The 64,482-nt window shown below is 40.6% G+C and overlaps 3 protein-coding genes across 3 annotated transcripts; 2 read left to right on the plus strand and 1 right to left on the minus strand.

Moving 5' to 3' along the window:
- Positions 1-367: 367 nt before the first annotated feature.
- On the plus strand, positions 368-3,563 carry LOC128741564 (NAD-dependent protein deacetylase Sirt2-like). The gene is made up of 4 exons (XM_053837484.1): positions 368-962; positions 1,103-1,459; positions 1,517-1,896; positions 2,769-3,563. The coding sequence occupies exons 1-4, from the start codon at positions 479-481 to the stop codon at positions 3,039-3,041; spliced, it is 1,494 nt and encodes a 497-aa protein (XP_053693459.1). The 5' UTR covers positions 368-478; the 3' UTR covers positions 3,042-3,563.
- A 4-nt stretch (positions 3,564-3,567) lies between these two features.
- On the minus strand, positions 3,568-31,829 carry LOC128741559 (bifunctional glutamate/proline--tRNA ligase). The gene is made up of 7 exons (XM_053837472.1): positions 31,673-31,829; positions 30,221-31,618; positions 29,649-30,163; positions 29,110-29,331; positions 12,122-13,678; positions 11,949-12,066; positions 3,568-4,761 (listed from the first exon to the last, which is right to left on the minus strand). The coding sequence occupies exons 1-7, from the start codon at positions 31,713-31,715 to the stop codon at positions 3,788-3,790; spliced, it is 4,827 nt and encodes a 1,608-aa protein (XP_053693447.1). The 5' UTR covers positions 31,716-31,829; the 3' UTR covers positions 3,568-3,787.
- Positions 31,830-39,193: 7,364 nt separating this feature from the next.
- Positions 39,194-41,337, plus strand: LOC128745124 (UPF0547 protein C16orf87-like). The gene is made up of 3 exons (XM_053842117.1): positions 39,194-39,701; positions 40,145-40,296; positions 40,603-41,337. The coding sequence occupies exons 1-3, from the start codon at positions 39,387-39,389 to the stop codon at positions 40,688-40,690; spliced, it is 555 nt and encodes a 184-aa protein (XP_053698092.1). The 5' UTR covers positions 39,194-39,386; the 3' UTR covers positions 40,691-41,337.
- Positions 41,338-64,482: the final 23,145 nt, after the last annotated feature.

Here is a 64,482-nt window from a genome sequence, read left to right on the forward strand (position 1 = left end):
TCATTCTGTACCTTGGTGACAAAGGAAAGCATATCTTTTGTTTACTGTTGTTGTTTGCCTCATTTTTAAACACCAATACACACATAACTGGAAAGCTCTATGCTCTAGCAATGCTTGTTTTCTTTCTCTTTCCTGCATACGCGTTGGATTGGTCGTCTGCTCGATTGGAATGACACTGACAGATAATTATCATTCCAATTTTGACATTGTCGCCACTCTATATATAGTCACTCTAATCCCGCCATAACTTGCTTAGCTTTTACTCATTGCAGAATAAAAGTCAATTAACGTGTACATTATTTTTTATAGCCACAGTTTGACACTGCAGTGTTTTTCAACTTTTTCAAGCTGGTCCTGGTGTTTAACATCGACCGTTTTGAAAACAATCGATTTGCTGAACAGTCTGGAAATATTAATTTCAAAGTTGATTTTTGGAAAGCCTCTGCACCGTTTGTTGCTGAGGCATATATACAGAACAATGTCAGCCGATAATGTAATGTCGAGTTTGGTTACCGGTGAAAACTCTAAAACCGATAAGCATATAGCATCGGAAAAGGCATCGAATAATCATCCAGGTGATGAGAATGTTCCAGTAGAACTTCCAAGTAAGTTATCAAATCTTGATGTAACAGCGGAAAACAGTCGCGGATTGATTGTTGATTCAACCTCATCTTTGGCAAAACAAACGCCTGATTTTTCACAATTCGATGACAGTGAAGATGAAGAACATTATCATAGCGAAGGAGGGGGCGGATATGGTTCCGATACTGTTAGTATAGAACGAATCCGACAGTATTTGTCGGACAAATTGGGTTTCTACACTTCCGATAAGTATGACGATAAAGATAGTGCTCCGAGGCGTAAAGTGTTGGATTCTGTGAATATAGAAGGTGTCATTAAGCATTGGCGGAATGGCGGTTTTAAAAAAATTGTAACAATGGTTGGAGCAGGAATATCAACCTGTGAGTATTACTTAACAAGTTTTTTTACTTTTCGATCTCTTCTCCAATGTCAGACTTTCGTTTATAACATTGAAAGAAAAGTTAGACAACTATGGAACTCATTTGTGTTAAACCATTTAACAAAAAAAATTTTCTTGTAGCTGCAGGAATTCCAGATTTTCGATCGCCGGATACTGGGTTGTACAATAATCTTCTAAAATACAATCTGCCGTACCCACAGGCAATCTTTGAACTGGAATATTTTTACCAAAACCCAAAGCCATTTTTTCAATTAGCAAAAGAACTGTATCCTGGCACGTTTAAACCAACCCCATCGCATTATTTTGTGAAACTACTTGAAGAAAAGGGGCTTCTGATACGCCATTATACACAAAATATAGATACCCTAGAACGAATAGCTGGTATAAGCGCAGATAAGTTAGTTGAAGCACACGGAACTTTTTTCACAAATCATTGTCTACAGTGTAAAGCCGCATACACTTTGGAATTTGTAAAAGGTAAACGAACGATAGATTGATTTGGTTGGTTTATGAGAACGTACATTCATATTACAGATAAAATTTTTTCGGATGAAATACCAACATGCGCTTGCGGAGGTGTTATAAAACCGGATATAGTTTTCTTCGGGGAAGGACTACCAGAGCGTTTTCATGTACTACCGCATAAGGACTTCGCTGAATGCGATCTGCTGATTATTATGGGCACATCTCTAACTGTCCAACCCTTTGCCTCTCTGGTGGAATATGTAGGTGATGATTGTGTGCGGCTGTTGATCAACAGGGATAAGGTGGGTGGCGGGGGTTACGGCCTGTTTCGAGCAATGATGTTTGGCGAAGGATTGTGTTTTGATTTGCCGGGCAACCGGCGTGATGTTGCGTGGACCGGAGACTGCGACGATGGTTGCTTATTTCTGGCAGATAAACTAGGTCTAGGGGTGAGTACGGCTTTGCTCAGATCTAACTTACATTTTCGTAAACCGTAATAGAAATGTAGATATGAAATATCTGGTGACATGTCAGCCTTGTGAGGAACGTGTTGCATGAGTTACAAACATTAGAGGCACATAATGGGACAAACATTAAAACATTAGTCTTTTTTCGTATGTTCTTCGATACTACTCAAGTTTAACTAAAATTTTACGTATGTGTAGGATTTAATAGTACCTATCTATTGATATGCCTATAAATAGAACAATCAATACATATAGAATTCCAGTATCGTTGAAGTGCGCGTGGTAAACTTAGCGCATTTGCAGACGATCAATTTGCATGGTGCTCATTCTGCGAGGCGAGTGACGTGACATGGTAAGTTTTAATTTGCTGCAATTGGAATTTCGTTCGGTAGCAGTTGGGTCCTTTCGTGTTATGTGACTTAATTCACACGCAGTGAATGCGAATGGCAGCGCGGTTCTACCACGTCACTCGTTTCGCAAAATAGACCCCGTTACGTGCACATATGTGAGAGCTCAATTCGATTCGATTCGAAACAGGGACAACCGACTGTCAAACTATACAAAGCCCAACTCACAATTTATCAGTGATGTTCCCGTATCCAAGACACGAACTAGCATATTCCTTGGTACAAATATCTTTTACGAAACACTTATGACACTGGAATTCTATATACATATACATTTAAATAGCTTTTACGTGATGGATATGTTCCGCATAAATACCAAAAACCGCGTAAATTCCGAAGTTCGACTAAATTCGACTCAACTAAATATTATGACTAAATTAATAACATTGTGTACTAATATTATTCTCTCTTTTTCATTTACATAAATTGCTACCTGAATGTACCCAGGATGAACTGCGCCAAATGATTACAAGAGAGTATGCCAAGTTGGAAGTAGTCCGGAAAGAAACAATGCCGACTTTATCGTCTGAACATTCTACGGATGATAATAAGGCACACAAACTAAAAGATGACTCGGAGCATTGCATGGTTAACAAAGAAGTGGCGAATGAGGCAAAAATAAGTGCATGTGCGGAATCAAGAATGTATCCGCAACCCGAAGAAACCGATGAACGTGCGGATAAGAAGGCTGTGTCCGAGGGTATTGATAAATGTAAGTGAAGAAGTCAAACATATTCGATTGCCGGTCTGCAGACTAGAATTCAAATTTTTGTCAGATCTTGTGTATTTTGGGCTACAATTATTCATATTATTAACAGACTGGACTCAACATAGTAAACTTTTGAAAATTTATGGCATTATCCGCTCAATTCTTTAAAGTGATATACTGGATATTTGATCGCAATCGCTACTTAAATTCAATAAATGATTGCTTTGATCGGCAATGAAATCTTAAGAAGATTAATGTCACGTAATGCCTTGCATGTTGAGTCTCATTCAGTTTACTGTGAGGAATATGTTTTCGGCAAATCTAATGACTATAGGAGTGTAGATGACACTCCATGAAAAGTTTTAGTTATGAAAAATTATTTTAAAAAGTTCTAAAATCTATTGGACTGTGCACATTTAGGATTAAATGGAAATTGTGAATAAAAAAGTGTAACTCTAGAACTAGCAGATGTTAGTTGTGGATAAATAGAATTTAAGTAGGTAGTTTTGGGTTAAAAATATTCAATAAATATTTTATCATGCTTACTGATGTTTTCGATTAACACTTTATTTTCGACAAACTCTTACATCAAAGAAAAATTAATTTGTCCGTGTTTGGTGGTTTAAATCTTCCAATTGAAATTACACTCAAATTAGGATAAACAAAATCAACATGTTTGCATAAGTTACAAAAGTTTGTTAAAACAACTTCTAAGTTAAACTCTCCGTGTTTAAAAATCGCATTCATGTAGTTATTTTTAGTAACTTCTGCCGAAAAGACAATAAAATTTAGCGTTGCGTCCACAAGCTGGATGAATACATTTTTCGTCACTGACAATTTTAGCTGGTTGGTCAAATGGAATGCACAACGATTTTGCACCCATTGATGGAGCACCGGCTTCAGCTTCCGCATCGTCTCGTACGCTATCTGCCTTTATTTTATCTTCACAAGGAGTTTCACCACAGAATGGACTCATAATAATGTTTTTCGTCTCCAAAAATAGAAGGAATTCATCCCACACCTTAGTAACTTTCAAATGATCCTGTAGATCTTTCTCCGCTCGTTGATACATACTGGCATGAATTTTTTCCAAAAGTCCTTTCATATCATTAATTGCATTATTACGTAAGACGGTTATTTTTTCACCGGTGTCACGACGAACAGCTACAAATTGATTATTTTTTAAATCTTTGAATCCAAGTTCTACTCGAATTGGAACGCCTTTTAATTCCCAATGGTTGTATTTCCATCCTGGCGAGTAATTGTCTCGGTAATCACCTTCGCAACGAACTCCAGCATTTGCTAATGCTGACTCCAGCTTTTTGCAGCTTTCATAAAGAGCTTTTCTCTCATCATCTGTTGTACTTGCCGTAATACCGCATGGAACGATAATTATCTGAATGCAAGCTACACGAGGAGGCAGTACTAATCCTTGATTATCAGCATGTACCATTATCATTACGCCAATTGTACGCGTTGTTATACCCCATGAATTTTGATACACATACTCCTTTTCTTTTGTGTCCGGATGTTCGTAAACAATGTCGAACATTTTGGAAAAGTTTTGACCTAGACAGTGGCTAGTAGCTCCTTGAATTGCACGACCAGAAGCGGATATGTAGGCTTCCACTGTGGTCGTGTAGTCTCCGCCAGCAAATTTTTCTTTTTCTGTTTTGCGCCCTCTAACGACTGGTATAGCCAGCAAATCTGTATACACCTTTGCATAAAGCTCTGAAATAATACAAGTAGGATCATGCTGCGATTAAAAACAAATTAAAGTTTGCTGATTGGTTAACATATTTGTACTGCATTTTATGGCGTTATTATATAGGTATTTGAGGTATTATTTATGTAGCATCAAGAAATAGCTAAAATTGTTTAAATGTGCAACATAGACAAATGCGGTTGAATTTAAGTTAAACATACACTTGTTGCTACCTGAGAGTCGTTACTGATGATAACTTATCATTTAACAAAGCATCTTCAAGAATCTCACGTCTTGTAAACCAAGTTATTGAATTTTGTATGTTATGGGTGTTTCCAAAATGCCAGTTGATCGCAAAAAACCAAACCTCCATCCAAAAACCCCTCGTCAGTACCTTTGGAATATGGGATAAGGAACACTTTGAAACAAACTATTTTTCAGTTCAAATATACGCTTTGTTCTACACACACGCGTTTTATAATTCGATCCACTAAAACCTTTCCATGAACCACTTCTGAGCTATCGTAGAACATTGGTCCTAGTCGATCCGGATGTATTCCGTTAGTTATGGAACTGGTTTAATATGGAATACGAAGCGAAAAATGTGATATTTAACCGATTTTGCACCAGCTGCAAAAAGTTCGCCATCTTGGCAATAGTGTAAACCCGATGAATCGTGTCCGGCGCACGATCACTGCTGCAAAAATCCGCCATTTTGGCAATCGTGTATTGATTGACTTGATGAATCGTGCCCGGAGCACGATCACTCCGTAAAGAAAACAGTTCGAACAGTAAATAAAGTGAATTAGCGAAGAGAAAGATTCTCCTATGCGTAGTGACGAAGAAAAGGAAGAAACGCCGAAAGTGGCGCGTGACATTACCCCGAAAAATCTTTTGGACGCTTTGACCGGTGCGAATCCCAAAATCACACCTCAGAGCACGGTAGCACTTCAAAAAGCGGCGCAGACGCAGAAAGAGAACGAAAGGAAAATGGCGTTACGGCTGGAAAAGGCCATCGATCGTCGAGAATTAATCATCGAGAAGCTCTTCAGGATTCGAGAAGGGTTGAACAAAGAGAGTGTCAGCGTTCACTGGTTGAACCTTCAACTGGAAACAATACGTCGGTGCAGCGAAGATTCCGAGAAGATATTCATAGAAATTTGTGAAATTACCCCTCGTGAGCAACGAGACAAACATAAGGCAGAATATTTTCGTTGTGAAGAGTTGTTTAATGACCTGTACATCATCATCCAAAGTAAAATCGGTGAAACGAAAACCGCTGAGGCAACGCAGGCTTTGCTTAATGTGAACGCAGCTCCGTTTAACCCACAACAACCGATTGTAGTGAATTCGTCCGCCCCGCACTTGCAGGTGCCATTACCGACCTTTGATGGAAATCTCGAGAATTGGTATTCCTTCAAATGTATGTTTCAGACCATCATGAGCAGATATCCAAATGAATCGCCAGCAATCAAGCTTTACCATTTGAAAAACTCTCTCATCGGAAACGCCACCGGTAAAATCGATCAGGATGTAATAAACAACAATAATTACGATGCCGCGTGGAAAATGTTAGAGGATACGTACGAAGATGAGCGGTTAATAATTGATACTCACATCGATGCCCTGCTGAGTTTACCAAAGATGATAAGTGAGTCTGGCGAAGAACTACGGAAGTTAATTGATACTTGCACAAAGCACGTCGACGCACTCGATAACCGTGAGTTGCCTGTTGAAGGATTAGCTGAAATGGTCCTTGTGAACTTAGTCGCTAAACGCTTAGACAAAGACACGAGAAAATTATGGGAGTCACAATTGCCCAAGGAAGGATTGCCATCGTATTCGGAGATGATCGACTTTCTTCGTGAAAGAAGCCGCATACTGCAGAAAATGAAGGGCTATATTGAACAGCGCCCGGTCACTGGGGTGTCTAAGCATCGAATTAAAATTGAGCAGAAGAACACAGTAGCGAAGAATTTTGTTCAGTCTCAGTCGGTAAAGGAGTCGTGTTTCAGTTGCAATGGTGATCACTCTATATACAAATGCAATGTATTCAAAACCCTCGGATTAGCTGACCGTTACAACAAAGTGAAACAAGCCGGCCTCTGTTTTAATTGCTTACGCCGTGGTCATCGCACTATCGATTGCAGATCGGAGCAATCTTGTAAGTCTTGCGGACGAAAACACCACAGCCTTTTACACCAAGTGAAGACCGAATCATCCCAAAAACCGGAAGATTCAGCTACACAAAAGTCTACGCCGATACCGAAGGAGGTAGCGGAATGCTCTATTACACAAGATTCTGGGTCAGTGAACTGTGTGCGTGCAGGGTCTAAACGACAAGTACTTCTCTCAACAGCCGAAGTTATAGTAACCGGCAGCTGCAATACAAACTTCACATGCAGAGCGCTGCTGGATTCAGGATCCGATTCGCATGTTATAACTGAAGAATTCGCGAGGAAGCTGAATGTTCCCATGGAAAGAATCAACCTTCCGATCAGTGGATTAAATAACACAGGCAGTCTGGCTAGGTTTAAAATCCATACGAAAATCCGATCGCGCGTCAATTCTTTTGAAGCCGTTCTTGACTTTCTTGTGGTACCGCATATAACCAATTTACCTGTTGCCGAGGTAGACATCCAGACATGGGCAATCCCTGTTAACATTCATCTGGCGGATCCGTATTTCAACATACCGAACGAGATACAAATGATTCTTGGAGCCGAACTCTTCTACGACCTCATCAAAGAAGGTCGAGTGCGGCTCGGCAACGCAACTCCAACATTGATCGACACACAGCTCGGTTGGGTAGTCAGCGGAATGACAGATAGAAGAAACCAAAGGCAACCGCAGACGTGCCACTTGAATGTAAGTAACGAGGATCTCAATCACACGTTGACAAAGTTTTGGGAACTTGAAACGTGTCAGGAGGCATCCTGTCTGACAGCGGCAGAGCAAGCTGTAGAAGCACACTTCGCACGTACTTTCACTCGAGACGGTAACGGTCGATACATCGTTCGACTACCATTTAACGAACATAAGACGCATCTTGGAGATTCGCTGGTTACCGCTCAGCGCCGTTTCGAGAAACTATTACGAACGTTCGTCAGCGACGATAAGAGGATCCGATACACAACATTTATGAACGAGTACTTGGCTCTTGGCCATATGGTCGAAGTAAAGGACAATCCCAGTGATAGTTTCTTTCTTCCTCATCACGCAGTCTATAAAGAAAGCAGCAGCACTACTAAGATACGAGTAGTTTTCGACGCTTCAGCGAAATCAACAACAGGTTTTTCGTTGAACGATGCATTAGAAATAGGTCCTACGGTGCAAAGTGACCTAGTGTCCATTATCATTCGTTTCTGCAGTCATCAGGTTGTACTGACGGCAGACGTACCAAAGATGTACCGGCAGGTACAAATTCACGAAGACGATCGAAAGTATCAGCGCATCCTCTGGCTAAACACAGAAAACAAACCGGCTTTTTTCGAACTGACAACTGTGACATACGGTTGTTCCAGTGCGCCGTATCTGGCGACCCGTGTGCTAATTCAGTTAGCGACCGACGAGGCAACAGACTTTCCGCTTGCATCGAAAGTCATACAACAGGACAGCTACATTGATGATTTCCTCACGGGAGGAAAAAACTCCACCGACGTCATCGAGATATACGAGCAACTCTCTGAAATGCTACGCCGAGGTGGTTTCGGTGTACATAAATTCTGCTCCAACAGTGAAATTGTTCGTCGACACATTCCAATCGAGCTTCAGGAATCGCAGATGAATTTTGAAGATGCCGACATCAACAGTGCGATAAAAACACTTGGGTTAATCTGGAACCCAACGCAGGATTATTTCACGTTCCACGTCAACACGTTTGAATCGAAGAATGAAACAACACTCACGAAGCGAATTGTACTTTCTGACATTGGTCGTTTATTCGATCCACTGGGATTTTTGGGACCAATCATCACTTTGGCGAAAATGCACATGCAAGACCTTTGGCGGCTTGGACTAGAATGGGACGAACCTTTAACAACCGAACAATCTCATCACTGGACAACATTTCGACAGCAGTTATCCCTGGTGAACCTAATGAAAAAGAATAGATGTGTAATAGCAGATTGTGCACAGGTAATTGAACTTCACGGCTACTCCGATGCTTCTAAAAGAGCCTATGGCGCAGTGTTGTATACGAGATGTATCTCCTCCGACGGAACCGTTAGTGTCAATTTAATATGCAGCAAATCGCGTGTCGCACCATTGAAGCCAATAACTATTCCACGATTAGAATTGTGTGGGGCTTTGCTACTAGCCCGTTTAGTGAAGAAAACCGTAACTGCAATGCAAACCTCCTTTCAACGTGTGACACTTTGGTGTGATTCGCAAGTGGTGCTTGGCTGGTTGAAAAAGTCGCCGCTTGCTTTGAATCAATATGTTTCAAACCGTGTTGCAACTATAATCGAATTAACTTCCACTTATGAGTGGCGGTATGTGGCATCAGAAATGAATCCGGCTGATGTGCTATCACGAGGTTCAATGCCTGAAGATCTTCTGTACAACGACATGTGGTGGAGAGGTTCAGCAACGCTTTGGAGCACTACAATTGCAGATGGAAAAATCATCGAAATCGACGAAGCAGAGTTACCAGAATTAAAACCACCAATGGTGTTTACAGTTGTTTCACGTGAACCTGAAATAAACTTACAGCGACTTAGCAGTTTTCGACGCCTGCAGCGAGCATGGGCATATGTGCTCAGGTTTATCAAAAACGTACGTACAAAAACTCGAGATTCAACCCCGTTTAGTGCGCAGGAAATGACCGATGCTAAAATTACAATTATCAAGTTGGTTCAGCAGCAATCATTCGGCAACCTTGCCCGATTGCTCGCAAGTAATAGCAATAAACGACACAATTATACTAGTTTGGCTCCCTTTCTCGATGCCAATGGATTGATTAGAGTTGGAGGTCGCATCAAATACTCGTTAATACCATATGAAGGAAAACATCAACTCTTGTTACCGGAAAGGCATCACGTCACTCACATCCTTATTCGACAGTTACACGAAGATAATCTCCATGTCGGACAGCGAGGTTTGCTGTCAATTGTTCGAGAACGCTTTTGGCCTGTGAAGGTAAAACAGTTAATTAAAAATGTCATCCGGAAGTGCTACATTTGTTTTAGACAAAATCCACGACCGGTCAATCAGTACATGGGGAATCTTCCTGATCATCGTGTCACGCCATCACCCGTTTTCTCGAATACAGGCGTTGACTACGCAGGCCCTTTCTTGCTCAAAGAATTAGGTAGAAAAACAGTGGCTTATAAAGCTTACATATGTTTATTTGTTTGTATGGCAACCAAGGCCATACATATTGAATTGGTTTCAAACTTAACCACAATCAACTTTATAGCTGCTTTGCAACGGTTCATTAGTAGACGCGGTATGGTCAGTCACATTTATTCTGACAACGGAACAACATTTGTAGGAGCCAATCATGAGTTGGCTTCTCTAAGAAAATTGTTTGAGGAGCAGAGTCACCAATCTACGCTAAACGATTTTTGTATTGACAAAGGAATACAGTGGCACTTCATCCCTCCTCACAGCCCACACTTCGGTGGGATATGAGAGGCTGGGGTAAAATCGGCCAAACATCATATTAAACGTGTGGTGGGAGAATCTCAACTGACATACGAGGAAATGTCAACATTTTTGTCCCAAACCGAAGCAATTTTAAACAGTCGACCACTCATTCCTGTATCGGACGATCCAAATGACGTTGAGGTGTTGACACCGTTTCATTTTTTAACCGGCAAACCCCCTATCAGTATCCCCGAACCATCATACGAACATGTAAAAGTAGGCAGATTGAGTCGTTGGCAACACGTCCAATTAATGAGGGAACATTTCTGGAGGCGCTGGTCAGCCGAATATCTTCACCACCTACAATCCCGTCCGAAATGGCATGATGCAGTGACTAAGATCGACGTCGGAGCCCTTGTAGTACTGAAGGACGACAACGCCCCACCCCACAAGTGGCGTATAGGACGAATTATAGCTACACATCCAGGAAGTGACGGTATAGTGAGGGCTGTGACAGTCAAAACATCGTTTGGGGAGTATCGGCGAGCTGCTGCAAAGATTTGCTTACTTCCGTCGGTTGATCCGGTGGAATCAACGGGGGGAGAATGATCGCAAAAAACCAAACCTCCATCCAAAAACCCCTCGTCAGTACCTTTGGAATATGGGATAAGGAACACTTTGAAACAAACTATTTTTCAGTTCAAATATACGCTTTGTTCTACACACACGCGTTTTATAATTCGATCCACTAAAACCTTTCCATGAACCACTTCTGAGCTATCGTAGAACACCAGTTTTCATCAGAAACTCAAAATAACTAATATTAAACCACAGAACAGAAGTGGAAGTCCGAACGATTCGGCGATCAAAACTGGTAACAAAGTCTTTTTTGCTTTTATTTTTCTTTGGGAAGGTTCTCGCATAGAAGCGAATAACAGCAATATTAGCAGAACGCTCGCAGCCTATCGCATAGCAGCTTTCACATGCTTTCGTGTGCATTCGTAAGCGTTCGGGTCTTTTCGTGAAAAAAAGTGACTCGCCACCGCCAGGTTCGCTAGTATCTGTAGAAAGTAGCATGTACGTGTTTGGATTTTAACTTCCACTTCTGTTCTGTGATTAAACTCTTGTCCTGTATCTATTTATGAAAACGCTGGGTATGTCCATTTGCTGTTGTATATCCTACCAGCCAAGTTTTCTATGAATTTTTAGGATATCTCTGAGACAAATGCCATTTTTATTTCTGCGGCAGTGTGTAGTAGTTTCAGAATAAAAAGCAAAGTTTTGGGCATAACAACTGTCTTTTAACATTATCCTTCTTTAACGGACAAACTTTGCAGTCAGTTATTAGAGCATATAGGGACACTTACGGGGCTAGTGCAACGACCCTAAGTAGCACCGAGCAGCCGAAATTCGAACATACGACGACTGGTTTTGTTAGACCAGCATCGTACTTCGAAGCTAACGTCGGGCGGTCGATGAAGATGACGAGTTGCTATTGCTATGCGAAAAACTGTATATTACCAATTTCTTGATTTTTAGGAAGTGTGGCGTTATACCAGTATCGTAGGTGTGAAATTTGCGTATTAAACGTAAAACTACTGGGACCAATGTAATCACGACTTACCTAAGACCTGCAGAACCTCTTCGTCAGCTTCAGGTTTAGTTGCAAATGCCGTATGACCTTCCTGCCATAGAAATTCACGAGTACGCAAAAATGGTTGCGGGTGTTTGAATTCCCATCTCTGAAATAGCGCAAAGATTAAATTAATGTTTACATTAGTATACCATAGTACGTACCACTACGTTATTCCATTGATTCAAACGGATAGGCAAATCACGGTACGATTGTATCCATTTAGCATACGCCGGATACATAACCGTTTCCGAAGTTGGACGCACTGCGATTGGCTCAGCTAACTCAGAATCACCGCTCTTAGTTACCCAAGCGACCTCGGGAGCGAAATCGGCGATATGTGTTTTTTCTCGTTCCAACGCAGCACGAGAAACAAAAATTGGAAAATAGCATTCTTTAACACCCATTTTGGTGATTTCGGCATCGAACCAAGTTTTTATAGCTTTCCACACGGCGAATGACCAGTGTCGCAGAATGTAACAGCCAGATACGTCATAATACTCAATCATTTCGCCTTTGGTTATTACTTGCGAATACCAATCAGAAAGATTATCTTCCTTTGTAGCCTCCAAACCAAGACGTGTTTGTTTTTTCGGCCCGCATTCACCATCTTTTTGTTTTTGCGGCTCTGGCTTTGCTTTTACATCTTTTTGTGTATCTTTTTTTACCGTAGTGGTTTTGTTGCGCCCTGCGACAGGAAAATCTAATCCAGTAATTTTTTTGTACTCTGCTTTCAAGTCTAGCAGTTTCTTAACAGCACTGTCCACCTGGTCTTTAGGTGCCCCTGTTGATTTCAAATTTCTTACTTCTTCTCCTTGAACATTAACCTTGTTTACCAAAGCTTCTGTATCTGACGTTGTAGTCTCAATTTTTATTGGTGCCATATTTTCTTTGTCACTTTTAGCACTGGTAGTGGTGCTTGCAGGTTTCCAATCTTGTCCTGTGATTGCTTTGTAATTAGATTTCAACTGCAAGAGATGTTGCACTTCTACATCAATAGATGATTTGTCGGCTTTTTGTGCCTTTAATGCACGAATCTTATCTCCAACGATAGAAATTTCATTCAGTAGATCTGATTCGTTAAATTTAGTTGATGTTGGTTGTGGTATTGTTGACGCAACTTTAGTTTGTGTTCCGCTCGGTATCCAATCATGACCTGTGGCAACTTTAAAATCAGCTTTCAAATCAACCAAAATTTTTACATTTTTCTCAATTTCCAATTTTCCTGCCTTTTTAGCTTTCAAGTCTCGAACTAGATTTCCTTGTTGCACAATCGACTTATCTATTGTTGCAGCAGACTTGACAGTTTCCGCGTTGCTGTTGGGTGAAATATCCGGCTTCCAATCTTTACCGGCAGCAACCTTGTAAGTTGCTTTCAAATCTAGCAGAATTTTCACCGCATCATCTATAGTGGACTTGCTGGCTTTACCAGTTTTTAAATCACGAACAATGTTACCTTGCTGGGTAATTTTCGCAGCGATAGCATCAACTTCGTTTTTGTTGGTTGAAATAGGTTCAGACTTCCAGTCTTGGCCAGTTGCCTCCTTAAACTTGGCTTTGAGTTCCAGCAGTAGTTTAACTGCAGCTTCAATTTGTGGTTTGGGGACTTTATCCGCTTTCAATTTTCGCACATTCTCGCCTTGTAGCAAAATGCGGTTGTTGATGTCACTTGCGTTTGTTGAGAAAACAGAAGAAGTCTGTTTATCAAGTCCTCGTTTTTCCTAGTGTAGAAACAAGTGTAGTAAAGAAATCACTTTATTGAATAAAATTTTCTACAGTTTTTAGAAAATGCCCATAGCCAAAATCTCTAAATATTGGAGTCAATTTAATGTGCCTATGCCTAGTATACAGGTTTCACTTGCCGCGTAAGCAATTTCAACAACTATGACAAACAAGATCAAGTTTCAGACGAAACATACTAACGCTAACGCTTTTCAAGTTTTCAACCAACTATTGTGCAAGTTATTGGTCTTGTATGCATGATAACTTGTTCTATGAGACTTGAATTCAATATTGTAATATTTTTGACTGCAAGGTTGATTGCGACCTTGTTAAACAACAGGTTAGATCTGCATCTGCAGACGGATGCTGTATCTGTATGTTGCATACCTATTTCGATCTTTCCAAATCTTATCTAAGAGTATTGGGCACTTTTAACTTTCTGCTGTACAAACCGACGTTGTCCACATCTTGAGATCAATTTGATCCCAAATTCAATTTCAAAAATTCAAATTATCATATCCTTTTTCCTTTTTCCTTTTTTTCGGGTTATCCAACTGGTCGCTTAATAGCGTATAAAACTCTGCGCTGGGCCCTTTTGTGTTGTCAACAAAGTGTCAGGGAGACCTCAAACATCAATTCTACCTGACGAGACAGGCACTGGCGCCCACTAAAACACAGGTAGAGCCCCAAGCATAGCCGTCACGCCTATACCCGCAGGCGGAGGCGTTTCGGCCCTGCGCGGACTCCACGAACTGACTCTAAGATCTCTCTGCCAAAGGCCGGAATGTCATATTTTAAATATAATGATGATGATGACGATGATGATGATAATGATGATGATGACGATGATGATGATAATGATGATGATGAGAAGAAAAATAATAGATCGAATTTGTAAATGTGCTTTGGACTTTTTGTACCACTCGAGTTGCAATATGTGGTATAGTGAAGAAGTGTAGAATTCGTCAGCCCCGCCTGACACTGGTCTTCAACCGCGCGCACGCTTTTAGTTTCCCAACACAAACAACCACAAATGAACCAATAGATAAGACAAATTTCGGAGCAACTCGGATCAACTTATCAGGGCAAATTTAATCTTTCATCCCCTTAGCATTCACAATGCATTCCCACGAAACAAAGTAAATTGAGCGCAGCACAAGCTGGACGTTCGCGGTAGTCGACAGAAGCTTCAAAATATAGAGACTCGCCCGCCGAGACCAAAGTGCTGTAAAGCTCTGGGCTTAAACGTCTCTTTAAGACTCGACCCCTTCCCATAGACACAGAGCCCGCGGGCAGCCATCAGAGCTCAGGACAGCCACGGGGCCAGTGCAAAAATCCTACTCTATCTAGCAGCACCGCCTAGCCGAAACTTGAACACGCGACACGAATTGACCTAATTTTCCCATCTGCTACCTAAGAAGTGCTATTACCCGTAATCATTACAGAGTGGTCCTTCGGCATCCAATCGGATCTGGTATCCCGCTTACATCCCCTTACTAACCCTAAGCCTCCGACCAACTGAATCAATCCGACATTTTTCGGAGATATTTGTGACAGTTGTTATAAACAGGGATGAATCCCAGAAAACTTCATCTATTGTCAGAGATCCCCATACTGGCATTATTCTTAAACGGAATAAAAGCACTTTCTGAACAACGCAACAATCACATTTGGTAAATTTTTACCCCGAGTCCCACTTGAAATCACAAAAGTATTTTGATATATACCCACATTCAGAAGTAAACGTGACCGCTGTTCATTTACTGATTAGTTAAAAAGCCCTACACCACGACAAGGTTCAGTTTTATCGTAGGGAATTTCAAAAATTCAAATTATCATATCTCAGCGAAACTGGATTTGTGAATTTGTAGATATTTTGGAAAGTATTGAATTGAATGATAAAATTATGAATGGCGCCCTAAAGGGGTCTTCTGTAGGGAGGGCTCATTGTGAAAATAGAATAAAAACGATGTATTTACTTTTGTCACGTTAAAAGCGATCCCTCGAAATCTGCATTGAAGCTGCCAAATCCACAATATTATGTACCGTCATCCGGGGATACTTGCAACACTTTTGAACTTTGACTTAGTATAACTTTCGAAGTATACCGTTTACGTCCAAGTGTAAGTAGCCAAAACTTGTACAGTGGTGAGTACTTTGGATTTATGATTATGAGAAAAAATATAAACTAAATGAATTTGTAGAATGAACCGAAAATAGGGGTGTTGCAAGTTACCCAGTAAACGGGGTTACTTGCAACACTTTTCTGATTTTGCGTTTCTTACGATTTTATATCTGATTTCAAACCGCGAATGACTATTTTGAGATATTTTGAATGAATTTGTAGTAAAACAAGAGATACTGGAAGCGTTTTTTGTTTCCCAATTTCGTTTATCGCTTTTTTAAAGATATTCGGTGAAAATGCAGCATGTCGGCGAACTCCAAATTGCCGTTTCAAGGCATGTGGAATTTTTCACAATTTTAATTTTCCTGGAGATGGTGGTAGACAAAATAACGTCGTACTGATTCAAACTTACTTTGTACATACTGTCTATTACGATAATTTTCATTTTTTTTAGTGCTGCAAGCCGCGCCATATTGGAAGTAACAACACGAATTCATCGTTTCTTCTCCAACTTCAAAATATAAACAAAACTCAAAGTTGCTATTTGTTAGCTTATATGATGCACTTATTGTGTACAAGAACCAAACAATAAAAAATAATTCCATGTCAATGAACTGACTAGAGATGGTCGGGTATCAAAATTTGAATACCCGAACCCGACCCGTACCCGATCAAGAAAAGAATTAAAAACCCGTACCCGACCTGAACCCGCAAGTTTATTATTTTTGATGCCCGAACCCGACCGCAACCCGACGGGTACGGGACGGGCCCGGGTACCCGACCATCTTTAGTGTTAAATGTGGTCAATAGAGATACCCGACCCGACCCGTACCCGGTTTCAAAAACAAAAATTAAGTACCCGTACCCGACCCGAACCCGCAAATTATTTTTTTTCAATACCCGAACCCGACCCGAACCCGGCGGGTACGGGTACGGGTGCGGGTTTCGGGCAAATTTTCCGCTACCCGACCATCTCTAGAACTGACGCAACTTTGCACATCCATTTTTCCTACTCTGAAAGTGAAATTACTTTCCAATCGTATAAAAACAAGCAAAATAATGATGTAGTGGATTAAACTTAACTAAACAATAGGTAAACATCCCTTCTTTAAAATGGCATTGGGTACAAATGGTTATGTTAACAAACAAATGCGTTAGAGCTGTCAGAAGCGCGATGCGCCAAAGTGTTGCAAGTAACCCCGGTGTTGCAAGTATCCCCGGATGACGGTATGTGAGTCAGCGTACCAGTGGGCTTCCCAGAACAATCACAACCACGGTACGTTGGGACTAAACGCCGGAAGAAATCTGGTACACCTCTAACGCCACCTGTGGCCATGTTTGTGTTTTACTAGAATACTAAAATCTTGCATCTAGTTAATATTTTTGCTAACATTAAAAATGAAAAACCAATGGTGCCACGAACGGCTACCAGGTGACCAAATTTCGACCCAACCTATTTTTCGTTAGGTTTCACCACTCACTGCAGAAGGACCGTCTTTTCAAGCCGTCGATCATAATTTTATCTCAATGATCTAATTTTGAATGATCATTAAATTACTTTTCTAAAACATGAAAAATCTGTTAAATTTTTGATGCAATATGGCAAATTGAAATTGGAGGTCAAATTAACCCCAAATTGCTGCAAAAAAGCAAGTTTTCAAGATTTTTAGATCAAATTCAAATTATAGCCTAGTGCCTAGTCGCGCGATGAAAAATCAAATCAAAAGGATCTACCTTGTAATGTAGTAATGAGTAATGTAAAAGAGATAGAAGTGAAATGAAAAAGAGATAGAAGAGGCAGGATACTTATTCAAAACCCAAGGTGCAACCGTTGCAACGGCAGTTGTTTTCTTATATATCTAGTATCATATGATGTTTCGTATATGAAGTTATCATTATCAATAGAACAAATTTAATTGTGAAAATTATTGATTCACTGTTCAACGTAAGGGGGGTAAAGGGGCAGGACAATATCTTTGTCTATTAAACTTTTCTTAGGCTACCAATAATGTACTGTGACACCATTAATTGTGCTTCGATCGGAATACAACGTACACTCAAGTACTTTTTTTACACGGTTTGTTTTTTCGAATATTGAGAACGGGGCTATTTAAGGACCATTCATTTATTTCTCAATACGTTTGGGAGAGGCCCGACATTCGTCACGTATTTTGTAAATGGTCCCTAAATTGCACCGTTCTAGAGTAATCGAAAAAAAACAAACCGTGTAAAAAAAGACTCGAGTGTATGCTATAACACACGTCGATCGGGACGTTTCTGATCGGAACGGGCCCGATCGGGATGTGGAAACGAGACGAATAGTGATGTTCGCAATTTTCAATTACACTGAAGTCGCTTTTTACGCGTTTTTTCTACGCGACTATTTTTACGCGGTTATCGGAATTTACGCGGTTTTCAGAATTTACGCGGTTTTCGAAATTTACGCGGTTTTTTACGCGGTTTTCGGAATTTACGAGGTTTTTTTTTACGCGGTTTTCGGAATTTACGCGGATGTGCTCAAAACGTCTATTTTTTCGCGTAGTGTTGAAATCCACAGTTTTTTTACGCGAAATTTTGGTTGTTTTTACGCGGTTTCCGGAATTTACGCGGTTTTCGGATTTTACGCGGTTTTTAGAATTTACGCGGTTTTTTTACGCGCTTTTCGGAATTTACGCGGTTTTCGGAATTTACGCGGTTTTGATTTACGCGGGACGTATCCTCCGCGTAAAAAGCGACTTGAGTGTATTCAATTGCCGATTAATCGGTTAGCTCTGTCTGCACTAATCGATTAATTCAGTATTCGTGTTAGTAGCATTCGACTAAAAACATTCGAATATTTCGTTTACTCGAACGATTATGAACGAGTAATGGGGATTATTCGTAGTCATATTATTCTCTTTGAACTATTCGATTATTGAATTACTCGTGCTGGTAATATTCGATTACCAATTATTCAATTACTAGCTGACCCGACAAACTTCGTATTGCCACAAATTAAACTGTGTTGTACATAAATCGTGAATCTCGGATGACCTTTGTCACAATTTTGAGTTTTGCAAGTTTCTGGGGAGTTCATGGGTGTTTTAATATACAAATTTTCCTCACAGTAAAGTAGAAAACAACTCCCCCCGTCGCTTAGCCTGACAAAATAAAGCGGATAGCATTTAAATATTCGCCATCATTGCAAACCATTTCACCGAATACCACTTTGCGGAACACCAATTCTCGGTTGACCATAACGCTGAATATAGAGTTTCGCAGAATACCATTTCGCGAAAAGCCTTACGCGGAATGTACCATTGCACGGAAAATCTTTTCGTAGAAAGTACCATTTCGCAGAGGTGACCCAACTGAAGGGAAGTAATAGAGGTCAGTAGATCTAGGAAAATAAATAAACCTATATAGAGGTGATCTCTACGGGGGGCTGCCCCCCCCCTCTCGCGCAGTGGTCGGCGCTTCCGACGCAGGTCGCCGGCAACACTCACGACCTGTGTCCGTCTCGCTCTGAATCATCTAATGTTACTATTGATAGTTTCTGGTGGTCTTGTTATTGACTAATGTTTTATGAAAGAGTCTAAAATTTCTCGAGTTCGATTAGTTTTTGAGTTACGCAAACATTTCTGTTTTATTTGTATGAGTCCTTATCCCCTTACCACGGCTGGTTCCTACCTCCTCGTGGTACCAGCCGGGATACGAGCAACTTTGGTGGAGATCGGGTAACCAACCCCGGTGGAAGCCAAGGTCGTATGCTGACAGGAAAGAAGGGCTCTTTCGAGCTTCGTTGGCCCTCCGACGAAACAGGGGGTTGGTGTAGCTGGACGAAGCCCCCCTCGAGGACTGTTGGAACACTATCAAAACAGCCATCAGCAGTGTAGCGGAGAGCTCCATCGGGTATGTGGTCTGGAATCAGCGGAACGATTGGTTTGACGGTGAATGTAGGAGGGTGATGGATGAGGAGAACGCTGCGCGGGCGGCCAAGATGCGCAGTGCCACACGTCAGAACGTGGAAAGACACAAACAGAAGAAGATGCAGCGAAACCAAATCTTTCGGGAGAAAAAGCGCAACCTGGAAGAGCAGGAATATGCAGAGTTGGAGCGGCTGCATCGTTCTCAGGAAACGCGGAAGTTCTACGGGGCCATCCATATACCACGTGGACAGTTTAGAGGGGGGTGGGGGGTATAAAAATGTCCACGCTTGTCCACGGAGGGAGGGAGGGGGTATGAAAAATGTCCACGCGGACAAGTTTTTTTTTCATACAAACAATAGAAATTAGAAATATTGAATTGATATTAGCATTAACGATTGATCAGTGATTGTTTTTAAGCTCAAATAAAGTAAATATATGAACCGAGCATTATGAAAGGATTCGTCTTCAGAAAATTTTACAAACCACAGCGCGTCAGAAAGGTCTTGTGTTCTGTCAAAGTAGACGGCCAAGCTGAGGTGCTCTAGTTAGACAGGGATACTCTTGACGGAGAAGAATCGTCAAGCGAAAGTCAAACTGAATTGCACTCGATAATAATTCGCAGTAGATAAAATGACTATGAACAGAAGAATTTAGGTCTCAGTTCGTATTGAGAGGTGAGCGGGTACGGTCGTATTTGCTTTGCCGTTGTTTCGGTTAAATCTCATACATGGCGCCGGTATATTTTTCGACACCAAATACGAGGAAGAGTGAAGTGGAAAATACCCAATAAGTTAATGTCTCAAGTGCAGTTATATACGGTCACGGTTGAGTGCAAATATTTATTAAAATTAGATTGATACTTAGCTCTAATTTCTATTGAACATGAATTAAAAATTTGGATATGTATTGCGTTAATTGAGTTGCGTCAGTTTTCATTCTCTGCAACTGTGAAGAAAAAGTGCCTGCCGTACACGAATATGCGTGTAGTTAGATGCTGACATTGTGTCGATGATTTATGATACAGTTCAGCCACGAGTGTGTTAGTGATGGTTTCAATCAGAGCTTGTTTTCTATTGAATCAAGCGTAATGTAGCGAATGTAGCTAGTCATTGGAAGTGATCATCTGGGTGTTCATCGAGTAGTGGATGTACTGCATGTATCGACGAATTGTTGGTTTCGTTTATATCGATGTATTGTGTTCAAATATCGTGCAGTAAAAGTGATCTCCCAATGCGCGTAGACATAGTGGAAATTTTTCTTTTTTTTCTTTTCCTTTCCACATATGGCCGTTTGATATGAGTGTGTTGAGTGATTGTGTGCGTAGGTCTACTTGCATGCTGGATGACCAATATGAGCGAGAGAAGAAGAGAAAGGAAACCATCTAAAATAGCTGTAAAATGGCAGCTTTCGCGGTGGATTAAAGCAGAGCGCCTCCGTCAAAGCCACAAGCCGCCATTCCGCGCCGACCGGCATTCCACTTTAAAGCTAAGTTGATGTAGTTTTCAATTTTATATTAATCGATTTACGTTCGGACAGTAGGCGTTGAAACGAAAGAGCGCGGCACCGACAGCTAATACGGCGCTAAATAGCGGAGTGGTGAGGAAGTATATTTAAGTATTGGTAACTGGCATAGCAAGGCGGGTGAGTGTTGCCAGTATCGTTGACACGATCCATACAGGTATTTATTCTAAAAATTGGTATTTTTCTGTCCACGTGGTATCTGGATGGCCCCTATCAGAAACTGAACGGATCCCGCAAAGGCTTTGTGCCGCGAGCCGAAATGTGTCGGGATAAGACTGGCAGTATTCTGACGGACGATCGTGAGGTGACGGATAGGAGGAAGCAGCACTTCGACGAACACCTGAATGACGCCCAGGCGGAAAACCATGGCGGCGGGGAAAGCGATTTCGACGGTGCAGCAAACGGGGAAGAGGTGCCAGCCCCAACGATAGGCGAAGTTAAGGAGGCCATCATGCAGCTAAAGAACAAGTCAGCTGGAAAAGATGGCATCAGAGCGGAGCTTATTAAAATGGGACCAGAAAAGCTGGCATTTTGTCTACACCGACTAATTGTTAGAATTTGGGATACGGAACAGCTACCGGAGGAGTGGAAAGATGGGGTTATCTGCCCGATCTATAAAAAGGGCGACAAGTTGGACTGTAAGAACTATCGAGCGATCACCGTTCTCAATGCCGCTTATAAAGTGCTGTCCCAAATCATTTTCCGCCGTCTATCACCAATTGCGAATAGATTTGTGGGAACTTATCAAGCCGGCTTCGTCGAAGGTCGGTCTACAACGGATCAAATATTTACACTGCGGCAAATCCTCCAAAAGGGCCGTGAATACAGAGTTCCCACGCATCATTTATTCGTTGACTTCAAAGCCGCATATGATACCATCGACCGGAAAGAGCTATGGAAAATCATGGACGAGAACAGCTTCCCCAGGAAGCTCATCAAACTGATTAAATCTACGATGGATGGTACACAGTGCTGTGTTCGGATTTCGGGTGGATTGTCAAGTTCATTCGAATCACACAGAGGGCTTCGTCAAGGTGATGGTCTTTCATGCCTGCTGTTCAACATAGCGCTACAAGGTGGTATGAACCGAGTGGATATCAACACGCGGGGCACGATATTCAACAAATCTAGTCAATTCGTCTGCTTTGCCGATGACATGGATATTATCGGCAGAACATCTGTGGCGGTGGCTAAACAGTACACCAGACTAAAGCACGAAGCAGAAAAGATTGGGTTAAAGGTAAATACGTCTAAAATAAAGTACATGCTGGCCAGCGGAACCGAGGCCGAACGACACCGCTTGGGCAGTAGTATATTGATCGACGGCGATGAGTTTGAGGTAGTCGATGAATTTGTCTACCTTGGCTCACTGGTAACGGCGGACAATGATACCAGCCGTGAGATTCGGAGGCGTATTATCAGCGGAAGTCGTGCTTATTATTATTAAGCAATTGCGGTCGAGCAGACTAAGTCCCCGTACAAAGTGCACCCTGTACAGACACCGAAGACGCTTATTAGACCGGTTGTTCTCTACGGGCATGAAACATGGACAATGCTCGAGAAGGACCTGCGAGTGCTCGGAGTTTTCGAACGACGAGTGCTAAGAATGATCTTCGGCGGCGTACAGGAGAACGGAGTATGGAGACGGAGGATGAACCATGAACTCGCACAGCTCTATGGCGAACCCAGTATCCAGAAGGTGGCTAAAGCTGGACGGATACGATGGACAGGGCATGTTGCAAGAATGCCGGACAACTACCCTGCAAAGATGGTGTTCGCCTCAAATCCGGTAGGAACAAGACGACCAGGAGCGCAGCGAGCAAGATGGTTAGACCAGATGGAGCGAGATCTGGCGGAGAGTACTCGGTGTCCGAGGAATTGGAGAGCGGTAGCCCTCAACCGAATTACATGGAGAAACTTTGTTCAACAGGCTTTGTCTTAGGACGGCAGGCCATCTAAGTAAGTATCCCCTTACCACAGAGGTGAGTGGTCTCAAACCATCATAAAAAAATTCATGCCTCCACAACCCCCCACATGCCAAATATGGTTCCATTTGATTGATTTGTTCTCGAGTAATGAAGAAATTTGTATTTCATTTGTATGGAAGCCACCCCCCCCCCTTTTAGAGGGGAGAGGAGTCAATTCACCTTCTAAAGAGGGGAGGGGTCTCAATTCACCATAGAAAAAATTCTTGCCTCCAAAAACCTTCTTCTTCTTCAGCAGCATAGAGCCGGGGTGGTTCGTGCTGTTTCAAGCACTCGTCTCCATTCAACTCGGTCTTGGGCCACTCGTCGCCAATTTCCTAGTTGTCTCTGAAGTCGCAAATCGCTTTCGACCTGGTCGAGCCATCGTGCACGTTGGGCCCCCCTGTTCCTGGTGCCGGTGGGGTTGTAGAAGAGGACTATTTTCGTCGCACAGTCGTCCGGCATCCTCACGACGTGTCCGGCCCACCGTAGCCTGCTAACTTTCGCTAGATGTACGATGGGAGTCTCCCCAAGCAGTGCCTGTAGCTCATGATTCATACGCCTCCGCCATTCTCCGCTTCCTTTCATGTATTTGGTCTTCGACGCATTTATTTTTAGCCCAATTCTCCTAGACTCCGCTTTCAGTCTGGCGTAGATTGCCTCCGCCGTCGCAAAGTTCCTGGCAATAATATCGAAGTCATCTGCAAAGCCTAGAAGCTGGCTACTCTTGGTAAAAATCGTGCCTCTCGTTTCGATGCCCGCTCGTCGGATAACCCCCTCAAGAGCGATGTTGAACAGCATGCAGGATAGACCGTCACCTTCTCTCAACCCTCGTCGCGTCTCTAAGGGACTCGAGAGTGTCCCAGAGATGCGTACGAAACACATCACTCGATCCAATGTAGCTCTGATCAGTCGCGTCAGTTTGTCCGGAAAACCGTATTTGTGCATTATCTGCCATAGCTTGTCTCGGTCGACTGTATCGTATGCTGCTTTGAAATCAATAAATATGTGATGTGTGGACACGTTGTACTCCCGACATTTCTGCGAGATCTGTCGGATAGTAAAAATTTGGTCCGTAGTTGCGCGAGCCCCCATGAAACCCGCCTGATAATTCCCTACGAAACCTTGTGCTATCGGTGACAGCCGGCGTAACAGGATCTGGGAGAGTACCTTGTAGGCGGCGTTTACCAGCGTAATACCACGATAGTTGCAGCAGTCTAACCGATCGCCCTTTTTGTAGATGGGACAAACCACTCCTTCCATCCATTCCTCCGGTAGCTTTTCCTCCTCCCAAATCCTCGAAATAACCCAGTGTAGAGCCTTTGCTAGCGTTTCTCCGCCATGTTTATAAAGCTGTGCCGGTAGGCGGTCCTTCCCAGCGGCTTTATTGGTCTTCAGCAGCCTGATTTCTCGTTTGACTTCTTGGAGATCAGGTGCTAGGACATCACTATCTTCCATGGGCGCTCCTAGGTTAATTTCCGTTCCGCCTCCTTCTGCGACTTCGCCATTGAGGTGTTCATCGAAGAACTGCTTCCACATGTCGACCACCTCGCGCTCGTTTGTAATTAGATTCCCTCCCTCGTCCCTACGCATGTCAGGTTTCGGTGTGTAGCCCTTCCGAGTTTGGTTCACCTTCTCATGAAACTTGCGCGTATCATTAGCTCGGAATAGTTGCACTAATTCTTCACGATCTCTGTCCTCCTTTGGCGCTTTTTTCTCCTCAGGATCGTGGTCAACTGGTTCCTAGCTCGTCGGTACTTGGCCAGGTTCTCTCTAGTGGCAATACTTAGATAATTTTTCCAAGCATTTTTTTTCTCCTCCACCGCTTGTTGGCATTCCCCATCAAACCAATCATTTTGTGTATTCCGAGGCTCAATACCTAGTGCCGCGGTAGCGGTCTCTCCGAGGGCCGAGCGTATTCTGCCCCAACCGTCTTCGAGGTTTGAAGCACCTAACTCCTCGGAAGAAGGCAGTGCCTCATTCAGTACTCGCGCGTAGTTCTCGGCAGCTTGTGGGTTATCTAGCTGCCTGATGTTCAGCCGAGGAGGGCGGCTTTGACGTGTCCGGTATACGGTGGACAGCTTTGAGCGCACATGTACTGCTACTAGGTAATGGTCAGAATCGATATCCGCACCCCGACGGGAGCGTACGTTCGTGATGTTAGAGAAGAACCGGCCCTCTATGAGAACATGGTCAATTTGGTTCATTGTACGTTGGTCAGGTGATCTCCAGGTGGCTTTGTGGATATCCTTGCGCGGGAAAAAGGTGCTTCGGATCACCAGGCCTCGGGAAGCTGCGAAGTTTATACATCGTTGGCCGTTATCGTTTGTGTCGGTGTGCAGGCTATGGGGTCCTACCACCGGTCTATACATTTCTTCCCTACCGACCTGGGCGTTCATATCCCCGATGACGATCTTGATGTCCCGTGACGAGCAGCTGTCGTACGTTGCCTCCAGCCTCGCGTAGAACGCTTCTTTCTTATCGTCGGGTCTACCTTCGTGCGGGCAGTGCACGTTAATGATGCTATAATTGGTTGGTAAACGGCTGGATGATGTGGAATATAAACCCCATAGTGGTCGTTAGCCTCTTATCCAGCAACTCCGATCCCGACCTCCTCGTGGTACCAGCCGGAATACGAGCAACCTTAGCGGAGATCGGGTAACCAACCCCGGTGGAAACTAAGGTCGTATACTAACCGGGAAGGGGGTATAGTGAGTCTCGGCACTATAAGATGGCAGCCTCATCACGAGACTCGGTAGTGTTGCTCCAGTACGGCTACACACCTAAACAAACTTAAACTAACAACATTCAAGCATATTCGTAGCGGAATATTCGGCATCGACCTAGGCGACGACGAATGGAGACTCGGGACTTGGAACTGCAGATCGCTGAATTTCGCAGGTTGCGAGCGGGTGCTGATTGAACAGCTGGAACCCCGCAAACTCGGCATCGTAGCTCTGCAGGAAATCTGTCGCCAAGGAGAGAAGGTATGGAAGATCCGTGGCGGAAAGGCCCAGTTCTACCAGAGTGGTGGCGCTACCAACGAACTGGGAACGGGCTTTGTAGTGCTGGGCGAAATGCAGGATCGCGTGATAGATTGGAAGGCGATCAACGAGAGAATGTGTGTATTGAGGATAAAGGGCCGTTTCTTCAATTATAGCCTCCAAAAACCTTCACATGCCAAATTTGGTTCCATTTGCTTGATTAGTTCTCGAGTTATGAGGAAATTTGTATGGAACCCCCCCCCCCCTTCGTCTTAGAGGGGAGAGGAGTCAATTCCCCTTCTAAAGAGGGGAGGAGTCTCAATTCACCATAGAAAAAAAATTTGCTTACAAAAACACGCACATGCTAAATTTGGTTCCATTTGCTTGATCAGTTCTGGAGTTATGAGGAAATTTGTATTTCATTTATATGGAAGCCCCCCCCTCCTAAAAAGGAAAGGGGTCCTAATTCATCATAGAAAAAATTCTTGCCTCCAAAAACACCCACATGCCAAATATGGTTCCATTTGATTGATTAGTTCTCGAGTTATGAGGAAATTTGTATTTCATTTGTATAGGAGCCCCCTCCTAGTGGGGAGGGGTCCTAATTCACCATAGAAAAATTTCTTGCCTCCAAAAACCTTCACATGCCCAATTTGGTTCCATTTGTTTGATTAGTTCTCGAGTTATGAAGAAATTTGTATTCCATTTGTATGGAAGTCCCCCCCCCCACTCTTAAAGGGTAGAGGAGTGATAATTCCCCTTCTAAAGAAGGGAGGGGTCTCAATTCACCATAGAAAAAACTTTTGTCTCCAAAAACACGCACATGCCAAATTTAGCTTTATTTGCTTGATTAGTTCTCGAGTTATGCAGAAATTTGTGTTTCATTTGTATGGGAGCCGCCGCCACTCTTAGTGGGGGGAGGGGTCTCTAACCATCATAAGAAACTTCCCTGGCCCCAAAAATCTCTACATGCACATTTTCACGTCGATTGGTTCAGTAGGGTTCGATTCTATAAGAAACATCCCGACAGACAGACAGACAGACAGAAATCCATTTTTATAGGTATAGATTGCATGTTCTAATCGATTATTCGATTAATCGAGCGATTACCGGACATCACATACTATTAACACTATATGTTTCTATTAAGCAAACCAATAGTAAAATTATATGTTTTTGATACGACTAAATGGATTTTAATTTTTTAAATTACTATTTTTGTTAGTTTTCTAAACATGTGGCAAGACAGATCAACCTCAGAGGCAAAATGATAAGAGATATTTTCTGATAAATTTTTGAACAGCTTCATTGAGCGTTACCAAAAATAAACATATAATAACTGGCATATAGTCAGTAGTCGACAAATATTAGATTTTCCGCTATAGTTTGCCTTGCCGTAAGGTTTTGCAAAGAGCGTAACAATGGTAACCTACTTTACATACTGTCCTTTAGTGGCTCTGTGAAATTTTCCGATCGCCTTTGAGTAATGGGAATTTAGTGGTCTCGTGGCCAAAATTTCCAATAATTGATGGCGATGCGTGCAGTTAGGAGGGAGGGTACAAACGTAACGTGGTTTTGTCTTGATGTGGCTTACATGCCGTCCGAAATAATCACGGTGTGGAATCATCTTCTGTGGGGATGTGTTCTAAAAAGCGTCCCTCCTGGGGCTCCAATTTTTAGTTAATCTTTTATTCGTAAACGCGGAAAATCAATATCAGAGGTAGACTCCTTTTTGAAGCAGACATGCATTCTTTATTCAGATTATAGTCACTTTACCAACTTTGGTCATTCGTGACTTCTGTGGGGTCTTCGGGGTTTGTATGTTGGTTTTGTTGGTCAATTCACAATTAATTCAATTCAATCCATTATTGTCTGTTGTCAGAACCTTAAAAGTGAGCAAAATATAAGTATTCAAGTGCCCCAGTAGAGATACGAATCCACAAAATTGTATATTTTTCGTAATATTTCTACTAACTAAAAAAATTAAAAATTGTGCATGATACGATGAATAAAAAACAAAAAAATACGAAAATTATCATCAGGATTATTTTATACGCTCATGATTGAGTGTTTCACGTTGGGCTTATTTTGTGTATTGCTTAAGCAGTGGAAAATGTACCCAAAAAAAGATTGCTTAAGCAGAGGTTTAAGTAATATTTAGAGAATTTACATCTTATTTAGATAATTTATTTAATCCCGAGGTACGATTCTGGTCTAACAAGCCAGTCGTCGTATGTTAAAATATCGGCTAGGCGGCGCTTGCTAGATAGAGTCAGTAGGATCGTTGCACTGGCCCCGTAATTTTCCTGTACTCTAACAGTCTGCGAAGTCTGTCGATAAAGAAGGGTAATGTCTAAAGACCCATGGTATAATTCCATGGCTTTGCTTTTAGATAATTTACTGACCAAATAGTTATCATTCATTCATTCATAATATTTTTTGAAAGACGTTGTGCGAAAAACGATTCTACTGAGAAATATAGATAAACAATAATTACGCTTGGTTATCTTAAATTACCCGTGAAATGAAACTGACTTGTCTTGCTCCGCGATCCGTCTTACCCCACCTGCTTGATTGGTCTTGTTTGCTCCCTTAATATATCGCAGAATATACCAAAATATGCAATCATATCCACCTTTTCGCGTACGCAATGGCGGCTAGTGGGTACAACCTTTGGAAAATATTAGCATGCCTTTGGCAACTTTATTCGCATCAAGTTGATATTTCCACTCTTCATTGTTGTTGTAGAACTATCAAGCGTACGTGAGCGGAGTTGCCAAAAGCAAATCAACATTTTCGAAAAATGTAGAGATAGAGTAGGTAGGTACTTTAGTAGTTATAGGGAAACATGGGTCAAAGTGAAAAAAGATCTTTAAGCTGTGCTTAAATTTCTCTTTCGAAGTGTGTGTACGGGGTTATTAAATGTACCTGCAGTTTCTCTGCTACTGCCTTTTTTGAAGGGACTATAGACGTCTCTTTGGTGTGTCCATCGGGGATAGAGAGTAGTATAATTGGTGTTTCGGCTGAAGTAAAACCGCTGGCTGGCTTGTATGCTTGATCCACTTTAAAGAAACCTCTACGCTGCAGCTGGATAATGTCACCGTTATTTAGGGTTTTCAATTCTGGATCACCTAACATTTGAACTTCAACCTAAAATTTAAAAAACAAACATTTTTAACTTTTTAAATGTCTGATACGAGCTGTTAGCTTTTTTTGCCCTTGAAAAAATACTGTCGCTCTAGGCAAGATCGTCCCGTATCACAAATCAGCAAGTCAGTCTAGAAAAGCTATTGCAATACCCACAAATACCTTTGAATCCTTTTTAACTTATGAAAGTAATGAAAATATAGGTATAGCTGCCATTTTAGGTGAAAACAAGTTGCGTGGAGCGGCAGAAGGGTAGATTGTTGAGATTGTATTTAAATTAATTATTTGCATATAAACGCTAGTTAAAACGAGATACAAACCCTTGTTTCGTGTCCAATGTACGATTTGAAATCTTCATCTTTACCAAGTACTGGTTTACTAATGATATGCTCAAAATACACGCAAAACGTGGGTGTATACATTGACGAATCTAGGTCACAGAGCCATGTCAGTTTGAGTGTTTTCTTAAAATCCTTATTTTCTAAATTTAAACTGGCATCAACTGAAGATATTTTCCCATTCGCGTCTTTATGCACTTTATTGATTGTAATATTTCCCCAATTAATAAAAGTGGCGTTTTCTCCTTCCTTCAGTTCAATCGCATCAGCATAATCGATAAAAACTCTTGAACCAAGCCACACAGTTTTCTTGCCAATATCGTCGTTTTTAGGGTGAACGGGAACCTGTACAGCTTCTAGGTTGGCACCAGCCACATTCACTACTACGCGATTTTCGAATTCGAGTGCAGTATAACGAGGAGCAATTGGATCAATTACTTTTTTATTAAACGCCCATATTTTATCCCATTCCATAAAAACCACCGATTTACTCGATCCTGTTTAAAGAAATGATATCGATGAAAGTTTTGCCGAAAAATTCTAAGCATATTTACCTTGGGCAATTATAAATTCCTTTAATCCGTCAACCGTCATTCCGCGACGAAGTATACCTCTTACAGTTGGAAATCTAGGATCGTCCCACCCATCTACTAGCCCTTGTTCAACAAACCAAGTTAGTTTTCGTTTAGATAAAACCGTATTAGTCATATTCAACCGGCTATATTCCCAGATATATGGACGACGCAAACCCAGTGCTTCAATGAACCAATAGAACTGATCATCACGGTCATGATATTCCATTGTTCGAAGAGTGTGTGTTACGTTCTCAATCGCATCTACAATTGGGCAAGCAAAATCATATGTTGGGTACACCTTGTATTTAGTTCCGGTTCGCGGATGAGGCTCATTTTTACATCGGTAGATGGTTGGGTCGCGCATGCAACCGTTTGCAGAAGACATGTCAATTTTTGCTCGAACACAACATTTTTGACCAATTTCTGTCCCCATAACCATTTCCCTCCACATCAAAAGATTTTTTTCGGCGGAATTATTACGGTTTTTAGACACAACTCTCTCTTCGCGTTCTTTTTTCATCTGTTCTGGTTCAGTATCATCAACATACGCTTTGCCTTCCTTCATTAAACGTTCGCAATACTGTAACATTAAATCAAAATATTGCGACGTATGCGTAAATAAATCGGGCTTGATCTGAAGCATTTCCAAATCCTCCAAGATTACTTTTTCAAAATGAACGTTCTCTTTTGCTGGGTTTGTGTCATCAAATCGCATAATCAGTTTGCCCTGAAACGCTTGCTGATAGTACTGGTTTAATAATGCTGCCTTTGCGTGCCCAATGTGAAGGTATCCGGAAGCTTCTGGTGGAAAACGTACTACAACCTTTCCCATTTCTGCTCCCGGCAGATCGACAAATTTTCCTTCTTGCTTTCTTTCAGTTGATTTCTCGTTACCAGAACCTTGAATCATTCTTTTTACAAACTTTGCCTTTTCAGGTAAATTCTGTATAACGCTGGTCACAGCTGGATGAGCAGCGATCAAATTATACCAGCGTTGAACATGAATCGGAATTCCAATCGCAGCCAACTCCTTGTAACTGTTAAATATCTCATTGAATACAGCCAAATCAGCTATCGTCAAATGGTTCGCAACTAAATAAGTTAAAGGAGCCAAACATTTATTGAGATATTTTAATTCATCGGCTGGATCCTTTTCTACCGAGAGTGTATACGTCAGCCAATGATCTATTTGCGTGCGTTCAATTGGGGTTTTGCCGTAAAGCTGATATCTGGGTGCATCCCGGGCAAGTGATCGTAGTACATCATTGTTCGTTACACAGAGTAAAGTTCGATTGGAGAATGTGATAGATGTGTCATTACCCCACATTATTTCAATGGGGTTTGTATTTTTTATCATTTCAGCTACTATTAAACCACCTACGGTAAAAGTTGCATCATTTTGGTGGATTATTCTGATAAAAGTCAATTTACCTATTGCCGGTTCGTTGTAGCTGCTCATAAGTTTTGTCGCCATAATTACAAATATTATATAGTTACAAACTCGATTAAATTACGAACAGTTAAGCACAGAGTACATGCGTTCGTAATATCCTAATATTCCTAATCACGCCTTGATCGTGGACCGTCGTTCACGTTTTGAATGTATAATGAAAATGAAAATGAAGTGGGAGGCAGCCAGGGTGGAGTTTGACAGTATATATAGACTTCTTGACAGTTTGTTGCTCGGAGCCGATCAGCCGGTGCAGAGCTGCCAGCTGTTACAAATACAGATATTTGTGAATGCATAAATTTGGGACCCTACCGTTTTCTCCGGAGTATTTTATTTTCACGGTCTAAGCTTTTGAATAACATAAATAGTTTATGGAGTGCTTTAAAATTCAGGAACATTACTTAGCAGTGCCAGATATCACACCAACTCAAATAAACGTTTGCACGGTGCCTAACCTCAACCACAGAGAACAGACTACCAGGTAATTGACAAAAAGTGTGTAAAAGGTTTTTATGTAATCTACGAGTAATCCTCCAATAGAGCACCCCTCGAGCAGTAAGTGGCAAAACTAAATCTTGATGTCGCTGCCATCGCTGCTATGTAACTCAAGCACAAAGAAATGTTAATAAAGGTACATGGATATTTTTTGATGCGTTTGGCAAACTATTTCTGAAGGGCGCTACCGGCAGATTTTACACACAAAAAATCGATTACTTCCTTCGAGCCTGTTAATCTGTTCTTTGTGCCTCAACTTTGGTTTGAAGTTATTGTGTGGTTTGTTTTGATTCCCTTTGTAAACTAATTTTATTGCTAGTGGGTTTATTACTTGTAACACAGAGAACAGACTACCAGGTAATTGGGTCCTAAAGCCCTATGTCATTTTTAGCTTGAATCGATGAGGTTAGGGTTAGGAACAAATATTTTGATATTCAATTTTATATTTTTAGGCTATTGCCGTTAAAAACCTTTTTTTTTAATTTTGTTAAATTTTGAACAAAAAATAAACATTTGGGCAACCTTATATAGACAAACTATAGTTGTGCATGGTTGTGTCAAGCGGTGTCTAGACAACACGAATTATAAAAAGAAACCATAGTATGTCTTGAAATGTCACGGAAAACTTTTTGTTTACCTTCACGCTCATGTGATAGTGTGTCAAAAAGTCAAAAGTTGCAAAGTCAGGAAATGGCTTGGCAATCGCGACCTAAAACATTTTCTGAGTTTACAGCTCATTTTCCGGTTCCGGTCATCTCAGTTTAATTAAGGCCTTTGTCAAAATCAGCAATAAGCGTAGTGACTGCACTTGGTCACAGCGTGGATGGCTTCAGTTTTCGGATGCAACACTCGCCATCGAGATGCGGCCGTGTTTGGTTAGAAACGCACAGAAATTTTTGGTCTGCCGTTCGCCCTACTGCTGATTCACATCGGAGTAGCATAACATACCAATCTGATTGATAATACGGTGCCAGTTTCGGTTGGCGTTTTTTTTTCATACTGTTCTGCGGGGTCGATTGTACCGAGATTATACTGTTGGCCATCAGTTTGACATCGTTTAGTCATTAGCGCAAACTAGATTTGGGCAAAGTCTAGCACCGTGAATCGATGGATTGAAATACATTGCCCGAATCAAAACTTTTATCCGATAACTAGTACAAATTTGATGTTCCACTTCCTCACGACCAGCAAAACGCAGACAAGCACAAGAGACAACTGCGAAGCTGTAACTGTCAAAACGATCAGCTGCTCTAATGTCAAACCAGAGTTGCCAGTGAGAAAAAGTTATCATTGTTGCCAGAAACGTGTTATTTTCGTTATGTCAAGGAAGATCTATAATGTCAAGGGAGAATAAATTACAATATTTTTGTTTTTTAATTTTTTAGTGCTCTGCATCTTTTTAAAAAAGAAAAAACTATACTCTGGTAGTCATAATGGGAAGCTTTATCGTTCCTTCTAAAAAAAATCATCTTTTTATCATAAATTTTAGGACCCAATTGACAAAAAGTGTGTAAAAGGTTTCTATGTAATGGTAATCTACGAGTAATCCTTCAATAGAGCACCCCTCGAGCAGTAAGTGGCAAACTAAATCTTGATGTCGCTGGTCGCTGCCATCGCTGATGTAACTCCAGCACAAAGAAATATTGATAAAGGTACATAGATCATTACACGGGAGCTCCTAACTACAGACGGTAGATAATTTACAGACGCGCAAAGAGAAAAATTACCAATTCGGCAACACTTTTTTTGTTTATTTTATTTAAACAGTTTTGGCAACCAGTCAGAATTGGATCAATCTTCCTAATCAGCAGTAAGTTGCGTAAATCGCGAGGCATGTTCCGTGGAACTTCGCGAATTACGACGCATATTTTGCAAATTGAACAAGACAATTGAATTTTTTAAAGCATTATATGATATATCGAGGGTAACTAATCCATATGTTGTTAGTAAATCAATAGTTTAAGTTTTAACATTTCAAGTAGATTACAAAACTTAGTCTTCCCTGCCTATACGAAACACAAGTTTGTTTACTTTGCTCATTTGGTGTCTCGATTTGACGGTTCGATTGGTGTTTTATGCCACGCTCTTTGCGCGTCTGTAGATTATCTACCGTCTGTACTCCTAACCACACTTTTTTGACAGCACTTGGTGGTTTGTTTACGTGGTGTTAAATTTTGAATTGAGTTTTCTATCTTTGTCCGGCAGATAATGATAGAAATTTATAGTTTTTATTGAAGAGAAAGTGCCTTACATGCGTTTTACAGAAATTGATGCAGTAATCCTTCACGAAATTTCAAATCGAAACTGCTGGATGTGACAAAAACATGTAAACAAACCACCAAGTGGCGTCATTTGACGGCAAAATGACGTCATCGCAAAATGATCTATAGCAGCGGTTCCCAAATGGGGGTTCGCGAACCCCCAGGGGTTCGCCAAAACTTCAGTTCGCTGCAGAACAGTATCCAGCTTTCCACGAGCGATAATGGCGGTATTTGAGCACAAGTGGGCATAATCTTGTGACATTCATTGGAGGAGCGTCGAGTTCGCCCTGACGGAGTTACTATGGAAACATCCATGATTGTTTGTTGTTCGAGTGTAAAAATATAAACATTGTTTCATTTTGCAGATCAGCTGAAGTGGAACATAGCTGAACGGATTCAAACTTTTGTAGTGGTTTGTGGCCATAATTTCCTGAAAGCACCGGCTCAGGATACTTTCTACAATCGTGCGAATTAAACATTCGAATGCACTCAGAGGCAAACGTGAACATTGAACTTCATATTAGTCGAACCGTTGCCAAGTTTGCTCTCGTTTTGATAAGAAACTTTCCGCTGCGTATTTGGCCATTCTCCCTGAAATATCCGAAAACTGCGAAGCCACAATTCATAAAACTTGTCCGTTCATTTATGTTCCTCTTTAGCTGATCTGCAAAATTGAACAATGTTTACATTTTTACATTCGAACCTTGATTCGAACAACAAACAATCATGGATGTTTCCATAGTAACTCCGTCAGGGCGAACTCGACGCTCCTCCAATGAATGTCAAAAGATTGTGCCCACATGTGCTCAATAACCGCCATTATCGCTCGTGGAAAGCTGGATAGGGAAATCCGTCAGGGGGTACGCGAACCGAAAAAAGGTTGGGAACCGCTGATCTATAGTATAATCAATATATATAGAATGCCAGTGTCGCTGCAGTGCGCGTGTGTAAACATCACACATGTTCAGATAATGTATTTACATTATATATGCAAATGTGTGTGTGCCTGAGATTCATCAAAAGGGGAATCTCATTGTCAAACTTTGACAACCAGTTTAAAATTTCAACTATGGCTGCCAAGTAATGTGATTGGAAACTTCGCTTGCTTCAAATTTCTGAAAAAATCGGTGCAAAAGGGCGCAGTTTTGGGATTCTATTCATTCGGACGAAAAGAAAAAGAACGTTTAAAACCATTTCACTGGCATATAAACACGGCGGAGAGCGCACTGATGACAGCACCAACCAGCGCACAGATGAAGAACAGATAAATAACAATGAGCAACTTTGACAATGAAGTTCCCGATGCACAGACTTGATACAGATTGTTAGCAACATGTTTACCACAATGAGTCCTATAGAAAAACAGCGACACTGGCATTCTATATATATTGCCCAGGTAACCGCGAAGCACTGAATTAAGCTGAAAAGCTGCTCTAGATTTGCAAGTTACATGCTGCCAGATATAATTCAGCATTGTCAAAGCATAGCAGCTTTAAAATGGCATTCTCAATGCTGAATTAATATTTACTTGAAGCACTATGAAAAGCTGATTAGATGCTCTAAGCAAGCTTTATTGCCGTTACCGGCATCAAAAGAGATTTTGAACACTGCTCACACTTGCAGGAAATCTCCTTGCGAACGTACGTGTGATAACAGAAAAAATGCTTCCCTCTCTTTTTGTCTTACGCAAAATCCTGCACCGCCGATTGAATAAACATCAACACGAATCTATAGGGCATATGCATACGGATAATATGCAAGAAATCTTTCTATACATGTATGCTATCACATAAAAAGAAAATAAAAGGTAGGTAATTCTCCCAAAGCGAAACTTATGGAAGATATGTGAAAAACAAAATCTTTCCCTCCATTCCGCCTTGATAAGCAAATCAAACATCCGAGTTAAGAATTTCGGTAATTTAAGTAGAGCTATTGGCAGCTGACTCGCAACTACCGTTTACAGATCAACTGGTAAAGGCGTTGCCCTACTCCTCCACTCCAAGCCACGTAATCGACGGATTGGCTGGCGGTTCAATTCTAACCGAAAAAGAAAATAGCAAAAAAGCAATCTTGAAACGTCAACAAAGTACGCCATATAAGCATAACAGAGAGGGAAGATAAAAAAGGATGTACAATATATTTTTCGCATTTTTTTATGTTTGACGTTTTACCGTTACGCAACAGGCGTTACGTTTTATGACTTTTGTAAAGCTCCAAGCACTAATGTAGGCGGATATTTCGCCAAAACCGGCTTTCTAGCAGCTTTTTATAGGCATATTGAACTATGCTGCACGATATGGTGTGCACCATAGGCTAATAAAAAGCTAGATTTCTGCTTCTTTAAGTGCTCACTGGTTACTTAGGTGCTTCTACTAGGTACATGGATATTTTTTGATGCGTTTGGCAAACTATTTCTGGAAGGCTCTACCGACAGATTTTACACACAAAAAACCGATTACTTCCTTCGAGCCTGTTAACAGAGAACAGACTACCAGGTAATCGACAAAAAGTGTGTAAAGGTTTTTCTACAAGTAATCCTTCAATAGAGCACCCCTCGAGCTGTAAGTGGCAAACTAAATCTTGATGTCGCTGCCATCGCTGCTATGTATAACTCCAGCACAAAGAAATATTGATAAAGGTACATGGATATTTTTTGATGCGTTAGGCAAACTATTTCTGGAGGGCGCTACCGACAGATTTTACACACAAAAAATCGATTATTTCCTTCGAGCCTGTTAATCTGTTCTCTGTGCTTGTAACACAGAGAACAGATTAACAGGCTCGAAGGAAATAATCGATTTTTTGTGTGTAAAATCTGTCGGTAGCGCCCTCCAGAAATAGTTTGCCTAACGCAACCCATCGGCAGGCAACCATGTTTTCGCTGCCAACATCTCGTGTGTGCGAAAATGAGATAGCATGTCAGCACTGCGTTTCACTCAACTGCCAGCAGTCTGATTTGGGCCCGCTGTCAAATTTTGAGCCCAGGACATGCTGTCGCTGACGTTCACTGCAGCTCGTTATAGAGATGTCGAAGGGGTGGCCTAACGCATCAAAAAATATCCATGTACCTTTATCAATATTTTTTTGTGCTGGAGTTACATAGCAGTGATGGCAGCGACATCAACATTTAGTTTGCCACTTACAGCTCGAGGGGTGCTCTATTGAAGGATTACTCGTAGATTACATAAAAACCTTTTACACACTTTTTGTCGATTACCTGGTAGTCTGTTCTCTGTGCCTTCACTATATCAGCATATTTGTATACTTGGTACAGCTCGTGATTCATGCGTCTGCACCACACTCCATTTTCCATTTTGCCACCAAGTTTAGATCGCAGAATTTTACGCTCAAAAACCCCAAGCACTCGCCGATCAGCTTCCTTTAGCGTCCATGATTCGTGTCCGTAAAGGGCCACCGGGATTAGTGTTCTGTAGAGCGCCAGTTTTGTGCGAATTTGCAAATTACGGGACTTCAGCTGGCTACGTAATCCGTAGAAAGCCCGATTCGCGGCTGCAACTCGTCGTTTCACTTCGCGGCTTACATCGTTGTCACATGTCACGAGTGTACCAAGGTATATAAATTCCTCCACTACTTCATATCGTTCCCCATCTAACCCATATATCATATTTTCTAAAAAAATGTCTGGAACTGCTCGAAAACCGAAAAAATCGAGCAGTTTTCCGGCTACTCGAATTTTCTGGTTTGAAAATAATCTGCGAAAATCTGCACACTTTTTTAGGAAGTCTGTGAAAGTTTAAAGAGCTTCGAACAAAAATCTGCACCAAAACAATAAAAGTCATAAAAACTGCAAATACCGTGGACCCCCGTTCGTTTGACCGTTTTTAATCTGAACACTTTTTAATTTGAACCCCGTTGGTTTGCACGATGTGCAAATTAAAAATGGTTCAAATGTCATTCTCAACACGACATCATTTGCTTATGCAGACAATATACATATAAACACGGTTTGTTTGTACTAACCTAGCGTGTTTATTTTGTTTCACATTCCGTTTTTCCAGCGATTATGACAGAAATCCGATCGAAGAATGAAATATTCACTGCTTGCAAGTGCGAACTAAATCAAACCACCAAAATAATAACAAAGAGCAGGGCGGCCAATTCATACAAGTTTTAACATATTTAGGGTTGCCAGTTGTTCAAATTAAAAACTAATCCCGTTAGTTTGCATGAGCAATCGTTCAAACGAACGGGGGTCCACTGTATCCACACTTAAATAAAAGCACCGAGCTCGGCTATATTTTGCCGAAATCTCAACAGCCAACCGTTCGGTAAAATTTTTTATGTCGCCAAACGTTAAGGCCCAGACACAATGCATACGGATTTTACTACGTTGCGGAAATTCGACAGAAAACCCATGAAAAAACTGTCAAATTGCCGCAACGTAGTAAAATCCGTATGCATTGTGTTTGGGACTTTTACTAAAGATCCTTAAACGTCGATATAAATCATCGACATTTTTACCGAACGTTCGGCTGTTGAGATTTCGGCAAAATTCTGCCGAACTCGGTACTATATTTGTGTCTGCAAATTTATAATGATCTGCTAGACCGTTCCAAAAATCTGGGAATTTGCAGACAAATCTGCAAGTCTGGTATCCCTGCCCTCACCCTCACGCGCTCACGCACGCTTCACCACTTTTGTTAAGATTTGCGACATTCGCCCTTTTTGTTAGTTCTATCTAGAATTGTCATTTTCGGTTGTTGTTTGTTGTAATAAATTATAATTTCTGATCTCATAAAATAAATATTGTAAGCGAAAAAAATATACTAGGTATACTTACAAAAAATTGTGTTTGGTTACTGTGAAAGCTAGCTGTTTAATTCGATTAGCAGTAGGTTTAACCCTAATAATGTAAAAGATATTAGACCTGGAAAACTAGGTTAACGTAATTCTCTCCTGACGAATTGAATGTACGACCATGGTAAAAACCCGAATGCTGTCCAAACATTGCCCTAGCTGCGATCAACAAACAGCAATTGCTTCCAAACGCTGTGTTTGTGGTTACGTATTCAACGGACGTCAAAATAATGCAGCTTATATCCCGCCAGCTTCCGTGGGTCGACCAAAATCAAGTAAAAAGGGTAAAACTACTGCAGAAACACGTAAAGCCGCAGCTGCCGCTGTTGTGGCAACTAACTCCCAAGTTCAACGCCGGCGTACAGGACGTGTTCGTCGAGAGAAACCTAACTATTACGATTCTCTGCAATATGAAAAAAAGAAAAAGAAGTCGAAGGTAAGCGAATAGTTTCGATCAACAATATTTAATTAGGTATACGATTTTCTTTATGAAATTGGAGGTGTGAGCTATTCGCACCTACCCTAGTATCCTTAGATGATGACGGGGTGATTTGAACCATGCTTTGTTCGAAAGATTTTGCCACTCTAGGAGATCCATGAGTTAGAACGGTTAGAACCAGTTTATTCGAGTCTATCATGACCCGGGGTACATTGAAATCACGTATTCATATTGTTCGTACGCTATTACATAATAGGTCAATAGCGGCCGAACCCATGCAGACTATCTTTATAAAAAATGTACAAATTGTCCCGCTTTCTTTATTAAGGTTGCCCCCGACACGAATGCACTAACGAGTGTAAAGGGTCGTAAATAAAAAAACAACACTTATTAAGATTGTTTGTTAAAAATTGATAAAGGTTCTTGTCTTGTGTTTACAGAAATCTACAAGATCGTCATTGTTCAAGGGCAAGGAAGCAAAGCAGTCCCAGTTGATCGCTGCAAAAGAAACACAAGTGGCGCGTGCTAATAGACATGCTCAGCGAAGAGCTAAAAAAGAGGAAATTGATGGTGGTGGAGATCTGGCCGCTAAGTACGATTAATATTAGGGGAATGTCGTCGTGGTTGGGCCGTCTTTTGGTACGTGAATTCCATTGTAAAAGAAGTTTTGGAAATTTAACAAAGGTCTAAATACGAACTGTTAGTAAGATCTTTGTTAAATTTCCAAAGTTTCTTTTGAAATAAGATTTGCGGACCCAAAGATGGCCCAACCACGACGACATTCCCCTATATGAATAAAAAATTTAAGACCATTTTCACTATAATGTATCAAACTTACTCTCAAAGTGGTAAAACTTTAATATTTTATTTATTTTTATTTTATATATTTTGTTTACAGACTGCCAATTGATAAACAGGAAATTGCTACTCTTATTTTATCGGAGATAAATAGAAAAATTGGTTCTGTTGTGTGGAAACAACCGTGATGCATTCCAGTAGTCAAATTTGAATGTAACGGCATAGAGGGTAACCTCTCTTGAATTTATTTATGAAAAAATCATACTATGTCAAAAGAACCTTCCTGGAATAAGAAAATCTATCTGGTGACTGAGACTTTCATGAAAATCAAACTAAATGATATTGGAACTAAACCGTTCCAGACATGTTTCGTTTTGCAATCGGTCAGATACAACAGGTTTCGTTTTGTCAATCGGTCAGATAGCAGTTAAGAATTTATCGTAGCTGACCATGATGTGATTATATATGGATTTAAACAGAAAGTTTTTAAAAATTCTATAGGTAATAAAGGAAAAAAAAAACAAAGTGGTTAGTTATTAGTGCATGATGAGCGCCTTTGGATAGGTTGTAACGCCTTTGCATTCACACAAACACACTATATTTTTAAACATCTAGCATAGCAGAGCATATAGACAAACGTGCACACCACGGATGGTTGATATGGTGTACTCGTAAGTCACCATACACCTGGCCATCTCCTTACGATTATAGAAATGGGTACGTTAGTTGAACACGTACTTGAAGAGGATGCGCAAAAACTCGAGCGATCTTCATGGTATTACGTAGTATCAATAACAAATATATGAGTAATATGCGTCGAATTATATGAATATAATATAATAAAATGGAATATTATGAGCAAAAGTAGAACAATCTCACCAGCAAACCTTCGAATAAAATATAATTGCGTCACTTGAGTTTTCATCGGTGCATCAAATATCCAATAATTGGTTTAATTTTTCCTTCTGATATTCGTATGCATTATTTAGAATAGTTACGGTCATCAGAATTTTCACTGTACAGTAGGAGGTGCTTGATGAGCTAAAACGAAACAAATTATTAGAATAGCTTACCTGCTAACAAAGCCGGGTGGATCAGCAGTCTGCCCAAAACTTCAGTTTTGAAACCACACAGTTTCGCACCTCCTAGCTTAGCTACTCAATAGAGCATTACCGAGTATGGCCGCGTGGAGGGGCTTGGGATGGCAAGAGCTATGTTGGTCGCATTCTTGTTTGCCTTCCCCATTTCATACCCCACACTAATTTTTAAACATCTGTTATTAAAATCTTGATTAAGAGAAGAAATCCAGAAATCTACAATGTGCAATATATTTATCCTTCTTGTTGCCTAAAAAAAGTTTCAGTAGTTTTGGTTATAATCTGATTAATCTGACAACTCCAAAGTCTATAGGTCATTTTATCTCATTGTTCTCCAATGTGAATGAATCAACGAGTAGCGTGTATTATAGGATAAGACAAAATTTTCGAAAGCACTTAAACCATTTTTGACATAGGACTACGTCTTACTTTAATAGGGTGACATGCTGCGAAAACAAAAATGATCGTGACACGAAAATGTGATGGATTTTGAACGGTAATAGCTCAGTCAATTCTGAACGGATTTTGCTAGATTATATACCAATTAATTCACAAAACGTGTGCGTATTCTGTGGTTCTCACTAAAATATGGGCCTTTACAGCTAACTGCTGAAATTTTTACATAAAGTCGAACAATTTTAGTGAATTTACATAAGCTTCCAGCCAATCACGTTTGAGTATTTTTGGATATTTCGGGTTACTTCTATTGAATTTATCAGGTAGATGTGAGTGAAATCCATCGTTTTTATAACCATTCTGCCGTTTCATTGAATGTTCAATATTTTAGTTCACAATTCCTTAGCTTTTCCTTTTATGTCGAGTCCTTCCAGACACACTAAAATGCAACACAAAAAACTCTCATTTTTCGTTGCTACGAGTTGCAAAAACAGAACATAAAATTGTTGTTTAGGAATATTACTAATAGCTCTCATTGTCCATTGTCGCAATGACCGCTTTAAAACTACGATAGGATATTGTACAGTAAAACTTAAATGTTTGTAGATGATTTTAAAATTTGGTTCTAACTGTCTCTTGTATCGTGGTCCTCTTTGGTTTGAAGTAAGGCTGTTCATTGATTTATTATACCATTTTATGTTCACGAGACTTAAAAGAAGATTTAAGAGTATGGTCGTAACAACAGTATTGAGATTATCAAAAAGCTGATATTGCTGCTTGGGAAAAACCAACAACTGTTTTAGCATTGATTCATAATGATAATCGCAAGCCTAAAGCCCCAAACACAATGCATACGGATTTTACTACGTTGCGGCAATTTGGCAGTTTTTCCATGGGTTTTCTGTCAAATTTCCGCAACGTAGTAAAATCCGTATGCATTGTGTCTGGGCCTTAAGAGTCTTATAATACGTATTTAGGACATAGTTGAATCCTTTGTTGAAGGTGTTCATTTGGTTTTAATGAATGAGTTTTATTAAGCACTTATATTCCCATGCCAAACTTAATTGTATTTTACTCGCCAAAGCCGTTCCAGGATATCTTGAAGATAAATTTATTCAACGCAGTATGTTGCTTTATGAAAACAATTAAGCTTTAGTACTACCACAATAAAACTCTCATAAAAAGTGTCTGCGGCTTTATAGCATAGAAATTGTTACTTGGAGGATGTAGGATCGACGAATTGTAAGTGGACTGTATTCGAAAGGGACTCAGCGTTATACAAAAAAAACACGTCCGAACGCGTGAGCTTCTCTTACACTAACTGAACTTTATTTTCCTTCGGTTGGCAACAATGAAAAATTAGTACACTGTAATAAATTTTGGATATAAAATAAACAGAGGGTTGTACATCCTCCCGGCCTTGGAATGGTAACATTTCAAAAATCGTCATCTCCATCTAATGGTAACAAACAAATGTTCTTTACTGCACGTTTAATAGTTGAGTCCTTTGTCGTCAAAGTAACGACCCGCACGTTGCCATCCCTTCCAGGATGCAGTTGAGTAATTCGTCCTTTAATCCATTTTAACGGTGGCAAATTATCGTCTACGACAAGTACCAGTGCTCCCAGCTTAAAGTGAGTAACCTTGAAGTCACGTTGCCGACGCTGCAATTCTTGAAGATAGTCTGTTGACCAAACACGCCAAAACTTCTGCCTTAAATCTTGAACTATCTGCCATCGCGAGAGTCGTCCAACCTTTACTTGTGAATATAATGGTTCGTTTATAGCTTGAAACTCCTTGCCTATAAGGAAATGTGCCGGAGTGATAGCTGTCATGTCAGTTGGATCGTTCGATGATGGTGTTAATGGTCGTGAGTTCAACGTTGCTTCTATTTGCGTTAATACGGTATAAAATTCCTCATAAGACAGATTGTGCTCTGCTAGTATCGGTCGTAAATGCGTTTTTACTGATTTTACTCCAGCTTCCCACATACCGCCAAAATGGGGACTTCGCGGCGGTATGAAAGACCAGTCTATTTGTCGTTGAGCACAAAATTCATTCAGTTTTTTCTGATGAGGATCGGATCGAAACAATTCCGCCAAACGACCCAATTCGTTGTTCGCACCCACAAAATTAGTTGCGTTGTCCGACAGAATTTTTTGTGGCAGGCCTCGTCGACTAACGAAACGTTGTAGAGCGGCTATAAAGCCGTCGGTGGACAAACCCGAAACTGCCTCCAAATGTAAAGCATGTGTTGCCATACACACAAATACGCACACATAACCTTTCGTTGACAGAGCCTTTCTCACAGATGTCGACGCCTTTAGAGTAAACGGCCCGGCGAAATCAATTCCTACTGTTGCGAAGGCGAAGGTTCCCTGAACTCTACACTCTGGTAGATCTCCCATTAATTGAGTGGCGCGTTTGGGACGTAACCGGTAACATTGTACACATTTATGTATAATGTTTCGAATAACATTTTTTGCTCTCATTGGCCAGAATTGCTGTCTCACTATCGCTAATAGTCCTCTTTGACCAATATGCATATTACTCTTGTGTAAATAACGAATTAAGCTGATTGTTACTGGATGATCATGTGGTAACAGTAATTGATGTTTACTGTCGAATGGTATCGAAGCATTACGAATACGACCTCCGACACGAAGAGTACCGTCATTTGGATCAATAAATGGATGAAGACAGTTAAGTGGGTGTTTAAATTCATTTTCCTCTTCAATTTGTTGAAATATCAAAGCAAAACATTCTTTCTGAATTAAACGAACAATCAAAAGCAAAGCTCTTCTCATTTCATCAGCTGTCGGTAACCCCTTAGTAAGTTGCTTCCTCCCGCTTTTGATATAATCACCAAAACGAACAACGTAGGCCATGGCTCTTTGTAGAATTGAGAAACGACTAACGCTGTCAAAAATTTTCATTCGCTCTCTGGGTACTGTGCAAAGCATTGATATTTTTCTCATCTCTGGAAGAACTTCGTTGGCTATTGGATGTGGCTGCGGAATTTCATACACATCTTTACGGAGAATTTGTGGACCATTCAGTCAAAGCCCATTTGGGAATCAGTCAAAGCCCTTATTTCACTTACGCGATTCCTTACATACACAAGTAGAGTGTCCAACGGTTTTTCAAGCCAGCTTAAAACAATTGTCGAATCACTCCATAAAACTATAGATGAAAAACTCATCTCCAAAGCAGTCGTTATTTTCGTTGTTAACCTCGACAATAACAACGCAGCCTCTAACTCGGCACGCGGTGTGGTAATTTGCTTTTGATTTTCAATTTTCTTTGGCAAGATGCGAGATTTGCTACACACCAATTTCATTTCAGCTGTTCCATCGCTCAGTATAGACCGCACGTACAGGCAAGCGCCGTATGCAAGATCGGAAGCATCTGCAAATCCGTGTAATTCGACAACGGCTGGCTTAGCAGCAAGTATCAAACGTGGTATTTGTACTCCATTCAACTCTTGAAGACGTGTGCAAAAATCAAACCAAAGTACAGTAAAACTTTCTGGAACAGGATCATCCCATTTTAAATCTAGCGCCCATCCCAAGCAACCAAAAGTTCGAATTTCACTTAAGTAACAAACTTGAAAGTTCATATTGGGTTCAAATTTAGTTCCGCAGAACTTTCTTGCTGAACAACTAGACACTACATTTGTAAACCGAACTTCATTCTCATTAAAGTACCGTTAATATCTGTAGCAACTTGAAAGTCCAACATGCAGCTTGAAAGTTCAACATACAACTTGAAAGTAACTTAGAGTGGATAATGGTGCCTAAGGAAGGTTAACAAGCTTTATGTCTATGGAGGTATAGCTTGCTAAGCAGCTTCACCTGTAATTAACCGAACTTCAAAGTTGCCTTGAGTTCGCTGCATAGAGCGCTAAGCAGCTTCTGAAAAAACTTTGACAAAAGTTTATAAAACAGCACTTGTAGTTCTATTTTTATACTTTTCCATTTTCTACCTCCGCCTCCTCCTAACTTTTGTAAAGTCGGTTCATGCGACTAAGATAGACCATTTAAAAAAAGCCTAACTAACACCGACCGCTACTGGATTTGAACCCGAGCGTTCCTCGTTACATGCCTATCCTGATGCATTGCGCCATCTCTGACGCCGCTAGTGACATGAATTTTGCCGATGAGTTGTTCTTAAGTGTAAGTTCGTTTCGGGGCTGTGATAAATGAGAAATTAGCACATCGAGTAAAAACGATGCAAATCGCATATTCCAGCAACGGAGCAGTGGTATGCGTCTAAGTTACCGAAAAGAAGTACTCGAGTTCAAATCCCCGAGGTTTATGTTGGTGGTGTGTGGTAAGTTACAATAAATTAATATTTATAAAAAAACAGTCGATTATTAACTGCAATGAATCTGCAAAACAGGAAGAAGTGGGAAAATATTCCGCCAATATTTTTTATTTTGAAAATTATTGGAGTTTCTTTTTGGGCTGAACAGTGTTCTATATAGCGACTTAAGTGAACTTTTTGCGAACTTTCTAGTTCTGTTAGAAGTTACTTTGTATTCCCTTCGAAGTTTAAACATCAATACGAACTTGAAAGTACGGTTAATTACTTAAAAATGAAGTTGAATAGAGTTCTATTCATGATCATTTCGTTGGCTGATTAAGCCAAAAATCCCCTTTTATCGGAACTTTTGGTTACTTGGGATAGCTCTCTCATAATAAGTTTAGCGGCTGTTACTACTGGGCCTATAAACCCCAGCGGATCAAATATTCTGCTTATTTCGCTCAAGATTATTCTTTTTGTTACAGGCAACCTTTCATTCGTACGTGACTCAGGGATGCGGATCGCGAAATTGTCACTTTCCGCGTCCCATGAAATTCCGAGGGTTTTCATCAGCGAGTTTATAACCAGATCATCGTCAGCATCGACCCGCTCTCTCTGATGTTCAGGAATACCTTCAAGCACCATTTTCGAATTTGAATATAATTTATGCACGTCGAAGCACCCACCGTGTAACAGGCCAACAACTTGCTCCAAAACTTCCTTTGATTCCTTAGGTGTATCTGCACCGAATAGTAAATCGTCGATGTAACAAGACTTGTAGATAACCTTCTGCGCAAGTGGAAACCGGTGTCCTTCGTTATCGGCCAACTGTTTAAGAGCCATTGTTGCTAAAAATGGCGAAGAAGAAAGACCGTATGTGACTGTTTTCAAGGCATACACCTTCAACGGTTGATCGCGGCTGGCTCTCCAAACAATACGCTGGTAGCAGGTATCCTCTTCATGTACGGCAATCTGCCGATACATTTTGAGTATATCGGCGCTAATTGCAATTCTAAAAGAGCGAAATCTAAGCAATATTGATATCAAATCATTTTGCACAGTCGGGCCGATCATTTGAGTGTCGTTGATAGATATTCCACTGGTAGATTCAGCCGAACCATCGAAAACGACGCGTAATTTTGTTGTTGTACTAGATGGTTTTAAAACGCAATGGTGAGGAAGAAAGAATGCTTCACCTGGAATTTCATCAGCAGAGGGTACAACTTCGGACATGTGACCCAAGTCCTCATATTCCTTCATGAAAGCTACATATTGCGATTTTATAGTCGGGTCTCGCACGAGTCGACGTTCAACAGCCGAAAACCTCCGCTCAGCCATTAATCTAGATTCTCCCAAATATACCTTACGTTCGTTAAATGGCAGACGGACAATGAACCTGCCATTAACATCACGACGATGTGTCTCAAGGAAATGAGCTACACAGGTACTCCCACCATCATATTTAAGCGGTTCCTTTTCGTCAAAGGAATCAATATGCCAAAATCGTTCGAGCAACTTACCGATATCTTCTTCAGTGGCTACCGCACAAAGTGCATCACTTACACCCACTTCATTTGTCGGTATGATACCGCTGATGATCCAACCCAGATGTGTTTCCTGTATTGCTGGCAAATGATCTGCGGAATGAAGCTGGCCGTGTTTAATCAGTTTGAAAAATAATCCAGAACCAACTAAAATATCCACTTGTCCGGGAACATTAAATTGAGGATCCGCAAGTTGCACACCATTTGGAATCTTGATTTCTGCTGTACTGAACGAAGACATGGGAAGATCACCTGTAATCCTTTTGACTACCAATAGTTCAAGCATAGGCGATTCGTAATCGCTAACCTTCGATTTAATTTTCGCGTACACCTTCGATCGTATAACCATCTGATTACCACCGATTCCAACGATCGTAAAATTTGCCTGTTTTCTTTTCAAACCAAGCCTTGAAACTACATCTTCTGTAATAAAATGTTTGTGCGAAGCCGAATCCAGCACTGCTCTGCACGAAACACTATTGTTGCCTGCTCCGCACACGAAAACAATTGCCGTTGCTAAAAGTGTATCCTGGTCGGTGTCCGCGTTGGAATACAAAACTGAGCTCGGGTTACTTGCGATAACATTTGTTGGTTCCTCCGTGGTAGCCTGAGTCTGATCCTCTACCTTTGCATCCTCTTTGGTGACAGACACTACGACAGATTGCTGTTCATCGTTATGCAGATAGGTGTGATGACGCTTACCGCAGCGCTTGCATGAACTTTGGGAGCGACATTTCCCAGTTACGTGTCCTCGCTCAAGGCAATTAAAGCACGAACCACTTTTGCGAAGTGAATTATACTTCTCATTCAAGCTTGCCTTTTTGAAGGCTTCACACTTCCAAATTTCGTGATCATTTTTGCAGTGTGTACACTTTTCTGAAACAGCAACTAAACTATGCATCTTCGTTTCAGACTTCACTGTTTGTCGAACCGTTTTCACAACATCAGAGGCTAGCTTGCTTGTCCTGCTTAATTTTTCATACACACGGCATCGTTCTTTGAGAAAATTCATGGTAGATTGATAATCAGGCAACTCATTATTTTTCTGTTCCAACTCCCAAGCCTTTCTTGTCTCAGCATCTAGTTTCTTCGTTAAAACGTTTAGCAAAATAACTTCACTCAATCCATTCACAGGTAGTTCGAGATTTTTCAGCGCGTCAATATTTTTCGTGCAGATATCAATGATTTTACGTAAACCCACTGCACTCTCTTTAATCATACTCGGTATATTGAAAATGGCTTCTATATGTCGATCGACTATCACTCGTTTATCCTCAAATCTCTCGCGTAACGTTTCCCAGGCCGCATCATAGTCATTGTTGTTTATGATGTCCTGGTCTATCACTCCAGCTGCTGCACCCACCAATGCGTTCCGTAAGTGGTATAACTTAATGGCAGGCGACTCTGCTTGATACCGTCCCATCACGTTTTCAAACATACTTTTAAAGGCGAACCAGTTTTCATAGCTACCGTCGAAGGTAGGCAAGGGTGCTTTTAATGCAGGAGCGTATTGCTGAACGGCAACAGGATGGGTTTCACACTGAACGGATTCATTCTTCATGTTATGTTCAATTCTTTCAGTGATACGAACGAACAGTTCACTATACAAACTTTCAAAATTAATAAATTTTGTCTCTTCTTCGCCTTTCACTTTTTCACTAACATCGCCTTTCGAGGACCTGCCAAGGCACCCCTGATCCGTGCCTTTCTGATCCATGTGGATATCAGTCTTGGTACCACCATCGGGCGTTATTTGGCTATCAAGGTATTGAAAGGCGTCCACCTGCTCATTTGATTTTGCTGGCGGAAATTTCGTTCGAAATACCAATCGGTTCGAAATATAGAATAGCGGTGAATGTCATAGAGGATTCCAAAGTAATCCTCGATTTGATTTACTGTCCACCATTTACTGAGCTCCAACTAATATCTCATCCATAACAAAGAGAAATAGAAACAGTGATAAAATGCAGCCCTCTCTCACGCAGTAAACTCGTCGGACACAGTAAACAGGTCGGACAAGATGCCGTTGTGCAAAACCTTGCATGAAAACGCCTCGTACTGAACCTCGATGAAATGGACTAGCTTATCTGGAACTCCTCTACGTCTAAGTGTGCCCCAAATGTTTTCGAGGTTATGTCGGTCAAACGTCAACGTCTTGGAAGTCAACGAACACCAGCAGAAGAGAGTTCTGGAATTAGTTGATCTGCTCCAAAATAATGCGGAGCGTTGTGATATGGTCTACACATGATCGGTCAGCGGGGAATCCAGCTTGCAGATGCCGCCGGAGAGTAGCGTCATTCTCTCTTAGATCCGGTTAAGGATTAACTTACAGAGTCCTTTTAAAGTAATAAAGAGCAACGTGATGCTACATCAGTTACCGCATTCAGTTAGGTTTCTTTTTTTAGGCACTTTGACCAATATGCCCTGCATACCCTGCTGTCCACCGGAAAAGTTGCGGTCTCATATATTACTGAAAAGCCGATGCAACATCTGGACTGATAAAGATGGGTCAGCTTTGAACATCTCGGCTGAGATATAGTCTATCCCTTGTACTCTATTGGATTGAATACTCATGATGGCTGCTTCAATTTGATCGAATGATGGCGTCTCAGAGTTGACGCAATCAATGCGACAAACTATTGGCATCATACGCTGTTAGTTTGGTTGGTCTATGACATTTGCAACTCGGAAGAGTTGTTCAAAATGTTCAGTACATCGCTTAAGCTGTTCTGTATGGTCAATTAGCGTAGCTGACCAGCTTTTTTTGTTAGATTATAGTCACTTTAACAGCTTCATTCGTGACTTCTGCGGGTGGGGCTGGGATTTGAACCCGGGTCCTCGGCGTGAATGCTAACTAAGGCGGCGAGAAATATCGTACGACAAACGTATTCATTGGCGACGGCAATTTCTCCTTGTTTGGTTAATTTAGTTAGTTCAGGCTCTCTTGTCCCGCCTACAAGTTCAGTGCGATTGCTTTTGAGTGGGATAAGGAACGACTTTTGCATATACTGAGCGTTGTGATAGCAGTTCGCACGAACCAAGTAAATTAACAATTTCGACACATGGACAGGTTAGGAGAAAACCGCATGAATTTTACTAATGGATAACGGTTAAATAAACGGGAGGTGCAAAATGAACAAGGAAATGGTTGCCAATATTCAGGTGTTACCTTAACAACAATTTGAGTAATAACTTTTTAAGTAAATTTGTTTTCAATTTTCTAGTTTCAAAACATTAAAGATAAATCAATTTTATGTAATTTTTCTGAACATATCAAAGTTCCCAGCTAGCATTTTCATACGTATAAAAAAGGTAAAAATCAGCATTACGTACAGATGTACATGTACAAATAAATCGTATTTCATGCGCAAAATTGGCATATTCGTACTAGTTTGGAGGCGAAAATGGGTAGAAGATAGAACCCAGCTAGCACCAACTCGTATATCAATGTACGAAAACTATCGTAAATATCTCCTAACAAACTCGAAATCGTAACTAAAGCTGGATAAAGTGAGATCAAGTTGATTTTCTATCGTATATAATGATAATGACTGACATACATACGATTTTCGGCACAAAATCGTAGAGTAGTACGGAGCGACTCGCGCTTAATCGGATATTATCGTATATAAATACTTATATAGTCGTAACGCTCAAAATTATTCGTAATCACGTATATCGCCTCCAAAATAGTACGGATATGAAATACGATTTATTTAGCATGTATATCTGTACGTAATGCTGATTTTTACCTTTTTTATACATATGAAAATGCTAGCTGAGTAATATGCACATTAAACAGGTTGCCATTACCGCGTAAAATGTCTTTGACAGACAAAAGTAAAAAAATGCATGTTTCTCAATTTCATGTTCGTGGCATATTAGCCAATTTTTCAACAGGTAGCTCAATAAGATGTTCTAGAAAGTATTTTGGACATATAAGAGCAATATTCATGCATAAGATTGTTTTGCTTTTTCTGTATGAGTTAATAAGACATAACTGATTTTAGGTTAAAAACAGTCTGATGAAAAATCTGATTATCTCAGCCATCTGCATGTCTGCTATTAGTTTGTATATTAATTTGTTGGAAATTGTTCATGCCATCTGCCGTCGTTAGACACGTGCGACGCGTTAACGTATCTCAGCGATAACAAGGTGATGGTCGGATGCAATATCACCGCTGCGTTTGTTGCGTACATCAAGAAGGCTCCTTCGCCATTTTAGGTTGATGTGGCAGATTTGATTTTCTGTTGCGCCGTCGTGGGAAATCCACGTGACTTTATGTCCTGGTCTATGGGGAAGAAGGTATCCACTAATGACCACGTTGTTATTACCACAAATTTCTGTAAACAGTTCCTCGTTTTCGCTTATCTTTCCTAGGCTATGGCGTCCCAACACGCGTTCAAGGTCCGCGTTGTTTGAGCCAATCTTCGCGTTGAAGTCGCCTAAGTGGGTTTGGATGTTTGGGAGTTTTTCAAACATTGTTCAACTGGATTGTATAACAATTTCCCGAAAACTATTCCCCAGAAAATAAAATGCCGAAGCTTTTTCCCCAGAAAACCAAACACCAGAATGCACCGATAACCAGAAAACAGTTAACCAGAATGCATTAATCGCCAGAAATTTATTTGCCAGAAAGTACTATTTTCCAGAATACTATTGTCCAGAGTGTACTAATTCCCAGAATACTATTCTCCAGAAACAACCAAAGTTCTGTAAACAACACCCGCGAAATAATTGTTACGCCATTTTTATTTAGTGTACTTACACGCCTCGTTAGTTATATCAACTTAAATTTGAAATAACATCAACCTATAGGTTGGATTATTTGAACTTTTCATCTCTATTAATTGTTAATATTCATCACAGTATTCATGCGGACCAATTCCGGAGAAATTTGTTGGGGAATCAAACGGGTAAATAGGTCTGTCGGATTTCCAAACAGAGTTTGCGAAAATGTTTTTAAATGTTTAAATCTTTTTTAAATTAGTTATATGAATTAAATTTTAGATGTTTTAGATCAATATGAATTATTTAAAAAAAATTCTATTGTAGCGCGAGGTATATATAAAAGCTGGGTGAGCTTTCGAGATATTAGTTTATCAGATTACTTGAAGATGGAAGATCGTTTTTATGGGTTTGAGGAGATTTCATCTCTAAATGATGATACTTGTGAAGTGGTGAAAATCAATAAAAGTGGTTTAAAACTGCTACATGAGGGCTACATTTACCACAAAGACAAACAGGTACGCAGATAACCTTTTAAAATCAAAACGATTTTTTAATTAATATTGTTCACTAATCCAAAATTATTATAATGTTGTCTGAATTCCTAGATTGAAGAAAAATGCTATTGGCAGTGTGCACTTCGTCGAGCACAAGACGCAAGCTCGAAATGTACAGGAAGATCTCGGACAGAAATCATCAACGGAAAACATAGAATGATAGCCTGCACAGAACATAACCACATGCCCGATCCACTGCACGTTGAGAAGGTACGATACAGAGTTGCCCTCAAAAGAAAAGCTTTGGAAGGAAGTGAGAAACCCGAAAAATTAATTCGCTTGTGCGCAGCGCAGTTTCCAGTCGAGGTAAAAATTTTAACACAGCTTTCTTTAAAATCATTTCATAAAACTGGTGAAATAACAAGTCATAGTCAACAATTGGGTAGTTACCTTGAAACTTTTTACATCAGCCAAGGCATCTACCAATCTATGTTTTGCAAGAATATTAATTGTTGTGTCTCGTATTATAATATCAAACGTGAGAAACTTTTCTCAATAACTAACGAGATGCGAAATGTTTAAATTGGAGAATAGATTATTTAAACATTTTATTTTCCATAATATCCATAATAGTTGTAATATTCCACAATAGAATACAATCGCGGCCTTCATTTGTTAGGTATATAAATACTGCCCTTACTCGCTGTCGCTCGTGCGGGCTCAACTAAGGGATAACTCCTACTGGTGAGTAAACCTAGGAAAATGCATGCACCTAAACAGAGGCTGCCCCCCGCAGTGGCCGGCGCTTCCGACGGTGGGTCGCTGGCGAATACTCGCGGCCTACGGCCGTCTCGCCCTGAATCATCTAGAAAGTCGCCTCGATTCTGCATTTCCATCGGGCTCATTGCGATCAGAAACGTTCCGATCGACGTGTGTATAGCATACGATGTATTTCGATCGACGCGCGATGTAGAATATGTAGGTATGTAGAATAGAGGCGAGTGTTTACAACATTTTGCATTGTTTGTGCATCGCATCCTCATGAATAAAATATAATAAATATAAAATCATTTATTCTTTTTTCAATATTTTCGTCAAATGATATATAATTTTTGTTTTTACGTGGCCTATTTTTTAAATTAAAAACATATTTTGCTAAGCGGTACTCCACAAAATGGTTTACTGCAAAATAATACATATATTCTGACCGTCAGATAGTTTTTCGTAAAATTATACACTCTGCTACATGGATTTTCATAGGATAGTTTACACTGTCTGGGCTGGCAAATGAGTGAACATGTGCAAATATATCACCTCTGTTTTCTAACTCCTATCTCTACCTCCACGAGGTGCCGGCTGGGGTACGGTAGCCAAAGTTGCGCACCTGGTGGTACGCAACCTTGGTTGTCGTATGCAGACAGAGAAGGTGGAACACTCGCCGTGTGGTTTCCGGCTACCTAATCATGCAGTTCGGCGCAGGTTTTTTCGGAGGGCGCGGCTGCGGGGTGTGGGCACACCGGGAGAGAGTTATTTTCTCAGCTGGCTTAGCACAGAGAGAGAGAGACTCTAAATCGGTCTGTTTTACACAATCTGCAGTTAGGCCCTTTGGCGGTTGGTGCCGAATTATACGTTTGGGCAAAAATTGAGCCACGGGACCTGATCCTGCCGGGAGTCGGCAAATCAGGAGCCCCTAAGTCAAGGTCTACCTCCGTGCCGATGACTGAATGGCTGGAGGGGTGAAAACATGCCAGTCGCGAACGGAGTGCTTTGGGCATCTGGCCCCTACTGTGCCATGCGGGGCTCTGGTACGGTCGATCTTTGTTGTCCCTTGCGTTTCGTGGGAACAGCATATTAGTCCTGCCCAATTTCCCTTATGGGTTTTACGCCAAGTGCGTTCTGGCCAATATAATTGGCTTCGCTTACAATTTGCTGTCTGATCTGTGTTGGAGATTGTTTGTGCATATACTCCGCTAGTCAAATAGTTAGGGTCGCACAAATAAATCTTCAACACAAACGGGCAGCAAATTTGTATTTATGCGAAAAACTTTTTAATGGCTCTGTCACCATCGCATTGGTTCAGGAGCCGTATTTTCGCAAGGGGTACTTTCATTCAACGGATATTGGAAACCAGAACTTTGCTGCTTTCAGCAAAACTGGTATGACAAATCCTCGTTTGATGCCCAGGGCATGCATATTGTTGCATAGGTCAATAAGTGCATGCCTTATCTCTGAGTTGACTACTCGAGATATTTGTGCAGTCACAGTAGAACTCGTCGTGGATGATGTCCATAGGCGTTATGTCTACTGTTCTGCATACTTACCACACGATGAACCGTCTCCCAGCGACGATTTCAGAAATGTGGTGAGATACTGCCAATCTAATGGGCTTCCGCTCATTGTAGGCAGTGATGCCAATGCCCATCACATCATTTGGGGCAGCTCGGATATTAATCCGAGAGGCTCTGATTGATGGAATATTTGAGTAGTACCAACCTTGGAATACTCAACATTGGCAATTGTCCAACTTTCATACGAGCTGGTAGAGAGGAAGTGTTAGATATAACACTCTGCTCTAACAGGATCAGTCATGAGTTGGCACAATGGCATGTTTCAAATGAGACACCAATATCTGATCATTGCTTTATATATTTTGATCATTTGGGTGTCTCCTTGAACGCTGCAACCTTTCGCAATCCGAGATTTTCTGACTGGGAACTCTTTGAGGAGGAACTGGCGACGAAATTTCAAGGATTCGAACCGACGATTGAGTCATCGATCGACTTGGATGTGGCTGTAGATGTCACAACATCTTTTATTGCGGAATCTTTTGAAGTAGCTTGCCCGCTAAAAACTATTAAAACGACTAGAGGAACACCGTGGTGGAACTCTCATCTCGCGGAACTAAAGAAACGATGCAGGAGAGCCTGGAATAGACGTCGGAGGGATGGCGTGGAGCCTTTCAAGCAGGCCCGGAAAGCCTATGCAAAGGCTCTACGGTCTTCAGCACGCACGAGCTGGCACAGGTTCTGTAGCAACGTTACCAGTTTCGGCGAGGCAAGTCGACTTAATAAAATACTGTCAAAATCGAAAGATTATCAGGTTAATAACATTCGAAGTTCGAACGGTGAATACTGTTCGAATGACAATGAAATCCTGGAATGTCTCTTTTATAGTCACTTTCCGGGCTGTGTGGAACCTGAAGTTCGAAACGATCCAGAAATCGTTTTAGGTGGCTTAGACTCATGGGCTTTTGCTCGGAGACTTGTCACAACTGAAGCGATTGAGTGGGCCGTGAACAGCTTCTCTCCATACAAATCTCCTGGAACAGATGGAATATACCCTATTCTACTGCAGAAAGGATTCAAGTACTTCAAACACATTCTGAGAAGGATGTTTGTGTGTAGTATTGCTATTGGGTACATCCCAACTCAATGGCGTGAAATAACCATTAAGTTCATTCCTAAAGGTGGACGCGCGACATACGAGCAAGCAAAAAGTTTTAGACCAATCAGTCTAACGTCATTCTTGCTTAAATCACTTGAGCGGATTGTTGATCACCACATCCGCGAAACAAGCTTAGTAGAAGTTCCTCTTCATTCAGCACAACATGCTTATCAAAGTGGCAAATCTACAACCACTTTATTACATGATGTGGTGGATAAAATTGAGGTTGCTTTTTCACAAAAGGAATCTTGCTTAGGAACTTTTTTGGATATTGAAGGCGCGTTTGATAACGTATCTTTCGCTTCCATTTTGGAGGCTGCTCGTTATCATAATGTGCCTTCAATAATCATAAAGTGGATAGAACAAATGCTTAGTAACCGATTGCTTTTTTCGTCCTTACGGCAAGCAAGCATTTGGAAGCAAAGTGTTTGTGGATGTCCACAAGGTGGCGTTCTCTCGCCTCTTTTATGGAACCTTGTGGCGGACGGCCTATTGAGGAAACTCAATAGTCTAGGCTATCCGTCATATGGTTTTGCGGATGACTATCTCATCCTAGTAGTTGGAAAGTGCATAAGCACATTATTTGACCTAATGCAGCAGGCACTACGCGTCGTGGAAACGTGGTGCCGAGAAACTGCACTTTCGGTAAATCCGAGCAAAACATCTATCGTCTTATTTTCAAGACGTAGAAATACCAATGGAGCTCGCGCTCTGCGCTTTTACGATTCGGATGTTGATGTTGTGAACGAAGTGAAGTACGTGGGGTTGATTCTCAACTCCAAGCTTGACTGGTCCACAAATATTGATTTCCGAATTAAAAAAGCGTGCATGGCCTTTGGGCAATGTAGACGAGCAATTGGCAACTCTTGGGGGCTTAAACCCAAATACATACACTGGTTATACACGGTCGTTGTCAGACCAATACTGGCGTATGGTTGTCTTGTATGGTGGCAGAGAGGGGAAGTTGTGACTGTCCAGACAAAGCTAAACCATCTTCAAAGGATGTGTTTAATGGCAATGTCTGGTGCATTTACTACAACTCCTACTGCCGCCCTAGAAGCTATTTTCAATATTAAACCTCTACACTTCCACCTGAAGCAAGAGGCACTAATATGTGCTTATCGACTACACGCGATTGGCCTTTGGCAGTCTGTGGACGGTTCCACTGGTCATACTCGATTGTGGTCGCAAATTGTTGCTGAGGACAAGTTTGCCCTTGCTCCTAGCGATGTAACGCTCATGCGTACTTTCCCGTATAGGACTTTCTCAAGTGACTTTCCTCCTAGAGAGGATTGGATGTCAGGCTACATGGAAAGGAAAATTTCCGACCATGTAGTCTGTTATACCGATGGTTCCTTGTACGAAGGTCGCGCGGGTGCTGGTGTTTACTGCCGTGAGCTAGAATTGGAGGAATCCTATTCGTTGGGTAGTTACTGCACCGTTTTTCAAGCTGAAATCTTTGCAATTATGTGCGGAGTTCAGTTTGCACTTCAGAAAGAACTGATAGGCAAGATTATCTACTTCTGTTCTGACAGTCAAGCCGCTATAAAAGCCCTTTGTGCGGCTAATTCTAAATCTAAAACAGTCATCGCCTGCCACACCCAATTAGAAGAACTAAGCATTTTAAATGCCGTTCATCTGGTTTGGGTTCCTGGCCATTCTGGTATAACCGGAAATGAATGGGCTGATGAACTAGCAAGATCTGGAGCAGAAAAGTCGGTTTTCGGACCGGAACCTGCTTTACCAATTGCGGCATGTTGGATAAAACAAAAGATTCGATCTTGGTTTTCATCTGAACATGTACGTTATTGGGAAAATCTTGAAACTTGTCGTCAAACGAAAAGTTTCATTGTTAAGCCTTGTGAGAAGGTTGCGAAATTTCTTTTGCAACACTCAAAGGTAAATTGCAGTATTCTTGTCAGATCACTGACTGGTCACTGCAGGCTAAATTATCATATGGCTACGATTCAGCGAGCTGAATCGTTTCATTGTAATTTATGTGAATCCGACTACGGTACACCATATCACGTAATTTGCAACTGTCCTGCAGTAGCACAATTGCGTCATAGGATCTTTGGATCCTACGTCTTAAATGAATCGGATTTTAGGAAACTAAAATTACGAGACATTTTGATGTTCCTTACCGAAAGCGGTATTGAGTTATAAGCTCTTATTTATCATGAGTATACCCCCCAGGGGGTGTACTTTTGATAAGTTAACTACCAAGGATCGCAGTATCCCTTCGGGGGTACAAAAATCTCTCGGTATATATATGTTTGTGTTTGTCCAAATTCCTCATCCACCCCTTCCTATTCCTCCTGTTTTCCTTCCCGTCCTCATCAGGTAAATGATGACACGGGCAAGATGGGCAAGGCACAAATCTTCCACATGATTGTGAGGAACGTGCTGCTCGAGCCAAAGATGCTGATACCTGATACCTGATTACACTGTCTGGTTTTTCGCGAATTAAATCTTTCTGCTAAAAAGTTTCCGCAATATTGTCTGCGGAGTGGTATTTTCCGCAAAATGATTTTTGCCGAAATGGTACACCGCGAAATAGTTAGAGATTATGGATTTCGGCAAATGTTAAATAAGCAAAAAAGTTATAAAAGTTCTGTCAGGAAAAGATTATGAATTGACGAATATGAAAAAGAAATATTTTGAAAATAGAAGTTTTCCCTTATCGTGGAAAATTCTGTGTATTTTCTTGAAATATTTTTTCTCGATTCATGTGATTTTTTAAATAAGCGACGACAAGGAAACCAGTAAATTGCTATATGAATTTAATTTAAAAATTGATCAGCTAGCCTCGCTCTACCCTATTATAATTAATTTCTTAGATTCTTTTCATTCTGATAAAATCATGAAATATCTTAAATTTTTTGCCTTTAGCGTTACGTTATAGCCTTTCAACCTTATAATTTTCATCCTTTTGGTGCTGACCCATTATAAATACATTTGCAATTATTTTCATAGGTTCAAACAACGATGTCAAGATTAGCACAAAAAAGGCGATACCAACGGCAACGCCACAAAGGGCATCTTCCGGTAGATCCGGACGATTATGACACAATCGATCCATCGTTTACCAAAACGTTCGATGGTCGGGATTTCTTAATAAAAAACATACAATTTCGTGAAGGACGTATTATGATTTTCACTACAATTGCCAACTTGACTAGACTGAGTCAGTCTACAATCATAATTCTCGACGGAACATTCTCGTCATCGCCAAAACAATTTCGGCAAGTTTTCACGATACATGGCTCCGTGGGCAATGGTGCAGAACGCAAATCTCTCCCTTTTGTGAATATGCTTCTTCCTGACAAAAGCGAATCAACGTATAAAAAAGCTTTAAAACTTTTGAAAACTTTCGCAAGTGATAACAATATTAACGTAAACCCCTCGATCGTATTAACCGATTTTGAAGCTGCCGAAATCAGAGCAATTCGGAAAGTGTTCCCTAATGCCGCGCAATATGGATGTTACTTCCATTTAATATAAAACTGGTGGAAACGGATTCAGAAGCTAGGCTTAAATGGACAATACGCAAAAAGTGTAAAAATGCAAATGGCATTCAAACAAGCCCAAGCCTTGGCCTTTTTGGAACCAAAAAATGTGCCTAAAGGCTTAGCCATTATCCAGTCCACAGCACCAGAAACCATGACACCCTGTTTTGAATACATAAGTAAAAATTATGTATTAGGCAAGCGCGGTAATCATCCCAGGTTTCCCCCGGAGTTGTGGTCAGTGAGGGAAAATACGATAAATGACGTCCCGAGAACATCAAATGCCATAGAAGGTTTTCATAATAAGTTTAACGCCCTTTTAAAGGGCACCAGCGACCTGAAATTCTACGCTGTGATACGCCAATTTATGGAGGAGGAGCAGTCAACGTCATCGGAGTACCTACGTTACTTGCAAGGAGATGCTGCAAATAGACGACAGGGAAAAATCATCTAAAAGAGAAAGTAAATTAAAAACCCGATTTAATCCACCTATTGGTGAAAGGCACCTTTGTTATACCATCTCATTTGTCATTTGAGTTAGAATTCGACACGCCTTCGGAACTCAACTTTTTGAAAACACTATGATAGTTATCATCAATACATATGCATGTCTAAGTAATATACTGATAAATTTGTTTAATATTCCAAAGCAGACAAAAAATGTCTTCGTTTTATTTGTATAATTTGTTATTTTGAGTTAATAGCGGGGTGACATTCCGGGGTTTGGTTTAAGTGAGCAACTGTCCGTTTTCCTGGATGTATTCGGAACGTTCCTAGAATGTGTTCAGCGGTGGCCAATGTAACCCTGGACACTTTATATGTCGACAAATGAGCTACTTTTGCAATTTTGAGTACTTAAAAATGTCATATGTTGTACTTTACCTGAATTCAGAAACTGATCCTTGATCCGGAACATTCCCGGACGTGTTGTTCCGGAATATCTTCGGAACCGTACATCCGATCCAAATTCTGTTCAATAGAATTCTTCTAGGCCACAAAACTCTGCGTTTGTTAGTTATTCAGTCAAATCGGTCCAGGCATTTTCTAAAAGCAGATGTTTATTGTTATATTTTCACTACTGAGACTGTTATGCATTTATTTGTAACTTGTAACTTGTAACTGACATAGTTGCATATTGTTTCAAAATTTTGGAAACAAACATAACATTACTGTTTGAAATATTGAAAGCATGAACAATTTAAAGATGATTTCCAGGCTCATCTCAAAAGCAGTGAATATCACATGGGACTGTTATGCATTTATAGGCAGTAATGGTAGTTATCATCAACACATATGCATGCATATGTAATATACTGACAGATTTGTAGAATACTTGAAAGCAATTAAAAAATCGTGTGCAAAGCTCTTGGGCGGGATTGATATTTAAGGGGGACCCTCACTGGAAAGTCGAAAAACTTGTTTGTTTTGCATTTTCAGAAGGCTTTTATCTTTAGAAATGTTGAGCCCATAGTATTTTTCGGCACGTGGTCTCGTTGAGAATTTACAGTAAAACTGTTGGATCACTTGAAAGGAAGTGCAGTGCTGTACAATAGTTTAAACGCGCACTCCTCGAAATCATATGTTTTCAGCGACTGTGCGTGTATCGCAGTATCTTAGAGGATCGATTTGGGTGAATTTTTTTTGACGTGTAAAAATTACTGATCTAAATTGTGACGTAACCACTTTTCAATATCTCAACTTTTTAATTTTCGCTGCCTTTTTTAAAAAATCGTTACACTTCGCAACCAGTAAGAGATAGATAGTTACTATGTACAGCAAAGTTGCTTATTTTACTGTATTCTACAACTTTTGTGGAGACACTGTACTTTTTTGGACGCATTCAAAAAAACAAAAATTTGTATCACCCTAATAGGTAGATTTATGGTTACCCTAATAGTGTAAAAAGTTACCCCATATTTTTTTAATAAACTTTTCCAAAGACACATCACCTGGAAAATTAAGCATTTTTACGCTAGAGCACATGATCGCACTTTTTCCATTTGGTTCATATCAGTAAAGTTTGCTTAAATAATTACATCAATATTTTATCAAATAACTTTTGACTGGTAAGGCCGATTCTAATCAAATTTAGCAGATATGTTCACAGCGTTAAGGCCTCTCGTTTGATACTAAGATAACTAAAATCTGCTTAATTATCTGGTTAAAATCGTTATAAATAATTGTGAATTTTATTATGCTGTACACGACTGCTCATAACTTTCAAATTAAACATCCAATCAAAAAACAAATCAATAGTGATCTATGAGGCTATATTATCTACCAAATGAGACTAATAATCGCATAAATCGGTTTGGCCATCTCTGAGAAACATTCAACTAATTGACACCTTGAAAAAGCACATTTTTACGCATAACTTTTGAACCGCTTGATTGTTTTCGGTGAAACTCTCCCAAAATATTTACGGTAGTGAGAGATTTCATTTGATACTAAAACTGTTTAAATCGGTTGAGCGGTTCCGGAGAAAATCATGTCACGTAATTTTTACATTTTTGCTTATAACTTTTAAACAAAATGTCGGACCGCCAAACAATTCAATAGTGATCTACAAGGTGATAACACCTTTCAAATAAGCCTAATATCAAATGAATCGGTCATCCATCTCTGAAAAACAGACGACTAAAGTCAAGCGTCACACACACACACACACACACACACACACACACACACACACACACACACACACACACACACACACACACACACACACACACACACACGCACACTCACACTCACACGCACACTCACACTCACACACACGCGCGCACGCACACACGCACACACAAACAGACATTGCTCAATTCGTCGAACCTTATCGATTGGTATATGTGACTCAGCCCTCCGGGCCTCGGATCTACTTCGTGTTTTTCGACCAATTTTTAAACCTTTGCTATAGTATAATAAAGGTAAAACGTGATTTAATCCACCTAGTGGTGAAAGGAACCTTTGTTATACGGTCTTACTTGCTATTTGAGATAGAAATCGACACGTTTGGTTTACATGAAATTTTTGGAAATTGAATAAGTTTATAAAATTTGAACCAAATAGAAGCACTTATAAAGTTTGATAGTTCCTTTTCTCATGAAATTGCTGTGTAAGTTGTTACTAATGAGGGTAAGTGCAAGTAAAAGTAAGTTGTAACATGAAATATTATTCTTTAACATATACATTGCGTAGTAAAGGTCTATTTTATAGGTTTTTGAACTATGCATAATTTTGTGTATTGCCATTCTATTTGATTCACAACAATAAAGTTTTCTCGAATTTTCTCATTTCATCAATTTTTATTAACCTGCGGTTACTCACGTTGTTGTATTTTGTACACCATGTGTAGGTTTTTGAATGCCATATTGTTATATAGTTACAAATCATATATTACATATATACTAACGTATATTCTTCAATAAACTTGTTATGAGCAAAATGTCAGAATTATTCAATGCATTATTACTTTAAATTGTTAGGAAAATAGATTAGCATAAACCGACATCACAGAAACGAAGCAAGTAGCATGTGAGGTGTACCGCAATTGGCCCCAACTGGAGTTTTCTTTCGTTTCTTCATATGGAAAAATGGTGCCTGTGTGCAGCAAAACTACCAGCAAATGTAAAATGTTTAAAATGTATCCGTCTGTTGGTAGTCGAGTAATTCGGGGTCAAAGTCAGGGTATTTTTTTATAATCAAAGATCTACAGTTCGTAAACAAGGAAACATAGAGGTATACTATGTTAGCAAAGTTGTGTATTTTTATTATTTATACAACTTTGTAATACATGAAAAAGTCATACAACAATTACAAAAATAGCTAAAATAGAAAAACTGATTTTTCAAATTCATATTCAATAAATAAGATCTCTTCGTTGAAGAGATAGAAGGTTACTGTCTTCAGCAAAACTTCTTGTAATAATATGCTCTAAAACTTTGCAGAACACATCAATTGCCCTTATTCTGCGAGTCACGTGACTCAATACGACAATTGTCACTCGCCGTGACTCGCCACGGCGAGTCGAGTCACCTAGGTGACAGCCGAGTCACCTAGGTAAGAAACCCCTGTCACCTAAGTGACAGACCGTGTCACCTAGGTGACAAAGCGAGTCACTTAGGTGACAAATGTCACCTGATTCGCGGTGACTCCAAATAGTCACGTCACTCGCCTCGCAGAATAAGGGCAAATGTGTTATATTGAAACTGAAGGAAAATAATTTTTTTATTTCACTTTTAGGGGGATTAATCAAAATTCAAATTCTACCAGACGATAGAGCTTTCAATTTCAAGAAACTCTTCCAAAGGTTCGATAAACTTAAAACCAAGTTTTCCTAGTCAAAACTCTAGTGCGTACGTTTTCTTTGGTTTTGGGCTATTGTGCGCGCGAGTAACTGTGTTATAAAAGTTGGCGCGAGTGTTCGAGGGTTAATATCTTTTGACCAGTAAAACCAATTCTT

Source organism: Sabethes cyaneus, chromosome 1, assembly GCF_943734655.1.
Source record: "Sabethes cyaneus chromosome 1, idSabCyanKW18_F2, whole genome shotgun sequence".
Taxonomy (NCBI): Eukaryota; Metazoa; Arthropoda; class Insecta; order Diptera; family Culicidae; genus Sabethes; species Sabethes cyaneus.

What these genes read in the sequence shown, in the direction of transcription:
- LOC128741559 (XM_053837472.1), bottom strand. Translation starts at nt 31,715, where the DNA reads ATGGCGACAAAACTTATGAGCAGCTACAACGAACCGGCAATAG. An exon ending in CTACAACGAACCGGCAATAG is followed by an intron (nt 31,619 to 31,672) that starts GTAAATTGACTT and finishes CTTTTACCGTAG; the next exon opens with GTGGTTTAATAGTAGCTGAA. An exon ending in CAGTAGCAGAGAAACTGCAG is followed by an intron (nt 13,679 to 29,109) that starts GTACATTTAATA and finishes TTTCTACACTAG; the next exon opens with GAAAAACGAGGACTTGATAA.
- LOC128745124 (XM_053842117.1), top strand. Translation starts at nt 39,387, where the DNA reads ATGGTAAAAACCCGAATGCTGTCCAAACATTGCCCTAGCTGCGATCAA. An exon ending in AAAAGAAAAAGAAGTCGAAG is followed by an intron (nt 39,702 to 40,144) that starts GTAAGCGAATAG and finishes TTGTGTTTACAG; the next exon opens with AAATCTACAAGATCGTCATT. An exon ending in GGTGGAGATCTGGCCGCTAA is followed by an intron (nt 40,297 to 40,602) that starts GTACGATTAATA and finishes TTTTGTTTACAG; the next exon opens with ACTGCCAATTGATAAACAGG.
- LOC128741564 (XM_053837484.1), top strand. Translation starts at nt 479, where the DNA reads ATGTCAGCCGATAATGTAATGTCGAGTTTGGTTACCGGTGAAAACTCT. An exon ending in TGGAGCAGGAATATCAACCT is followed by an intron (nt 963 to 1,102) that starts GTGAGTATTACT and finishes ATTTTCTTGTAG; the next exon opens with CTGCAGGAATTCCAGATTTT. An exon ending in CACTTTGGAATTTGTAAAAG is followed by an intron (nt 1,460 to 1,516) that starts GTAAACGAACGA and finishes TTCATATTACAG; the next exon opens with ATAAAATTTTTTCGGATGAA.